Source organism: Thamnophis elegans, chromosome 12 (genome assembly GCF_009769535.1).
Source record: "Thamnophis elegans isolate rThaEle1 chromosome 12, rThaEle1.pri, whole genome shotgun sequence".
Taxonomy (NCBI): Eukaryota; Metazoa; Chordata; class Lepidosauria; order Squamata; family Colubridae; genus Thamnophis; species Thamnophis elegans.
This window is the reverse complement of record NC_045552.1, coordinates 15,763,975-15,836,063: the sequence shown is the minus strand read 5'-3', so window position 1 is coordinate 15,836,063 and position 72,089 is coordinate 15,763,975. Positions and strand designations below refer to the sequence as shown.

General features: G+C 42.7%; 2 protein-coding genes across 4 annotated transcripts; both read right to left on the bottom strand.

Annotated features, from left to right (window-relative positions):
* Nucleotides 1–22,228: 22,228 nt before the first annotated feature.
* Nucleotides 22,229–44,102, bottom strand: YTHDF2 (YTH N6-methyladenosine RNA binding protein 2). The gene is made up of 5 exons (XM_032227847.1): nt 42,426–44,102; nt 41,984–42,008; nt 39,933–40,012; nt 31,645–33,231; nt 22,229–23,183 (listed from the first exon to the last, which is right to left on the bottom strand). Exons 1-5 carry the CDS (start codon nt 42,450–42,452, stop codon nt 23,160–23,162), a joined length of 1,743 nt encoding a protein of 580 aa, XP_032083738.1. The 5' UTR covers nt 42,453–44,102; the 3' UTR covers nt 22,229–23,159.
* Nucleotides 44,103–47,259: 3,157 nt separating this feature from the next.
* GMEB1 (glucocorticoid modulatory element binding protein 1) lies at nt 47,260–62,812 on the bottom strand. Of its 3 annotated transcripts, none has more exons than XM_032228279.1 (10): nt 62,764–62,812; nt 58,639–58,805; nt 57,599–57,684; nt 55,698–55,822; nt 54,463–54,566; nt 53,623–53,777; nt 52,284–52,412; nt 51,467–51,604; nt 49,865–49,987; nt 47,260–48,483 (listed from the first exon to the last, which is right to left on the bottom strand). In XM_032228279.1, exons 2-10 carry the CDS (start codon nt 58,764–58,766, stop codon nt 47,792–47,794), a joined length of 1,680 nt encoding a protein of 559 aa, XP_032084170.1. In that variant the 5' UTR covers nt 58,767–58,805; nt 62,764–62,812; the 3' UTR covers nt 47,260–47,791. The 3 variants fall into 3 exon arrangements, with proteins under 3 accessions (XP_032084170.1, XP_032084172.1, XP_032084171.1); XM_032228281.1 differs by having other exon boundaries at nt 57,599–57,681; XM_032228280.1 differs by having other exon boundaries at nt 62,693–62,775.
* Between the last annotated feature and the right edge of the window lie 9,277 nt (nt 62,813–72,089).

Genomic DNA, 72,089 nt, shown 5'->3' with positions numbered 1-72,089 from the left:
AAAGGTTTGCCTATCTTTCTCACAGAGAACCAAGGGTGCCCATAAAGGGTAGAGTCAAACACTTCAAGATGGCAACCTCAATGATGTGATCAAAGCCCCATCCAAATGAGGCACACCTAAAAAAACACGCTGAGCTGCAATTGCCTCCTTCCGGCCATTTTCTTGGCTGTTTTGAGAACTTCCTGTGTTCACTCCTGCAAACGACTCTCAGACAGTTTGATCTTTTCATTTTAATGAACCTTAAGACATACATGGTGGGTCTATGCTGGCTTGAGAACACTGTGTCCTATAAGGCAGTGGTTGCTGGCTGGAGAATTCTGGGAGTTGAAGTCCACAAGTCTTAAAGTTGCCAAGTTTGGGAACCACTGCTATAAGGTAATGTATTCTTTTTTTAAAAAATTCCTTTATTTGCTCAGTTTATATTCCAAGCTCAGGAGCTGAGGAAGCATTCATAACTCCCCCCTCCCACTATTTTTGTGCACGACAACTCTGAGGTAGGTTGGATTGATGGAGAATGAATGGCCTGAAGTTGCCCAACTGAGTTTCCAGGCTGAGTAAAGACCCAGGATTCTCCAAAGCCAGTCCAATGGCTTAATAAGTATAGCTCTTATAATCAGTGGTGAGATTCAAATAATTTAACAACCGGTTCTCTGCCCTAATGACCAGCTTGGTAGGTGTGGCTCGGTGGTCATGTGACCATGTGGGCGTGGCCAACTCAATGTCACTCTGGTCGATGGGCGCTTCGCCTTAGCTGTTAGAATGTAATAAGGGTTAACCGGAGAGGCAGTTTCTGTAAGCAGGGCAATAAAGATCAGGCTAGAAACTACCAGAATATTTCCTTCCTGCCTTCCTTACAGGATTAGCCCTGTAAAGTGGAAAAAAACAAAAGGAGATTTCTTCCAAGAACCGGTTCTTCGAACTGCTTAGAAAGTTAACACCGGTTCTCCCGAATAGGTGCGAACCGGCTGAATCCCACCACTGGTTATAATGCTGAACTGATGTAACAACTGATTCAATGACTTGAACTGTGCTAAAATGAAATATTCTTAACCTCGCCATCCAAAGAGTCGAGATAGAGTTGTATGTATACATGGCAAGGGGAAGGATAATGTCACAGAGACAGGGTTTTATAGAACAATGTGTCTTTTCTTGCATGGATATGCTAGGTTTTAAATGACTGCATTTTGTATAAATAAAGTATCTGCTTTCCCCCACCCTTTAATAAAATGACTCTTGTGTTGAATCTCCTTAAACAACGATTATTTGCTGTCCTGTCTGCAAGTGGGGAGAAACAAATTGCTTGCGTTATCATATATTCTGATTTTTAATCAGCCCAGGAACTGACAAAATTGCTGCATCTTTGAAAACACAACGAAGGATTCTGAAACATATTTTAAAATCCAGAAAAATGCAAGCTGTGCAGTAAAATGAACGATTAGCATAAGAAATTGCATACGTTTTGAAATCTCCCGTCACTTGCGGCCTTCCAGATGTCTGAACGGATCTTCTACACATTATTTTAACACATATAACTGACAACCCAACAGGAACCAAAATCTTAGCTAGAAATGGAAATTCCCAGTTCAATTCTTACTCATAAAAGTCCATTGGGGGCCCCATATAAGTAATCCTCTGCTTACAAAAGTTCATTTAGCGACCATTTGAAGTTGCAACGGCATGGAAAAAAGTGAGTTATAACCAGTGGTGGGTTTCTATTTTTTTTACTACCGGCTTGTGCACGCGTTCATGCGTGACACTTCTGCACATGCGCAGAAGCATCTGGGTGGATGGGCGAAGCCTCCAGACGCTGCTACTACCAGTTCACCCGATCTGGGCCAAACCGGGAGCAACCCACCTCTGTTTATGACCGTTTTTCACACTTACAACTGTTGCAGCATCCCCCTGGTCAAGTGATCAAAATTCAGATGCTTGGCAACTCATATTTATGACAGTTGCAGTCTCCTGAGAGTCATGTGATCCTCTTTTGCGACCTTCTGATAAGCAGTCAGCGGGGAAGCCGGATTCAATTAACAACTGTGTTAGCAACTTAACAACTGCGACAAAATTGCAAAATGGGGCAAAACTCCCTTAAGAAATGTATCACTTAGCAACAGAAGGCTCAGTTGTAGTCGTAAGTCGAGGACTTTTTCTATAACATTCAGCAATGTATGTTAAACAGCACCTACAAATGATGTTGGGTTGAGCTCGGAGCGTGGCGATTTGGTTGCAAACATTTCATCCCCATTTGAGGAGACCTCTTCAGAACGCTTTGGATTGTGCTTGTCTAAAGACCAGCACTCCCCCAGACAAACACAATCCAAAGCGCACTGAAGAGGTCTCCTCGAATAGGAATAGCAATAGAGGAGGAAGTGTGGTAGTCAAGGTCAGCATCAAGAGAGAGGGGGGGAGGGGGAGAGAGGGAGAGAGAGGGGGGGGCGGAGCCTTGGCTGTTCATCAGACCTCAGATGGAGAGTCAACAGTGTCCAGGTCTGGAGGTGGCTGATGAGAAAGAGGAGGTACAGCTGGGTCCAGTGCCTAACATGCGGATGCACAGAAGACAGAGGAGAGAAGACAGAGGAGAGGAGAGCAGTGGAAATCTGCGGGCTGATCCTTGGGATGGAAGAGCCACTGCTGCTAGCAAAGCCTCACCCTAGCTCTTGGGATAAAAGGCAGGGGGCGGAGATGAATAGATATGGCAGACAATTATTCCTCTCCCTGCTGGACATACTTGTTAGCCTACATTGAGACAGAAACTCTCGATGCTGGCGCTCCTAATATCTACTTGCAGGATCATTGACTTAAAATACAGAGGGTTTGTCATGTTTGCGGAGCTGGGTCAGAACACCGATGTTCTAGTTTCTATTCAGAGAAATTGCATCTGAATTCCTCCCTCCTGGTAAATTGTATGCCGGGACTAAAAGCCTACGCAGCATCTGTACCGCCATATTTCCATGTGGCAAGAGCGGCTCGCACAGAGGGAATTGTTAAGTTTCGCGATGAGGCAACTGAGGAGACAGAATAAATGTTAACTTTGCTAACAGAACCAACACGAAACAGCCTGACAACTCTATTTATATGAGAGCTGTCAAGTTAGCAACCAATGGGAAGACGGCAGCTCTCCCGCCCTAATGCCAGCCGCGCTGGAACCAATCCGAATGCAGGCTTTGTTAGATTGACACTCTTGGGCAGAGCCCAGCGTATTTAGCAGGAATGAACAAACATCTCACTGCTGCACACACACACACACACACACACACACACACACACACACACACACAAACACACGTTACTGGCGTCTTGGAAATGGGCAAACTCCTTGCATTAGCAACAGGAAGAATAGAATAGAATAGAATAGAATAGAATAGAATAGAATTCTTTATTGGCCAAGTGTAATTGGATGCACAAAGAATTTGTCTTTGGTGCATAAGCTCTCAGGGTACATAAAGAAAAATAAAATATAATACATTCAACAAGAATCATAAGATACAACACTTAGTGATAGTCATAGGTTACTAATAAGCAATCAAATCATAGATAAAGGTTCCCCTCGCACATATGTGCCAGTCGTTCCCAACTCTAGGGGGCAGTGCTTATCTCCGTTTCAAAGCCGAAGAGCCAGCGCTGTCCAAAGACGTCTCCATGGTCATGTGGCTGGCATGACTAAACACTGAAGGAGCACGGAACTCTGTTACCTTCCCACCAAAGGTGGTCCCTATTTTTCTATTTGCATTTTTACAATGCTTTTGAACTGCTAGGTTGGCAGGAGCTGGCACAAGTAGCAGGAGCTCACTCCATTACGCAGCACTAGGGATTCGAACCTTTCTGATTGACAAGCTCAGCCACTGAGCCACTGCGTCCCTTGAATTCCATCTACCCTGGAGTATTAACCTACTTGAACTGATGACTCTCAGTCATACAGCTAGAGTTGTCTTCAAATCATGGCAACTGGACTTTCGTTGTTGTGGTTGCTTGAAACACTTCTATGGGGTCCCCTTAACCAAATTGCTCTTGGAGAAACAACAAAACATTTCAAACCAAAAAGAAATCCAGTTGCCATGACGCAACTTCCAGATAACCTACCCATACTTGAGTTTTGCCTTTGATGTTTCCCATCCAATCTTTTCTCTTAAAGGGCCCTCCTTTTCCAGATCTCTCTGATATTGGAATTGTTAGCATGAGATCTGATCTACCCTAACTAGAAATGAAGACATGCCCAAAGCCTTATCACAATGCAAACATTCTATCATTGGTTAAATTTATATTTATCCACAAAGAAATTTGGGTAGACCAAGGTTGCCCTGATTTATTTTTTATTTTTTAAATACTTAATCTCTCCCTTGGTATAGCTGACAAAGTAAGGAGAGAGCCCGTGGCTCAGAGCAGAGGTCACCAATGTTTTGGACCTCAGGGACCATTAAATTCATAATTTTAAATCCCGCGGACCATTAAGATGATCTGCCGAATGACTGGCTGGGTGGGCGTAGCTAGGTGGTCATGTGACTGGGTGAGTTGGCAAAACAGCTCAGTTCAAATTGGATCTGACTGAGGAGGAGGCTCAGTAGAAGCACCTCACTGAGGACTACGAGCATAGGCTTTCCAAGCAGAGGGAAGACCTGTGGGAGTGCAAGGCCAGGTACCGGTGCCTGGAGGCTCAGCTGGCTGCGATGGTCAGCCAGTACAAGGCCATGATGCAGTCCCACTGGAACGAGACCCTCCGGCTCTTTTCCACCAGTGGTGCTTCCCTCCAGCCTTTGCCCAAAGCCCCACACCAGGAGGCTGAAGCAGACCTCAAGTCGGAATTTCTGCCCCCCTCCGACCCACACCAAAAGACCCCAAAGGGGGGAGACTCTCGGCAGCAGCACAAACATTCATTGCACGTATCCAGCCCAGGGTCCGTAGTTTGAGGACCCCTGATTTAGTGCAATATAAAAAATGCAAATAATTTTTCTGCGGACCACCAAGATTTTCCACAGACCACCAGTTGGTGACGGCTGACTTAAAGGTCAATACATCTACCTAATACGTAAGTAGCTTGGGTTCAAATCCCAGTAAGGGTATGGCTAGCTGATGAGAGCTAAATAGCTTGAAATAGATCTATACTAGTCTCCTTTTATTTCTTTGTCGGTCAATATAAATTTAACACAGAAATAGTTTGTCACAAAAGCAACTGCCTACGAAGGCTCCTGGACTGGGGCTGAAAGGTGAAAGTGGAAGCAGTCCAGTGGTGGGTTTCAAAAATTGTTCGAGCCTACTCTGTGGGTGTGGCCTCCTTTGTGGGAGTGGCTTGCTGCCCATGTGACCAGATGGGAGTGGCTTGCCACCCATGTGACCGGATATGAAGATGCCGACGACACTTGTCAGAACCACCTTAAATTACCTCACACACAGCACTTGCCTGCATAAGAATATGATGTAAACTTGTTTTTTAAAAGGCATCTTTGGTTTGCGTTAAAACAACTTCAACACACGCAATGTTCTGATTGCACCACAAACGCAGTAGTCATCCTTACCTTTCACAGAGGCACTGAGTTTTATAAATATGAGCATGATAGTGTAGAATAATCATATCCAAGGACCAGTGGTGGGTTTCAAAAGATTTTGGAAACTCTTCTATAGGTGTGGCCTGCTTTCCGGGTCCACTGGTGGAACCTCTTCTAACCGGTTTGGTAGATTTGACGAACCGGTTTTACCGAATAGGTGCGAACTGGTAGGAACCTACCTCTGAAGCAGTCCCATATTTGGGTACATCAGGTTGCCCTGATTTAAAAAAAAACACCAACACTTAATTCTAGCATTGGCTTACCCAGATCATCTAAAATATCATCTGTGCCCTGCAGGCTGAGGGCACATTATAGAAACCACAGTGAATCATACCAGACACAAATAAATGCTTCTTTTGCTGGACTGCAAAAGATGTAGTAGTACTTACTTGTGTAGAAGTGGGATTCTGCTGGTTTCTATCAACAAGCAGCTCATAAGACCAGGTTACATTGCCTAAGAGGGGCAAAATGCATCCATTAACAATTTCTATTGAAACAGGAGGACCTAAACTCATCAAGGAAGCAGCAGATCCACTCAGAGGACTCCAATTAATGGCTCCACAAAAGATCTTGTTGTGCATTGCGGGCTACATGTTGCTCTAAAGCAAGGATTTTAAGTGGCCTTGAATATTTCCTGTTGTGGTCAGCCCTCCTTGAAATCATAATTCCTCCTCCAGTTGCCTCTTCCCAAAGCCCATTGGTCATTTTTCTCCATAGCAACCACTTTCCTAGGAAGCCAAGTGGGGAGTAAGTTCAGGGATACCAATTTAGGTCAGTCTGCTTTTGAGAAAATGGAAGTGGAGAAGCGAGGCACACGGTGGCTCAGTGGCTGTCTTAGCTGAGCTTGTCAATCAGAAAGGTTGGCAGTTCGTCGGTTCGAATCCCTAGCGACCCGTAAGGGAGTGAGCTCCCATTACTTATTTTGCCAACCTAGCAATTCAAAAAGCATGTAAAAAATGCAAGAAGAAAAATAGGGATCACCTTTGGTGGGGACAGTAACAGCGTTCCATGCACCTTCGTCATTGAGTCATGCCAACCACATGACCATGGAGACAGCGCTGGCTCTTCCCACCAAAGGTGGTCCCTATTTTTCTACTTGCATTTTTTACATGCTTTCGAACTGCTAGGTTGGCAGAAGCTGCGACTAGTCACGAGAGCTCACTTTGTTATGTGGCGCTAGGGATTTGACCCGCTGAACTGCCGAGCTTCTGATCGACAAGCTCAACGTCTTAGCTGCAATATGCTCTATACGAGTCTGTCCTTGAAAACTACTTGGAAGTTACAACCGATCAGAATATAGTGGCACAAACAGTGTTGGTTTGGCCATGTCACACTTGGTATATCAACTACACTGTCTTCCAGTTTTCTTCCATGTGCAATTCAATATGATGGTTATTATCTTTGGAACCTTACATGGCATAGGACCAAGTTATCTGTGGGACCTAAGGACATTTGTCCATCTCACCAGAGTACATAGAGAGGGATGGGCATGCTTCTGATCACTTATGCTATGTAAGCTTCCCGTTGGGAGAGCGAGTACGTTCAGAGAAGCATTGTGAGAGTTGTGTTGGAGAACACACAAACCAGCATACAGAGACATTGCAGTTTAAATAGGCTTTTACTTTCGTGGAAATAGAGGTATCAGAGTCCATCAAACTGTCCAAGTCATACACGGATAAGACAGTCAGTCATCAATGTCTTTCAGTTAAAGGATAATCCAAATAACATAGTCCAGTATCATATAATCAGTTCAGTACTCAAAGTTTGCTAGCAGTTGCAAAACTTACAATAGCTCACAGCACTTTCTAACAGCCAGCTTCCAAAAACACTCAGATCAGATCAGCCCAGCATCTAACGAACAAAGAGAGAGCTAACAGTCATTCTGGCTCCCTCTTATGGCCAATTGAGGAAAAGAGCAACCAATCATATTTTACAGTATGATTTAAAGAAACAGGTACAACATTGTTACATGGTTTATATATTGCCAACCCAACCGTTAGATTATATTCCTAACAACTTCCCTTAAATGTTGCCCTCTTGTGGGTCTTTGGAAGTGTGTCTTTTCCATTGCAGCCTCTGCCCTATGGAATATCCTTCTCTCTAAGACCCAACAGGCTCCACCCTTCTCTATTTCTGGAGAGCCCTTAAAACAGCATGGCTGGCTGGGGAATTCTGGGAATTGAAGTCCACAGGTCTTAAGATTGCCTAGGTTGAACACCCCTGCCTTAAAACCTGGCTCTTCAACCAGGTGTTGTGGCAGAATGAAACTGGGGTGGGATGTGAATGTGGGCTCTGCTGCCAGATTTCCCCCCTCATTTTCAGTTTTATTGTTTACACAATTTTGTATTGTTTTCTGCCTTCTGGTTGGTTGTAAGCTGCCCAGGGTTGTTTTTAAGATGGGCGGCGATGTACAAATACATCAATTGCTCTCGCCAACCTGTGCTAGAAGTTCTTCCAAGTAATTAAGCACCGTCAGTACTTTGCTCTGCTTTCATACCACACTTCACCGGTGTTGCCACCAAAGTTTGCCAGCAAGACCAGATTGCGCACACGAAGCATCTGTTAAAGCACAAGGAACATTCTGTGCAGCTGACAAACCGCAGTGTAAGTTGTGCTCCACAAGGCTGGGTTGGCAATGGCTGCAAAGGAGGTTTACACCCTAAAGTAGCATGGTGACATTTTGATGAACCACTCACATTCCAGTTACAAGCCTTGGTTAACACACACTCTCCCCAACATGGTTGCCCCCAATAATATGGTTCATGGTGTCAACCCACCCTGTAATTTTAGTGCATTAACTCCCTCTCCATCATATTTATTTGTTAATTCCGCTCCCTCCCCGGATCACAGAATGTGACGTATTCTCTTTTGTTGATAGCTCCGATGCAATCAGAATTTAAGTCGATCACATTGGCCCTCAAATCAGCTGCATTCCATGAACTGTGGCAGAAATACCACGCTTCCTAAATGCCTGGGCCCATTTTGCTGAAATTTCATGCCAGATGCTTTCCAAGACTTCCTTGCAATAAAGTTTCGGTTTTATTTCCTTTAATCTAATAAAAACTGGGTGAATAAAAGGCTGAATGTTTTATAGAAAGAGAGAAAGCTCATCTTTTCAGGTTGCTTCCCCCCGCCACCCCCAACCAGCGCAAGTCACTGTCTCTGTGAGATGACTTTGGCAGGTGGGAACAAAGGACCTTTCAAAATTCTCCACCCAGTTTATGGCAGGAAAGTGGGAGGGGCATGCGGGAAAGATTTATTGGAATTGCTCCAGGCAAGGGAGAAATTCTTCAAGAAAGACAGGATTTTCTTAGAAAGGGCAAACAGAGCATAAGTCATAAGTCTGGAAGGGACTTTGGAGCAAGGGTGGGATTCAGCTGGTTCAGACCAGTTTGCCTGAGCCAGATGCTAATTTTACATCTGGTTCGTCGAACCGGTAGTTGTAAGGACTGGCTGGCCCCATCCACCTGCCAGGAGTCTCCACGCAGCCCGTTTTGGATGCCAGGTAAGTGCACGGCCTCCCGAAACTTCAGAAACGGGCTCGTTCCCAGCAGTGGTGGGTTCCATATCCCATCGTAACCGGTACACTGAGATGGGGCTGGGCGTCCACCAAGTGCCCTGTACATGCATGCACACCCACCACCCTGTGACGCTCCAGCATTGCGCAGGCGCCGTACACTGCGTGTGCATGTGCAAATAACCCGGTTGGGTCAAATACAGGTAAGGAATGCAGGTGGGTGGCCCTCCAAAGCACTGTTCCGGTACAGTGCCTGCTGCTCCCAGCAGGAACCGGTACGCCCATACCATACCAGCTGGAACCCACCACTGGTTTCCGTCCTCCAGAATGCCTCCGGAGCTTGGGGGAGGCCATTTTCACCTTCCTGAAGGCTCAACGAAAGCCCCCAGAGCCTAGGGAGGGTGAAAACGTGCCCCCACCATTGTGCAGGAGGCCAAGTAGGCCACGCCCACCATGGTCACGCCCATGCCCACCCAGCAACGGTAGCAGAAAACCGGTTGCTACATTTTTTCAATCCCACCCCTACTTTGGAGGCCTTCTAAACTAATGTCCTGCCCAAGGTAGGAGATCTTGTTCCATCCCAGACCAGTGGCTGCCCAATCTTGGCTTGAAAACCTCCAGCCATGGAGCACCCATAACAAATGGAGACATTTGTTACCAATACTTCAGTGTGGGATAAATGAGCTGAACAAAGTATGGACCCAATATCTATTAGTCTGCGATCTTAACTTGCCTATTCGATGTCCCACCATCCCATCCTTGCAAAAATACCTGAAGGAGGAAGGTTGGTAGATACAGAACTGGCAGGTGGCAGCAGCATCCAGAGAGCAGTTGGAGGTATGATGGAGGTAGGGTTTGAAAGCTCTATTGTGGAGACTGCTGCCGATTGAAAAATGGGCATAGCTGGATGTTGGGCACCAATGGGGAAATATTCCGATCAACCAGCAAAGGAGGTGTAGGTTGCATGTGATGATTTAAGCTGCAACCAACCAGGCTGACTGTTGATTTCATCCAGATTCCTAGGAACACAATTCCTACAGACTCAAAACTGTTGGTTAGACCATCCAGAAATTGTGGGGTGTCGGGTGGTCCATTCTTTCCCTAACCAACTGGATGTTAGGTGGAAAAGAATCAGGACCATTCATAAGGTTGGCACAGAGGTTTATTCAAACCTAGACACAAGAATCTGGTTGACTGAAGTTCCAGACCAAATTGGCACCAGATAAGGATCAATGCAATTCAAGGGGAGTTCAACTTGGAGCACTTGTGGGAACGCAACAACTCTAAGCTCATGATGCACTTAACTCCACCCACACCCCCAGCTCTGTCTGCTCTTCTCCTACACTGGGTTTGATGTTCAGTTTAATTGAATTAATTCAGGATTCAAATGGAATCCTTCTGAAAAATCTACCCAGAGTCACCATGATTGAAATAAGAACATGATTCTCTCCCCCACTGCATGTTATATTAGTTACCACGGGACCCAAACTCCCATCCTCATAGATAAAACCAAACTTTTATTTACTATCCATCTGTAGTTCTGACACTCGCATTAGATTAAGATTGTAAAGTGGGGGGCATAAATAAGTCTTTTGCTTATTCCGTAAGCTCTTCTTATAGGTTAGAGTAAAATATGATTACAGATAATTACCAGATAATCTGGAAAAGTTGGAGTTGTTCTAGATGTGTGTGTGTCTGTGTGTGTGTGTGTACGCATGTGTGTATCTATTTAAATCAGTTCTTTTTCCTGATTAGCTCCCACACTCTGTTGCATTTAATAATAATCAATGCCTGAAAAACAAGCTGCAATTGATTACTGTAGCAAGTTGAGTTCCGTTCATTAGAGAAAGGCATTGTACTCATTCCTTGGTTCTGGTTCAAAAACAGGAACTGATAATTAATCACACAGAGTGTAGAAGACAACCTGGAAGGAAACACACTGCTTTGCCCTGTATGGAGGCCATCGCTCCATAAATAAATTGCATCTCCTGCATAAATGCAAATGAGTGAACAGCCACTGGTGCAGAGAAGGAGACGCCGAGCTGGAGCCTGAGGGAAACAACCCTCAGGAGACCCCCTACTGTTCTTCTGCTTTCCTCTTGCTCCTTCCTTGCACCAGCTTCACGCATTTCATATCTTGAAAGACGGAGGGAGAGGAAAGGCTTTCCTGGAGAGGAATTCATTGTAAATTAAATAAAAGGGGTTTATCAGGACGAGGACTCGGCTTCGTGCTGCTGGGGAAGCCTAGATCAGAACAATTTCAAGGTCTGGGATGCTAGATATGGGGCGATTCCCAATCTGAAGTTGAAATATTTCCCAATATGTCCTTTCCCCCAGAATATGTTCTCTACCAACAGTAAATATTGCTATTTCCCCGAGGAGGAAATCATTCCATTTCCAGCAAGTTCCTTCTGCCCGTACTTGGAAGGATGGATGGAATTGCAGAATCCAAAGCTTCAGACAGTGGAGAGAGACTGAATTTTGCCCCAGTCGTGGCTCCCTCCAAGATGAAGATCCACTTTTCTAGGCACAGTCCAAGCTCGGAATGGGCCAACCCGCTGCAGTCAACTCACCACAGGACAAGTTGCTGTGGGACAATTCAACAATTCAATTGAATGACTTAAAATAGTTTAAAAAGTATTTTCATTTCTGTCACTCGCATTTTGTTTTGTCCCTCCTTTGACATCTTTTCTTTAATAGCAATAGCACCTAGACTTATATACCGCTTCACAGTGTTTTACAGCCCTCTCTAAGCAGTTTACAGAGTCAGCTTATTGCCCCCAACAATCTAGGTCCTCATTTTACCCACCTCGAAAGGATGGAAGGCTGAGTCAACCTTGAGCCTGGTGATTAATGAATCTATTCCTCCATTTCTTCAATGTTAGTGTAACTCTTGTCTTGCGGCAAGTTGTCCCTGGTGAGTTGGACTTAGCGAATATGTCATAGAGTAGACGCATCCAAGCTTGCCTTCCTTGTCAAGTCAATGGAAAAGGAGATTCCAGGGAGCAAAGCAGTGCTGCCATCTGGTGGCTCAAAAAGTAATTGATCCGATTTACAGAGAGGCATTCAAGAACAAGAAAGGGGATTTATTTTTGGTCATATAACATAACCAGAACAGAATAAGAGAGTTGGAAGGGACCTTGGAGGTCTTCTAGTCCAACCCCCTGCACAAACAAAAGACCCTATACTATTCTGGACAAATGGCTGTCCAATATCTTCTTTAAAACCTCCAAGTGATGGAGCAGCCACAAATTGAGGGCAACCCTTCCAATCACTTCAGTCTAAAAACAAGCATGATGATGATCATCAATACCACCGTTTCTCCCAACTACGACCTCGTCTAGGAGCAGCAGCATCACCTGCAATAGTACAGGAAGTCCTTGACATATGACCACAATGGGGACTTTAGAATTTCCATTGCTAAGCAGGGCGGTTGTTAAGGGAGCTGCACCCAATCTTACGAATTTTGCTTGCTATGGCTGTTAGGTGAATCACTGCAGTTATTCAGTGACTCACGTAAGTTTACCACCAGTTCACCACGCACCGAAACTGGAAGCGTGCGCGTGCGCACTCTCGCTTCCTGAGCACGCGCCTTCCTCACGCGCACTTGGCTCGCACATGTGGCTTGCACACATGTGTATGGCTTAGCAAATGTGGCTAATTAATTAATTAATTAATTCCAGTGTAAAAATAGGACAAGCTGAATATATTAATAGAGAGTAGAAATACACCGAAGGGAGGAGTAGAGGGATAGAAGAAAGAGGGGTACTAGAGAGGGTGGGAGAGAGGATTGGAGGGAGGGTGAGAAGGAAGGGAGGGAGTGTACCGGGAGAGAGGAGTGGTAGAGGGGGAGGGGAAGTAGGGTAGAGGGGAATGATGGAGGGAAGATGGAAAGTTGGAGTGGGGCAAAAGAAAGGGTGTATGGAGGGTCGAAGAGGTACATTGGGTTTCTATTTTGGGGGGTATTGTTGACAAGAGGAATGGCTGTGTTTATTGTTTAATGTTATATGGCCCCGGTTGTGCACAGTATATATGTGACTGTACGAAAATGAAAATGGAAAATAAAAACACATTTACACAGAAAATGTGGCTAAATAAGACGACAGAGAGCCAGGGCGATGGAGCAGGTCCACCTCCACCCGCAGGTCACCGCTACTAGTTCGCTTGAACTGGTCAAATACCACCCCTGATGTGGCCATTAAGCCAATCTGGCTTCCCCATTGACTTTGCTGGGAAGGTTGCAAATGGTGATCACAAGACCTCTCCCCCCCCCCCCCCATGTTGTAACCATCATAAATACATGCTGGGTGGTCAAAGTTTGATCATGTAACCAGGAGGATTCAGCGATGGTCGCGCAAAGGAAAGGACCAGCTGTAAGTCATTTGTTTCAGTGCAGTTGTAACTTTGGTTACTCAACAGAAGGTTTCTGTTAAATGAATCTACCTGCTTCATTTGATTTCTTTAAGGGCCTGCTCTATAGGGGGGGCTGTGAAAATATTTACAGACCCTTCGCATCCTGGACATAAATTTTTCATCTCCTACCCTCAAAACGATAAGAGCACTGCACACCAGAACAACTAGACTGAAGAACAGTTTTACCCAAACAGCATCACTCTGCTAAACGAATAACTCCCTCAATACTATCAAACTATTTACTAAGTCTGCATTACTATTAATCTTCTCATCGTTCCTATCACCCATCTCCTCCCACTTATGACTGCAGGACTGTAACTTTGTTGCTTGTATCTTTATGATTTAATTTGATTGCTTATTTGTACTTTATGACTATCATTAAGTGTTGTACCTTTGATTCGTAATGAATGTATCTTGTCTTTTTATGTATACTGAGATCATATGCACCAAAGACGAATTCCTTGTGTGTCCAATCACACTTGGACAATAAAGAATTCTATTCTATTCTATTCTATTCTAATTGGGGTAATAGGAAACCTCCTGGTTTAGTGACTAAAGAAAATCAAACCAATATTTATTCCCAGTGCCGCACATAAAAATCTACAGAATGAAGGCAATCCAGGTAGGTTTACAAATATGAAAATTTAAGCAGGCCCAGGCAATTGCCAACTTATTCAGTGCTGGCATTTTTAAAAAAAAGAATAATACAGTACAAAGATCCAGGAGAAGAAAAGTTGTTTTTGGTTTGAAGAATATATAAACTTGTGCTCAAACATAGCTCTTAAAAGAATTGAAGGCTGTACATAATTCTAAAACATTTCGAGGGAGCCTAATGACATCTACCCACTACAGATTGTTTTAAGGTTTTTTTTTTAATGTTTCAGTGTTTATTATTAAATGTTAATCGATTCTCCCAAATTGTTGCAGTAGAGCTCAGCTGTCACTTTCTAAGCCTCACCAACAGCAAAACAGAGTCTATTGGGCAAATATTTATATTGCACAGTATAATACACCGTATCTCTAAGTGCTGCCCTTTCTAGGGAGAAATTTATTAAATTTACATGCCCCCATCTCACTACCCAGAGCAAAATGAGTGATGCAGGGTTTCCCAATAAAACTAGAGGCTAAGATGATTCAACCTGCACCATCATCCCCATAGTCCCTAGCTACTGGAGAGCTTTTCTAGCCGAGGTGGCGCAGTGGTTAAATGCAACACTGCAGGCTACTTCCTCTGACTGCAGTTCTGCAGTTCGACTGTTCAAATCTCACCGGCTCAGGGTTGACTCAGCCTTCCATCCTTCCGAGGTGGGTAAAATGAGGACCCGGATTGTTGTTGGGGGCAATATGTAAACCGCTTAGAGAGGGCTGAAAGCCCTATGAAGCGCTATATAAGTCTAACTGCTATTGCTATTGCTATTTTCCTACCAAGTTCCCTACAGCTGTTCAAAATCAACAAGAAATATCTAGTGCTTTCTAGGCAGGGGTGTTAAAGTGGCGGCATGAGGGCAAGATCAGATGCGTCATGCGCGGGCCGCACCCACCCCAGTTCCACGAAGGGAAAAAAGCATCATGTGATAGCAATGTGACGTGGCACGTTTGACACCCATGTTTTAGAGTTTGGCACTGGTGTTGATCTATCAACTTCTGAAAACATGGGAAAGGCCCAGGAGTTGCAAGAACCATCTGGATAGAAGATGCTGATTCCCAGAAACATGTTTAAGTGCTATTTTCATGTATCCATGTAACAGAGGCTGCTTCTAGTTTCTAGAACTAGATCAGTGGTCTCTATGTTGGTCTATACAGGTGCAGACAATCACAGGAATGCTTGTTTCCATCAAACAAGAAGAGGCCTAAAATTTGTTTTACCAGGAACAGCCAGTCCAAATCCTTCCTAGTTGTTTTGACCTAGGCTTCCCAAAAGCACGGAGCAGACTCCTTGTCCCAATAAAATCCCTTTTATTTAATTTAAAGGGAATTCCTCTCCAGCAAAGTCCCAGCCAACAGTCTTTCAAGAGATTTCACAACTACAGACCTTTATCAGGCTTGGAGAGCTGCCAGGCCGTTATCTTCAAAACGCCACCACAATGTAGCAGCAATTACTTGGCAAGAAGTCAGGAACAGATCTTCACTCTAATGAATTGAACTAATTGTCTCCTGCAAACTCCCCTCCCCTTTCGCTCCTCTTTATTCCCTATGGGAGGGGCCATTCACCATCTACCTGTGCTTTTACTCCGGAATCGGCCCTTGTTCCTTAGCTGTTCCCTTCTCCTGGCAACTCTGCGCATGCGCACACTGGGAACAGGCTCCAGCTGTTCATCTGCCCCACTGATATCTGACTCCAAAGGCAGCTGATAACTGTCAGATAGTCCCATCTCTGCCTCTGACACAGAGCCCTCATCAGAGCCTTCCCCAGATTCCAGGACTGGCCCATGTTCCTCCCCAACCTCCTCACTGTCCGAATCTCCTGCCAGATCCACTGGCGGGCAACAACACTAGTATAAATACTTCCATTTCCCACCATCCAGTCAGAGTTGAAGAAGCTTCTTGGATGAGAAGCAAAACGTCTTCAAAGAAAAAACAGAAAGTCCAGATGCCTCTTGAAAAAACACCTTTGGGACAACCATGACTGAGAATCTTCATAGTTTGCCAATCCATACCAAGCTTTCCTAATCAAGAACAAGTACAGATAGTCCTCAACTTACAGCAGTTTGTTTAGCGATCATTCGAAGTTACAACAGCAGGGGGGGGAAGTGACTTATGACCATTATTTGCACTTACGACCATTGTAGCATCATGTGATTAAAATTCAGATGCTTGGCAAGCAACTCATATTTATGAAGGCTGCAGCGTCCAGGAGTCACGTGATCCCCCTTTGCAAAGTCAACGGGAGGCCCGATTCACTTAACAACTAGTTTAACTAACAACTACAGTGATTCACTTAACAACTGTGTCGAGAAAGGTCATGAAATGGGGCAAAACTCACTGAACATCTGTCTCAGTTAGCAACGGAAATTTTGATTTCAATTGTGGTTGTAAATCGAGGATTACCTGTATCTGACGACTTCAATCTATGTAGTAGAAGCTGTTATCTTAGCCCTGGCAAGTAAGTACAAGTTGCAAGATCTAACATTTGTTGTTCATAGTGCAATTCGGGAATTGTCTGAAGGTGACACATTGATCTGGAGCCTCAGGCTGCACAGACAATCTGGACTTTCCAGCTCTACCTGAATTTGATAGGGATTTAATCTGAGACACCTCGCATGCAGGTATTTGCACTGGGCTTCAGCAGAGACTGTGATTCTGTAACATACATGAAATACATGGAAATTTTTTACATAATGGACAAAAACCTCTAGAGAAATTGGTCTGTTTTTTTTTTTTGAATAAATGGCTAAAAAAGCCCAAACATTCCTGGATTGCATCTTATAAGATCATTCTTAAGTAAGGTAAAGGTTCCCCTCGCACATATGCGCTAGTTGTTCCCAACTCTAGGAAGTGATGCTCATCTGTTTCAAAGCCAAAGAGCCAGCGCTGTCCAAAGACGTCTCCATGGTCACATGGCCGGCATGACTAAACACCGAAGGCGCACAGAACACTGTTACCTTCCCACCAAAGGTGGCTCCTATTTTTCTACTTGCATTTTTGCATGCTTCTGAACTGCTAGGTGGGCAGAAGCTGGACAAGTAACAGGAGCTCACTTTGTTACGCAGCGCTAGGGATTCGAACCGCCAAACTACCGAACTTTCTGATCGACAAGCTCAGCGTCTTAGCCACTGAGCCACCGCATCCCTTGAATGATCCCTGCAAGATCATTCTTACAACCCACTTATCTCCTGGCAGTACAATGGTGCAGCTAAACTCCGTATCAGGTATTATGCTGAGGCTGTGGATATAGCAGGGTTCATTTTCCCTGCCTTCTTTTGTAAATTGGCCGCTGGTAGTGCAAGTTCAATTCTAGGCATTCAAATCTCTCAATGACCAAATATCCTGGGGCATTCAGCATTACCTTGTAAGAAGCCTTGTTATTAAATACACCAGTGTTTCTCAACCATGTCCATTTTAAGATGGGTGGACTCCAACTCCCAGAATTCCACTACCTGCTTTGCAAACAAACATCAGGTTGGTTTTGAGAACCCTAACATGAGAAGCTTGCCCAGTGTTCAAGTGGAATTGAAGCAGGACACATGACAAGAGTGGCTTTTGCTAACACCTCTTCTTCACCCAAAGGGATGCGGTGGCTCAGTGGCTAAGACGCTGAGCTTGTCGATCAGAAAGGTCGGCAGTTCTGCGGTTCAAGTCCCTAGCACCATGTAAGGGAATGAGCTCCCGTTACTTGTCCTAGCTTCTGCCAACCTAGCAGTTGGAAAGCATGTAAAAAATGCAAGTAGAAAAATAGGAACCACCTTTGGTGGGAAGGTAACAGCGTTCCTTGCGCTTTCGGCGTTTAGTCATGCCGGCCACGGAGACGTCTTCGGACAGCGCTGGCTCTTCGGCTTTGAAACTGAGGTGAGCACCACCCTCAAGAGCCAAAAACGACTAGCATGCATGTGCATGGGAACCCTTACCGTTACTCTTTCAAGAAACTTAAAAAAAAACTCTGCAAAGTCTATAATCAGGCATCATTTTCCTTCAAAATAAACAAATTCAGTCAAATAAACATGCAAAGGTTTATTTATCCAGATGACAGTCCTAATGAAGTTGTACTTTAATCCTGATTCCTAGACCAAGGAGCCTGACTCCACGAAAAGGCAGCTTCCATTTGCCTTAGAAATCACAAGGCAATACCAGTCTAGCTCCACCTGTTGACTTCATTAGAAATAATTTCCCTTTTGAAATACTACTGCTTCAGGGGTGGGTTTCAGGCGGTTCGCGGCGGTCCCCGCGAACCGGTTGGTCGGCGAACCCGGAAGTAAGTAACTTCCGGGAACGCCGAAGGATCCACCCGCCCGCCCGCGTTTCTTACCCAGTTTTGACGAGTTCTGCGCTTCCACGCATGCGCAGAACGCATACAGCGCCTGCACGATCCTCCAGGAGCAGCTGGAGCATCGCACAGGCGCTAGTACGCATGCGTGCACTGCGTGTGTGCACGAGGACACCGCCGGCCCCGTTCCAACCGGACCGGTTGGAATGGGGCGAGAAACCCACCCCTGTACTGCTTGCATCCAGTTGCAACCAACCTGAGACAGGTAGTCCTTGACGTACAACCACAATTGAGCCCAATACCACTGGACGACATTGCCAGATCTCGCTGCTTTAGCAGAGTAAGGAAGATACTCAGAAATGATTCATACCCTGGCCAGGTTCTCTTCGCACTTCTACCATCGGGCAGCAGACATTGAAGCATAGCAGCCGAACAAATAGGTTTAAAAATAGTTTCTATCCTTGGGCTGTCAGACTCTCAAACACAACCACAATCACTCCGCAGAAACGTATGATAGTTTTTCTTTTTCTTATCTTAATTACTTGCATAGGGATTATTCTTTATACTATTTATGTTGTTCATATTTGTTGTCATGGATTGCACCAGAGGCTAAAGCCAATTTCGTTGTACGATGTACGATGACAATAAAGGCTATACTACTACTAGGCATTTATTGAGTTGTGCCCCATTTTATAACATTTCTTGCCACAGTTAAGTGAAGCACTGCAGTTGTTAAGTGAATTATAGGCCACTAAGTGAACCAGGCTCCCCCAATTGACCCAAATTGTCAGAAGTCAGCTGGGAAGTTTACAAATGACAATCACAGGATCCCGGACAGAGCAATTGTCATAAATGTATGCCAGTTGCCAAGTGCCTAAATTTTGATCACGTGACCATGAGGATGTGAAAAACGGTCATAAATCACTCTTTTTAGTGCGTTGTAACTTCGAGTGGTCACTAACCAAAAGGCTGTAAGTCAAGGACCACTTGTAGTTGCCAAACTGAGCACAGATAGGCATCGGGCCCATTCATCAGGTAAAAGACTAAAAGAAAACCTTGTGCATATGGCATGGCAGACTAAATTGGGAGAGGGGACACCATACGACTTGCTATAAACGCTTCTGCTTTTAATCAAAAGCTGGGTTATGCTTCTAAAAACAAACAAATATATACTTGCTATTTGTAGGCATGGATAAAGACATATCACCAAGGGATAGTTTCCAGGAACTGGTCATTATCCATCACCTACTCACAACCTGTAATTTATGGTAGTATTTAGATCTCCTTTGCAATCCTTAGCTTGGAAACTCACATTCTTTTCTAATTACCCAGTTTCAGCACTTTGAAGTACAACTGCAGCATACACACCGGTAGTAGAGATAGTTCTTGACTTACAACTATCTGTTTAGTGATTGTCCAAAGTAACAATGGCATTGAAAATTAGCAATAGCGCTTTGACTTATATACCGCTTCACAGTGCATTTACAGCCCTAAGCGGTTTACAGAGTCAGCCTATTGTCCCAACATCTGGCTCCTCATTTTATCGACCTCAGAAGGATGAAAGGTGGACTCAAACTTGAGCCTGGTGGGATTTGAACTGCCAAAATTCAGCCAGCCCACAATCAGCAAAAGTAGCCTGCAGTATTGCATTCTAATCACTGGCTCAGACTTACGTTTTTCACACTTACAAACATTGCAGTGATCCAAATTCAGGCACTGACTCATATTTATGACGGTTGCAGCGTCCCGGGGTCATGTGATCACCTTTTGCAACCTTCCGATGAGCAAAGTAAATAGGGAAGCCAGATTCACTTAACAACCGGGTCCTTATCAACTGCACTGGTTCACTTAACAACTGTGGCAAGAGAGGTCATAAAATATGGCAAAATTCAATGATCTTTATTTAGCAACAGAAACGTTGAGCTCAGTTGTGGCCATAGATAAAGGACTACCTATATAGTCATCATATGGAGAATTTACCTGACCTTTGTAAGTCCTTCTGAATTGCAGAACCTACTCCACATGTTTAATAAAGGATTTGACACTCCACAAATTAGCTACTTGATACTCAGTCAAGGAATTCTAAAAAAAAGACCTACATTTCAATTCGATGGACTAAGAAAACACACATATTGGATAAAACATTTGTTGTATATGCAGGTTCAGTCTTAACCATCTGTGCCACATGTGTTTGAGTGAATTTAACACACAAAAGCACCCACCATAGAACTGCATATAGTACTTGACAAAGTTTTCTCCTCCAGCCATACCAAGAATTCCAATTTCCTTATTAAAAGTTGTTCTGCATTGGAACACAGATATTTTGGCATTAAGTGTTTCATGATCATCAGAAATAAGGAGGGGGGGAGCAGATTACCAAAGGAGCAAGAGAAAATGAATGGCTTTAAAAGAAAAAATGGCAGATACATTCAGTCGTGTGGCAATTCCACATTGGTTTGGTCATGAGCCAAAGTTGTTATGAATTTCAGTCTGTGCACTTATAGGACACAACCAGCTGTAAACATCCATATATCCTCAACCTTAATTGAATGTCTTAACCATTCTCTGGATGATGGGTTGGCTTTTATTACTTTTGATCTTGACTCCCAGTTTGATGAGGATGGTGATGTATGGTGTTGGTTTTTAACCTGATTGTATTTGTTTATTTTCAATCCCAATTACAAACTAGGGAGTTGTACACTGCTCAGAATCAGCTGAAGGCAATGACTTATAAGCCCTGTAAGCAAGCAAGCACATAAATAAATAAAATAATTTTGCCCAGATAGGAGGCCATATTGAGGTTCATCTGCAGGATGCTATAAAATATTTGACACTATTATTCTGAAACGACTAAGATTTTAAAAAAAAATCAAAAGGAGAGAAACTAAGGAAAATCTCAAAACATCAATTAGAAATTTTGAAACCTTTTTTTTGTTTCTTTCTGGTTGTTTTCCAAGCTCAAATGATCTGTCACCAAAAGAATCAGAGATGTTAAAAACCAGAACGATAGTAGTAGCAGTAGTGCTATTTCTATGTGCCCCAAATACTGCATCTTACCCATGCTATCTTTTACAATCTCATGGGATGAAAAATAGGGGGTTTAGATTAAAAAAAATTAAAATAAAATTGGCAATCAAGAGGAATCTTTAAAGTGACAACTATGGATAAGGCAGAAAAAAAGGGGAAATGTACGGGTACAAAAGGTATTAAATATGAATTTGACAAGACAGATATTTTTTATCTGATTATCCTACAAATCTTCGCTAGGAAATTCTCATGGAGAAACACATCAGGGTCAAAGAGAAGTGTACAGATTACAGTACTGTACTTTTTAAGGACACAGCATTTGTTATTTGGCAGGCTTGGTTTGAAAACAGACACACCCACTCTCCCCTTCCCCCATACTATTGTATGTGTTTTTATATGAAAATTGGGGGGAGGGGGAGAGAGGCGGGTGTCAAGTCAACATCAGCCATGCTCTGCTAGTTTGTTTCCAAGCACATATTTACTGTAACCAGGAAGCCCTCAATAGTTAGTCATGTAAAGTGGCCTCTTGCTAACAGCACCAAACAAGAGACACCTCTACAACAGTATAAAGTAGGCCAAGAGTTAAAAATACTGCCCTATAAATATGGAAATAGCTCATTCCATGTCACTTGTTAACATCACGTAGAAGATTTGGTGTCAAGACAATAGTGGAGCAGCAACTTCCAGAGCTGTCAGCAGATTGAAAAGCGCTACTACTCAGGCTGATCATGGCTGCACCTTTTTCCCCTCATCATGCGCTGCAGGAGCACTAAAACATTCACCTACCCACTAAATACTAAGGCCAAGAACTGATGCTCAACAGGATCTCACGTTTATTATTGAGAAGTGATTAATGGTGAAAGAAAGGCATCACCCATTCCTCATTGGCTTAACAAGAAAACTGAAGAAACATTCACTACACAGTTTACAATATTTTTTTTTCCTTCCAAAATTAATTTTCCTGTAAACAAACAAGTTTTTACCACTGTTCTCAGCCTTCAAATCAAATCAAGCCAGACTTAATCTGTAATCCATATAATGCACAAGAACAGAACATTTCTTAGGACTCTTCGTATTTCGCTTTTGAGAGAGAAAGAGAGAGAGAGGGGGGAAAAAATGAACCACCCCCTCAGACATGACCTCGTAGACAAATCCCATTCAAATCTTCTAGGCATAAAAAAACACCCCTCAGAATTCTTCATAAAATTCCTGTTCCAGTCCATGGAAAAAAAAAAGTTGCTCATTCCATTTCCCATGGTGGATGTCCAAAAGAAAGTCACAACTCGGTGTTCCAAGTGCAAATATCAAAAAAAAAATCAGGAGGAAGAGGGGTTCAGAAGGCCAGGAAACCAGGTAAGCGGCAGATTTAAAAATTAGAGGAAAGAAAATAGGGCATATGCCACAGGCGGATTTTAAAATCCGATAACATAGTAAAAAGACAAACGAAAAAGGAACAAAAACCCCAAAGCGTATGGTGTGAAATTACAACCAAAGCCAAAAGAAAAGGGGACAGTTTTCACTTCTACTCTACCTAGAAGGGGTTTTTTGTTTTTGTTTTTTTTTAAAGTCCTATGTCTCTTGTGAAATTTCAGTATTTTTTTTTTTAAACTGTACGTTTATAAGAGTTTGTATGGAGTCAATGAAATAAGTCCTAATTCTTTCTGGTGTAGTCTTTCTTCCTTTTGCAAGATATCCGAGATGCATCATCTCTGTTGCAGTCTCTGTGAAAGGGCCCGGCGGTTTATTTCACACGGCCTTGACGTTCCTATAGGAAAGAGAACAGAAGAAAACAGGTTTTTTTTTAGTGAAAAGCAGTATTGAAATGGATTGCAATGCCACAAGATTTAAGATAACACTGAGACGGCTTTCCATATTCTTAACCTACCATGCTAGTAAAACCTGCTAGTAAAACCTGCTTTTTGCCAATTTTCATCCCTAAAACACATAAGCTTCTGAAACTAAGTTTGTTACTAAAAAAGTCTATGGAGATTCTCAGTTATCCAGGTTATGGGTGAGCCAAAGGAGCTTTTTTCAAGAGGCAACTGGACTTTCTGGTTTTTCTTTGAAGACATTTTGCTTCTCATCCAAGAAGCTTCTTCAGAGGTGAAGAAAAGAAGGAAAATGTCTTCAAAGAAAAACCAGAAAGTCCAGTTGCCTCTTGAAAAAAAAAAAGCACCTTTTGGTTACTAAAAAAAGCCTTGCATTTATACCTTCTCCCAGCACGTTCCAATTCTTTGAAATCTCATGCAAATAAATGTGTTTTGCATACCTAAACCATACACTAATTTTTGCACAGTCAGAAGAGTAAAAACTGCCATATCAACTAGTACTCTGCCCCATGATTTTGTTCACAATTACAAATGCCACTTTATAATGTGGAAAAAGTAAATACATGTCTGTTGCATTATTTGCTATCTACATTCCAAGTCTTAATAGAAATAGGCAAGTGATCATTTTTTTATCGTCTTTGGGATACTTTGTTCAAATCAACACAGTGGTAAGATGCCCCCTAAAAGAAGCTATTTTAGGAGAATAAACTGCAGCTCTAAAAGCAGCCTGTAAATCAGTCTGATTCCTCTTACATTTCTTTTTCTTACCAAATTTTATTGGCATATTATGCAAGGTAGGGTTTCTCTCTAGAAATTTTAACTTCATAACTCTTGAGATTCTGTAGGCAGCCAACAAAATAAATTTTAGCGTTAGAATAGTGCGGGCGGAACAGAAAACTTCCTAGTACATTATTTATTATTTGGTGTTAATTCTGAAAGAGGGATTAATCTATACAATCTACCACTCCTGCTCATCAGAGATACACCTCTGCTCGTTTATTCTGTGGCAAATAACAAGAAGATCAGCTTCTACTGACTTATGTCTGAGAGGAAGCCATGTTCATGCAATCTAAAAGATCAAGGCTAGTGGCACTTGCTAACAAGTGCAAGCAAATCTAGTAGCTATTCAAGCATGACCAATCCCTTGTAAGTTATTCAGAACACCATGTCAGTTGGTTATCACACACTAGTATCAAGATCAGGATGAAAGCAATGCAAATGCTGTTTCTTATATACAGCTGAAAGAGCAAAGATAACACTCAATGTATAGAGGTTTCATTCAATATAGTATCGCCTGTTGGTAAAGCAATTGGCAGATCTGTTTGGTCAATGCTTTCATAGAAGATATTTTAGCATAAAATTCTGGAGATTGCTAAACTGCAAATGCTAGCACAACAACCGCCTGCTACAGTCTTATCAATGACTGCTGGGCATGATGGCTAAAATGTATGGGAATGTGTGCTATATGGAGGACATCTGGTTACTTATCCCTGGCCTAAAGAGTTAAATCACACAGGAAACATGTGTAAGAGTCCTCCAACTATCCCTATTTCTTCTACCTTGAGCTGGTAACAGATGGCTGCACCTGTTTTGAAACAATCTCCCTTAGTTATCAAATTGGAGAGTACTACTAGAACTTCTGAATGTCTCAAATATAGTATGTTCTTGCCTCTCCCTACTCAAAATAGGGTCTTAAGATGTATTTAGACTAGGGACGTCCAACCTCGGCAACTTTAAGATCTGTGGACATCAATTCCCAGAATTCCCCAACTAGCATGAGGAAGTTTTATCCATGGGTCTTAAAGTTGCTAAGGCTAGATCTGGTTTAGATCCTGATCTACCTTTCTTAGAACCAAGCCAACTCTCTCCTAGATGTTTTTCCCTTTTCAGTCCCCATTCCCCCACTTTGGTTCTGTACATTCTTTTTTCCTAAAAGCCTACGGATAGGGATTGCCTTTTATTATTTGATAAATTGCACTAGGTAACTTTTAAACTTAAGGATGAATTTATTTAAAGTATTTATATCCTGTACTTCAGTCAGAAAGGTTCCAAAGCAGCCCATAAACCAATAAAACTAGAAATTCCAATCAGCAGGTTTAAAGTCTGAAATGACACGACAGATAAATTAATGAAGGTATACTACAATGTTTCTTAGTACAAGGATCTTAGTCTGCCAGAGTTCACATGAATGGCTATGAGGGAGGAAATAAAATCCAATTTGCAAAAACAGATAAGCACTTTACTTGTAGAAGCAGAATTCTTTGAATGCAGTTAAAATAAAATCAATGCTTTGTCTTGTTTCTTATTATGTGATTAAGCATTTATTTCACAAGACATTCTCTGCTTTTTCATGTGTATTAATATTGGAGTTTTATGCATTACAGTTTTAAACATCAATTTATTCCAGGTAAGCCATACTGTACTGAAAAGTGTGATGGAAAAGCCATACAAATAAAATTAATCCCCACAGTAAAGTACTGTTTTGTTTTTCTTTTTAAAAAGGACAACTTGGGAGAAATGCTTGCAAAGCTTCCTTGTTCTATTCCAGCCTTTCTCAACTGGGATTTTGTGAGAGATTGTGATTTAAAACAAAACCACATCAAATCACTGCACAATACTACAAACCACGATACAACTGCCTGCCTCCCACGGTGCTCAGACTTGCTCAGTCTGAATCGGTGCTGTTGTTGTGAAACATGGAATTGTAAAGCTCAGACATGAATTGTACTATAAAATTTTCGTATTGTTTATGCAGGGATTCCCTGAGATTTGAAAATTATTTCAAGATTCCTTCAGGGTAAAAAGTTGCTCTATATCTACTGTTCTATCCTGATCCTTTAGTACAGGGTCTGCAACCTGCAGCTCTGGAGCCACATGTGGCTCTTCCATCCCTCTGCTGTGGCTCCGTCACTCAAAATATGCCTCACAACTGCCAATGTGCGATACCCACCGGCACTCGATTTATTGAGGTTTTCGACCCCCCCTTTTTTTTAGTTCAAAATCAGACTCCATTTCGGAATTGCATGCAGAAATATTTTTTTTCCCTCTGTAGCATTCATTATTTTCATAAATACAACACACTCTTGGTTTTTTTATTTACATAACATAAAGATTAAAAAAAATAATATACGCTGTGCTATCTTCATTTTAGATGTCAAAAGGGTTTTGTGGCTCCTGGTGTTTTCTTTTCTGTGGGATATGGGTCCAAAGGCTCTTTTGAGTGTTTAAGGTTGCCAACCCCTGCTTTAAGATAAATGAAAGTGGGCAGTTCGACCAGTGCAAAATAGGGTTTAATCTTATTCCATACTTTTTTGTCTGACTAGTAGAGAGGGTGATGGCCATAACATTTTTTTAAACATAATCTACTTATATTACAATGTTTTAATCCAATTTTAAGTTTTTGCATTGTGAAAAGAGTTCAACAATACTCCTAGTTCAGGTATTGTAGATCTGGTCACCTGGGGATAAGCTCCTGCTTCTGAGAAATATTTACCAGTCACCACTTAGTGGCAAGATTACTGGAAAACACACAGAGGAAAAAGTTATATGCCATAAAATACAACACTAGTGACATAACTTTATGCAGCATTCTGTGAAAGAAAGTACACGGCTATTCCAACGTTTATAATAACCAGAATTTTGACTTTTATACAAAATGACTCAGCAGACTTATGGCAAGAAAGGTTAATAATCAGATGAGACATTACCTCAACAATTGATTTTTATACAAACCTGAAATTTGAGAGGCCGTCTCACATTTAATATAAAATGTGTCCCCCCCCCCATTAAATTCAACCTTGTTTTAATACAAAATTGTAAATGCAATAAGTCGATGAAGTATTACATTACCAGGAGAAACCTGGTCTTGCTAACTATTGTACAAATTCAATTATATAATTTAAATGCGTTGCAAGTCACAGTACAGTACAACAGTAGCCCCCAACCTTTCTGGCACCACGGATCGGTTTCGAAAGAAATGGTTTTGTCTGCAAACTAGATGAGAGGTGTCAAACTTGATTTCATTGAAGGCTGCTTCAGGGTTGTGTTTGATCTCGAGGGGAGAGGAGGACTGGGGTGGGAATGGCCACCTCGATGTCACTCGGGGGGGAGGGGGGGCTGGAGTGACTATGGCTACCTCGACGTCACTCATGCTGGGGCCGCCTATGGAGGCCAGAGGGCTCTGCCAGCAAAAATGGGCTTCCAAGCTCCGTTTTCACTGGCATTAGCACCGCAGACCAGTCCTTTGCTGTTTCCAGAGTGGCCCCGTGGTGCCTGGAGTTTGACACCCCTGATCTAGATCCTGTGCATGCAGAGATGAATGTTTGCTTGTTCACTCGCCCGCTGCTTGTGCAGCCCAATTCCTAACAGGCCACAGGCCAGTATCGGTCTGCAGCCCAGGGGTTGGTGACTCCTGCAGTATAGCATTGTTCTGTTATTTGCAAAACCTTATTTCAGATGAACTGTAAGCCTGCAATAACCAAACTAAGGTAGGTAAAGTGTCTGTGGAAAATAAAGGAATATTTAACATCTTGTACCAAAGAAAAGTCCTTTCCGCTTTCCCAATGTCTATGATGGTGAATCTAAGGCACACGTGCCAGAGGTGGCATGCAGAGCCCTCTCTGTAAGCGTGAGCGCCATTTCCAGCTGTTCTTCTGGTTTCTGGCCAAAACCAGAAGACCAGAGGATACATGTACACAGGCCAGCTGGTCTCAGGGTTTCTGCACACGCGTGCTCCGGTTTGGGCACTCGGTGGAGAAAAGGTTCGCCATCACAGGTCTATATGAACACAATTCAAACATTCTCTCAGGCTTTTGGTGAGAGAGAATTAAACCCTTTATTTTCTTGTATCTGGTCTGTTACACTTATCATTTTTAGTATTTTTTTGTTTTATTGATTGTAAACTGATTGTTGTGAGCCTCCCCCCAACCTTGAGTCTGGTGTCATACAATTTGAATTTAAAAAATTAGGTTTTCTGCACAATACCTAGTTATGTATCTTACTTGTTCTCTATTCTATGCCCTAGTTTTTTGCATTCTAGGCAAAATGATGTTTGAACTGTCCTTGAGAGCCAGCCTAAAATTTAGAAACACACAGAAACTTGCAGGTGAGCACACAGAAATATTTTTTTTCTTAATAGCATTTATATATTGTCCCAAACACATGACTTTTCTACATACCCTTTGCAGCACTCTAGATGCCTACAAGTACATCCCCAAACAAGCAATCTTATTTCAGTCAAAGAACAGCTACAAGTTGAAAGCTTAAAGGCATTTTGCTTCATACCTCTCCTTATCACTGGCCGTCCTTACAAGAGTTTGTTTAGTGACTGTTCGGAGTTACACGGCACTTAAAAAAAGTGTGTTGTCTTATGACCATTTTCCACATTTATGATCATTGCAGCATCCTGTGTCACATGATCACATTCAGACGCTTGGCAACTGATTCATATTTTTGATGGCTGCAGTGTCACAGGGTCATGTGACCACCTTTTGCAAACTTCTGACAAGCAAAATAAATGCAGAGAGCAGATTCATTTAACAACTGTGTTACTCATTTAACAACTGCAGTAATTCCCTTACACAACGGGGCAAGAAAAGTCATAAAATGGGGCAAAACTCAGTTAACATCTCACTTAGGAACAGAATTTTTGAGTCAATTGTAGTCATAAGTCGAGGATTACCTGTATCTGATTACTTCAATCTATATAGTAAAAGCTGTTACTATATAGACTATTAAAAATCTTAGCCCTAGTGAGTACAAGTTTCTATTAAAAAATGAAATTAAAATCTCATGAAAAAGCCGATGAACACTCTTTTCATGTCAACCATATTAAACTACTAGAAAAGGAAAGGAAAAATGCTTCCTGTTCGTCATACTTAGCCTGGCAATTATTGACTTCAGTTAATCTGATTTACATTACCTAAGTGTGTTTTGTCCAGAAAGGCAAATGAAAAGCAGACTGCAATCATCAGGCAAATTCTTAAAGCTCAAACATGTGCTTTGTTGGTGCAATTCTGAATATTAGGAAAATATATGCATTACAGCCCTACATGTTACATCTATAACTGATGAGCTGGGAATAAATTATTAGGAGCCATCCTAACACTAGCAGAAGTGCCGGTATATACTAGATTAGACAATTTATTTTTGCGATTAAGCAATATAAAATATTTTATACAGAAACATTTATAACACTGTAATGCAAATAGAAAAATTACTTTAATTAAAAGTTGGAGAATTTGCATCATACACTGGAATAAAGTTATTCAATCAATGTTTTCATTTTAAGGCTGCAGTTCTGGGTTCTAACATCTTATCAATAAGATGTTACAGTTTCAGGACATTGTTATACATCCAGAGACACTTGGAAATACAGTTTCTTCAGTATCATAGTGTTACAATTTACAGAGAGTCACACAGTAACAAGTATTTATCAAATCAATGATAGTGTAACCCTATTTTTTTAAAAAAAAGATGTACTAGTAATCAAATTGAAAAACTGAAGCTTCAAATACATAATCACTTAACGTTATTCTGCAATGGTGAGAACAATCAGTCTTAGAAATAGCATTTTATAGTCTGAATATAGAAATAGCATGAAGTCTCTTCCCCAAAACAGAAGAGAATTATATGGTGCAGAAACTGGTTCTCAATAAACATTTGCTGCAGGACAGACACATTAATAAATAGTTCTGTCCAGCAAATCTGAAAGCCAACTCCTACTAGGCTGGGATTCTGATGGGTACATGTCATCCAAAACTGGCATGCTGAAGATCAAATACAAATCCTGTCATTTTAAGGTACCGTGAGATTCATTCTACAGGGAGTACTGAAACAGCTATGTTGGCTTAGTCATTTTGTTTAGAAAAAGCCAAAGGATACATATACTTTGTTTTTGATGATTCTCAATTCCAATTAGAAAGAGCAGATTCTGGACTTTCTCAGTTTTAACTTTTAAATATCAAATCACTTAATCAAATACTTTAAGATAAAAAAATATATTTTTGGGGGGAGGGGAGTGACTTTACATTAGTGTTGACTCCCAGAAAAGACCCTGCAATCTCTTAGAAGTGGTTTGCCAATGTCTCCTTTTTAGGGCTGAGTGTGTGTAACTGGCCCAAGATCACCTGTCTGATTCTGTGCCTAAGGTAGGACTAGAATTCAGTCTCCTAGTTTCTCACCTAGTGCCTTCATTACTATATGAAACTCGCTGTCTATTAAAAATAAAGTTAGTCAAGTACATCCAAGTAATACATCTCTGCTGGTCTGCTATTTTTCACGCCTGTATTTTCTTTACTACTTTGAATCTCCAAGATGAATGTTAACATTAATTTTGCTTTTTCTAGGTGCTGACATGGTTACCCTAAAAATATTATACCTGTAGGTTGTCACATTTCTGAGTCCTGCAAATGATAATTGTTCATTTAGAGTCTATGATATCTACATTAATCTTTCCATGTCACTGCCACACCCTAACTACAATGCGACAATGTAAATCCTACCCACTATAAGAAAGCACATATTTCAGCATAAATATCAAGAGGAGCAAAAAAAGGGCATATTTATGATTTTTCAAAACATACGATTATACTAGATAAATCAGTATCTAAGTCAATGCTTAGATACCAAGAACTACATAGCTCATTCCAAATGCTCAAGATATAAGGTTTTCTTGTACAACAATTTTAAAAAAAGAAAAAACACCACTTTTATGTAAGTTGGGAGAATCACTAATAATTAGAAAAGAGGTTCTCAACCTTTTCTTCACTAGACTCCCTTTAAATACCTTTTGTGGCCCCAGAGGTATCTCAAAATTTAAATCATAACATTTCTTCAAGCCTTGGTGGTCCCCCCTGTGATGACACTGCACTCCCCACTTCCCGGGCTGAGAACCACTGAACTAGAATATACATTTAGCAGTTTTTAAGGTACTTCGGTGGTATACTGCTTACCAATTCCTCATCAGTTAGTGCCTCAAGAAATAACTGCAGAATACAAAGCTGATCTAATTCCTTGAAACTGTGACACCATAAACAGGAATCATGCCAAAGATATTGATTGAATAGCATTTCCACCCATAATCCAGTTTACTTAATTCAGTTCACAAACAAAACTATAAGCACTATTATCCAGAGCATCTCATGGAGAATGGGAAAAAGTCTTATTTGCTGCCACTACATGCTTAAATGTCATGTCTTCTATACTACGCAAATTTTGTACACTAACTATAATTTGGCTAGAGCAGATTCTAGTTTAAATACCATTGCCCCAAGTTATATACTTAATGATAACCTCTGCAAATCTACTTGGGTATTGATGTTCACAACTTACTCGATCTTATACAGTAACATCCACCCTCCCCCTTTATTTCTTTTCCCTGCCTGCTCAACCAGTTACCTTTTTCACATTTTCCTCCTCTTCCTGGCGTTTCTCATAGTGTGAGAAGTCATCAAAGATGGAAGTGGTGTGCTTGTAGGTAGCAATGATTTTCAGCACCTGTTTGGCCTTTTCCAGAGGCACCTCCTGAGTGTCCCTGGAGTTGGTCACTGGTTTATTCTCATTGTTCTCTAGGCGAATGTGCCGCAGTTGGCTGTTGGGAACGTCCTTCACAAAAATCCACCTGACATCAAATCGCCCCTTCCATTTGTCCTGGGACCACACGCCAGCGCATGTATTGTAGTCCACAGCAGATTTCATTTCTGCCACTCCACAGAAATGACCACTGCCGTTGACACTGAACAGTAAGTAAACGGGACCTTTTCCATTCATGGACCGATAAGCAGCATCCAGTCTCTTATTACCATGCTCTGTACTGCACCAGATGTTATATTTAATGGAACGATGGATATCATCTTCAGAATAACTCTTGATAATGAAGACCCTCCCATGTTTTGGGTTCCAGTCAAAATCCTTTGGGTTATAGTTGTTGATAGATCTCAACTTCTCCAAGACAGGGTGGGGCTCCAAAGGTGCAGATCCAGAGGTGGTTTGAGACTGTCCTACTGCATTGCCATCAACTCCATTTTGGCCAAATCCATTTCCACGGTTACGAGGTGCAACCCAACGGGCAGGCTGAGCTGCCTGTTGCTGAACTGGCAACTGAGTTGGTTGAGGTGGTGCAGGTGGCAGAGGTTGTGGCTGTTGTCCTGCTGAAGGCTGCATTGCTGGTGGACTATTATTCATCTGTTGACCCATTGGTTGGGGAGATATTTGGGTTGGCGGCTGACCAATATTCTGAACTAAAGCCTGGGAAGGGTTTTTTGCCACTGGCCCTTTATTATCCCAAGTTCCAATGTCCATGTTGTGTTTAATGGGGGGCGGTGGAAGACTTGAGCCTGCAATCCCATTCTTGGTCTTCAGCTTGGGCTGCTGTTTGGCAGGTTTGCTTGCAATATCAGCCCAGGATGTTGGTTTGGGAGGAGCAATAGTAGCTGGGGGCAAGCTATTAGAAGTTCCAATATTACTGGCAATAGACCCACTGCCAACGGCAGAGCCAACAACTTTTGGGACATTGCTTGCTACTTCAGTGCTGCCTAGTTTCAAGGCTGCCATTCCTTGGTCTATGGTGTTCATGCCAGGTGCCTTATTCAAGGTGTCATTAGCAAACGCTGACTGTCCATCGATCATAGCTCCACCTAATGAACTTGGTGCATAAGCATAGTTGCTACTGTATCCTGAACTTTGAGTTGATTGCCCCTGAGAACTGTTATTACCCCAAGCAGAGAAGTCAATTCCACTTGGGAAAAAGTTAAAGCCATGCTGTCCCAGAAATGGTGTGCTGCCAAGGGCCCCTGGCTGTCCAAACATGGCATCTGGGAGAAAATGAGGCTCTCCATTGCTTAGCTGTCCATAAGAAGTCAAATAGGGCATAGGTGGATCACCCCCAGTAGACCAAGCAGCTTCACCCAAGGAGTAGGAAAATCCAATGGATGGGCTGTAGTAATTCGGCATGTAGGAATCTGACATTGCAGTATATGCGTTGTTCTGGAAGAAAACAGCAAGAACTAAAGAGTTAGACTGAACAATACATATAATAGCATGAAAACTAGATTAAAGCCATATGTAGATCATTCTTTCCATGTTATCCTTTCAAGCTGAAATTATTCTTTATAATGCACAAAAGCAAGATACCGATTTCAGAGCATCAGAGAAAATGAAGTCATCCTACATCTTATCCAAACCTCAAAAAGAAATTCACTCTTGGCACAAAACATCATCTAGTGAGTGTGGGGGTTGTATTTTTTTAATCTATGCAGCACTTTACTGAGGTATAGGTGGAGAATGAAACACACAGGAAGATCAATTACAACTAATGCCAGCTTGCTTGCTTAATTTTTTTTTTTAAAAAAACACCAGCTACTGGAATTTAAATTATTTGTAAGCTGATCAAAAATAATTTAAATATTGTTTATTTAAATGGTTTAAGTTGAGAAAGGAATTCCACCCATCTCTTTAAAGTAACACTAGTAATGCAAGTTAAAACATCACTTAAGTGAAATCTTGGGCTATGCCTTTACAAGCCAATGAACACACCAAAAATATATATAGAAAGAATGGTTCACCTGTTATGTTTCAATACCAAATTTCTTAGCAATAGAATATTATACCTTCTCAATCAAACCATTGGAAATATCTAATGTGTGTTTTGAATGGAATTAATTGGCATCAAAGCAGTGGTGGGTTGCAGGGTACCATTCTGGTATGGCACTCCGGAGGGCCCGCTCGCCCGAGTTCTTTACCTGTATTTCAGCTCTTTGGCGCTTTTGTGCATGGAGCGTACGGCGCCTGCGCGATGCTCCAACAAGCAGCTGGAGTGTCGCGGAGGCGTCGTAGTGGTAAGGATGCATGAACGCGCTGTGCACGTGTGCATGTGGGGGACGACGGGGCCCATTGTACCGTACTGGTTGCAACAGGATCTGGAACCCACCACTGCATCAAATCACTGACTACAAAGAAGCTATTATTTCATTCTGCAATTCGACCACTAAAACCTTTACATTTCTCATGTATGTTAGCTCAGAATTTTTAAAAAAAATCAGTGGCAACTCTTCACTATCAACAGCTTCAGGTAACAGTATAAGGCAATCTTCTGTTTACAGTATTCAAGTGTAAGTATAAATAGCATATTGTAAATAAATATAAGACATAAGCACTAGAAACAAACCAAACAACTAAATGAAGAATTAGACCTATTGATTTCTTGATCTTGAAATGCTTAAAGGAATTATACTCTCTTTTTAAGGGAACATTTAAGTCTGATTTTAAAAAGTTTATGCTGATAAGCAGCTGCCTAACAACTGCTCTAAAATAATGGCTAGGAAGGACAACACTGAGATTTATCCCACTTTCATTCAACAAAATATTTAAGAATGATAACAGCAACAGAGAAATATAATTCCATAATTATATTAGTTATATGACTATTAATTGAACCCCAAACATCAGATGGCTGAATATAACTCATGTTTAATTTTAGGCAAAGGTTTTAATTTGTTAATGTTTACAAATAACAGTGTGCCCGAAGTGCACTTAAAAACAAAATAACTTCCTAAAGGTCCAATTGCTTTAATAACATAAAGAGATTAAACAAATCTATCAGATTTTTCACGGTAGGACTAAACAGAGGGGTGAGACTGAGTATGGTACTGTACTCAGACACCAAAATGTTCAAAATATTCATTGAAATTGCTTGGAAATGGATTTCGCCATTAACTGCACAATTAAGGCTATATCCTGTTGCAGCAAGTGTATGATAAGCAACATATCTACAACACCCCACTGTTCACCATTTAAAGAACTTCCTAGAATGACTCAATGCCTCATAAAGCTTTCTGATGACAAAGCTCAAATGCATGAGTATTTTATCAAAATTGGATTAGCATTGAAGACTATTCTTGCCTATTGCTTAACCAGTGCTATTCCAATTTACAACAGGAAATTAAAAGGTTAATAAGGTTGCATCCTTTCCTAACAACAACTTGCAGAGATAGTGCTCTGCTGTCACTGCTAGGAACAAACTATGATGAAACAGCAACAAAATAGCCTACAAATTAATGGTTAGTCAACATGTATGTGTGTCTAGGTGTCTGTGTGTGTGTTTGTGTGTACACATATAATGACTAACTCAAGCTACCTTAGGACCTATCTTTTAAATAGAGCTTATTCTATGTAAACTTAAACTTGGGCAGGTTTGTATATACAGGTCTGTTCTTGTTTTTTACATATTTGGAAGAAGGGAAGTCATTCCATCAACAGCAAGGATATAATTACAAGAGCACAATTGCAAGTTCAACTCATGTGCACATCTTTATAATTGACAAGTATCCAAGAAACTGGGCAATGAAAATATTTGTGGCTTGAAACAGAAAAGACAATGCATTGCAATTTACTGGATCTTGGAAGAGTTCAGAAATAACCAAGTATACATTATCCAGGTTCCAGAATTAATAAGTTACACAGCAATCCACTGTGGGAATTTCTGAAAAAAGGTCAATTAGTTCCCTACCCTGACACTTCTTGGTAACTTTCCATATCATGGTTATGGATCTGTTCCTCATACCAAGGCCTGTTCATTGAAGATTATGTGAAAACCCACATTAGATGCCTTAAGTATGTTCACAATACTGTATTTTTTTCCCCACAGTATAGATCCTGTTGTCAACTTAGCTGATACTTGGGAGTAACTGGAACAGAAATAATTAGCAGCGGACAGAAACTAGGTATAGTCAGTTGTATAAATTGTAGTTCACCGCAGCTCAATGGCCCCCAACCTTTTGGGCAACAGGGGTTGGTTCTGGAAAAAGGATTTTTCCCCAGATCGGTGCCGATCCACATACTGGGGGTTGGGGACTCCTGCCCTAGTTATCTCCTAAACTGGAACTTTAAGTTTTCTGTGAAGTTTCCAGATCAAAATATTGCTACTATTTATCAGTTTAAAGTTGATAACTATCCTTTATGATTGTGTAACTTGAAAATTCTTCTACAATTTTGTAGTTTACCTTCCTTACAAGACCTCTCAGAATCTGCACAAAAATATTATGGTATATGCTTAGCTGCAGACCAAAGAACACTTTGTAACAGCATTTTGATGCCTTCCAGCTATGTTCAAACTACAAATCCAATTCTCCATAGTGAGGGGAGGAATATCCAGGATGGGTTGACCTTATCCTCTCGTTGATTGGACTGAGTCAGTTAAGCTCTTGGTATACGCCCCTGGTCCACCAGGCTCCGCCCAGTTATTGACTCAGTCCCTTAACTGGACGGTTTGCCATCCTCGATCTCCGATAAATTCGAAGAAATCTAAAGAAAGCAAAAGAAATTTATCTGCCTCCCTACCGCAGCAACCGCAGGCTGAGCTCCCTGAGCTGCGAAGAATTGCCAAAAGCCGCCCCGGGAGCGGCACGCTGTCCAGGCCTCTGAGTGAAACAAGCATCACTCAGAAAAGAAATTTGCAGGGCAAGCAGGAGTCAAAGGGCACAAGCCTTCCAAAGGCAAGCCCTGCCGCGAAGGCACCAGCGGCACCGGAATGCTCCGCCGCTCCCCAAAGGGTTAAGAGATGAGTTGCGGCTTCCCCAAGCACGGCGGGGCGCGAATCGAATTACCGGCAAGCGAGGGCAGCGCTGGACCCCCGTCCAAGTGAGCCTTGCTGCGGGAACTCTGCCAGGCGCCAGAGCGCTCCGCTGCTCCCCGCTGGGTTGAGCAGCGAACCGTGGCTTCCCAAACACTGCAGAGCGCCCGCGCCACTGTCCACGTGGCCTACCTCATTGGAAGGGGTCCACGGGCAGAGCCAAGGCTCTAGCGGTGCCAGGAAGTGGGAAAACCGGCGGCAGAGGCGTGCGGCAGCTCCTTGGAGCACAAGCCGCCAGACCAGGAGGTTCTACTCCAGGTACCAAACCCAAGGGGCAGAGGGGGGCGGATGCTCTCCGATGCCCATGGCCCTGGGGACTGCTCTATGGATACCCACCCTTGCCCCTGATTCCCAAGGTCATTCAAAAAAATTCTTCGGGAGGGGGCAGTGGTGCTGATTGCCCCCTATTGGCCTAGGAGGCCATGGTTTGCAGACCTCCAATCGCTCTTGGTGGACAGAGCTTGGAGGATCCCCCAGGAAAGGATTTCCCTCAGGCAGGGGTCACTGGAGCACCTGGAACTACAATGGCTCCAGCTGACCGCCTGGCAGTTGAGCGGAGCATCTTAAGGGAGGAAAGATTCTCCCCTAAGGTAATAGAAACTATCCAGGCTGCCCAGAGACCCTCCACGGAGGGCATTTATGGTGCGACCTGGTGGGTCTTTTCCACATGGTGTAACTCCCGGGGACAGGACCCAGTGAGAGCCACCGTTCCCTTAGTCCTGGAATTTCTCCAGGCAGGCCTGGACAGGGGGCTAGCTCCCAAAACGATTAGGAGACAAATCTCGGCCATCTCATCTGTGCTTCTATGCAATAGAGCCCAGACACTCACTCAACAACCTTTGGTAAGGCAGTTTCTGAAGGGGGTGTCCAACCTCAAGCCAGCCATCCACAGGTACCCGTCCTGGGACTTGCACAAGGTGCCGGACGCTCTGACGGTGGCCCCGTTTGAGCCACTGCGAACAGTGTCACTAAAGTTTTTAACCCTTAAGGTGGTGTTTCTAGTGGCCATCACATCCGCCAGACAAATATCAGAGTTGCAGGCCCTGTCCGCTATGGAGGACCTCTGCATCTTTCACCAGGACAGAGTGGTGTTGTGGTTGGATCCCTCCTTCATACCTAAGGTGTGTTCATGCTTCCACAGGTCGCAAGAGCTGATTTTGCCCAATTTTTGTCCGGACCCTTCTCACCTGCTAGAGAGGAAGTGGCATACCCTAGACGTAAAGAGGGCTCTGAGGATTTACCTCAGACGAACCCGGCCAACTAGGAAGTCCGAGGCCTCATTCCAACCGGGGTTTATGGGCAAGAAGGTGACCTCCACCACCACAGGCAGGTGGTTGAGGACTTGCATTGCTACGGCCTACCAGTCCCGGAGCATACAGTCACCGAGCCACATCACAGCACACTCCACACCAAGTGCGGCCACCACGGCAGTCTGGGCAACGCAGGCCTCATTGACAGAGATATGTAGGGCAGCCACATGGTCTTCCCCCTCACCCTTCGTGAGGAACTACAAGTTGGATAACTTTGCCTCGGTGGAGGCTTCATTTGGTCACAGGGAATTTACAGGCAGTTCATAGAGCGGAGAACACAGCCCACCAGGCTTAGTGTTGTAGGGCCCCAGTATGTTAGTGTTAGCTTTGGTATGTCCCATCCTGGATACTCCTCCCCTCACTATGGAGAAAGAGCGTTGGTACTTACCTGATACACCTCTTCTCATAGTGGGGGAGGAGTATCCAGACCCTCCCTGTTATGATAATGTAATATGCGTTATGATGGATGTTGTACTAATATGTTCAAGTTATAATTCAATAAAAAATTTGAAACCTTAACAAGGTCTGGAATGGATGGCACAACGGGTTGGATAGAGTTCTTCACCGATAACTGGGCAGTGCCTGGGTGGACCAGGGGCCTATACCAAGAGCTTATCTGACTCAGTCCAATCAACGAGAGGATAAGGCCAACCCATCCTGGCTCCCCCACTATGAGAAGAGACGTATCAGGTAAGTACCGATGCCCTTTCTCAGCTGTGAGCAATCACTGCTGTGCAATATTAGCACATGACCATGTCACTGGGCACTATAAACCAACATCATGCAAAAAGTCCTAGGATGGCTCTTCCAAATGATGAAATTCCCCCCCCCCCCAAAAAAAAAAAATCCCGGCAAAAATTTGCACATAGGAAAGTATTTGTCACTTTTAGTAAACAAAGGAAATGAATTTTAAGAGTTTACAAACTAGAAGACTGAATCTAACTATACATCAAAATCTTCTCAACACTTAAACTTCTAAAAGATTGCTTAGAACAATGACAGGTAGATAAAAAGGGCATTTATTTTGACTAAGTCTTGACTATTGAAGACTAAAAGACATTATGATTTTGGGAAATATTTTTTCTACTTCCTGGTTTAGTTTACAGGTTATATTTCCTAGCTCTTCTACTCAAACACTAACAAGACTCATCCCTATTTAGCTTTTGGGAATCAGCCAAGACCAGCCATGTAAGAGGACATATTCTACATATAGTTTACTAGCTCTCAACTTCTGTGAAATGTTAGACCTTACTTGATGTATGATCTCAATAGAAGTGGGTTAAGATCCAAAAGCTAATGAAGGTGAAGTACTTAATTTTAATCATAATCCAAAATTCATTTCTATAAATTAACTGATAATTGCACTACAAGGTGAACTAGAAGCCACCTAGAGATGCCTTTAGAAGAGATGAGCACCATACAAGTTTAATAAATAAATAAAAATACATGGAATAGAGTTGGTCAGCTTATTTTAAATATACTTACTCAGAAATTCAGACAAATCTGTAGAAAATTATTCCTTAATGTATCAAAGTAGGTTCCACTGAAGAGGCTTAAAAGATTTATAACGTGTAAGACACTGCTATAAGCGGCTAGCAAGCATTAACAGCTAATTATGAATGAGCTGAGTATAAATTATCAAAGCAGAGAAGTAAGCTGAATTCTGGCATGAATTCATGGCATGAGAAAAAGATTGAATAAAAGCAAAGAGCATCATGAAACAAATAAGTACATTTTCTATCACTCACCGGTCTGGCCTGAGGACTCAAGTAAGGTTCAATATCATCATCATTTAAGCTGTCTTTCTGATGCACTGATCCATTTTGCACTAAAAACAAATGTTTTAACAAGGTTACTTAATTCTGATATTACTGTTCAATAATTTAAGACGTATAGAATTGAAGAACCTTTTGTCAGAAACTGAGCATGTTTAAGATTAGTTATTACTGCTCAAGGATAAGAGAATGCACTCACTTCTCATAGTATCCATCTGTTTCATTGGGGATTAGTGGTAGGTAGTGAGGTTAAATTAAGTCTTGCAAATATATAGTCTTTGGAAATGGTTCCAATATATTTTACTAAAAACTACAGTAAACCTGGGAATTGGATGTGCTATAAATGTAACGTGACTACCCCCCATGAGGATCTGAGACTTGAAGTTGCTAGTTGCCAGTTGACTAGCATATGCAGTTGGGGGGATAGAACCTATCATCTAATATACCGTGGGCTGTCAGGCAGAAAGCAACATCAACTTCTTTCTGCTGCACCAAGAGTCAGGATTATCACTAACAACAGAGAAATATTCCTAAGGGGAACTTATTTTTGTTGCTTCTTTCTCTACAAGCAGAAACTAACCATCTCTCTCAAGGATGTTACAGACATATATATATATGCATCTGAGGAAACCAGCTGCGGTTCAAACAAGTTGTCTTTTAATAGAATTTCCTAGTAAAAAAAAGGTGCTACCAGATTTGAATATTATTACTGCAGATGCAGCAATAGGCTGAATGACCTCCAAGTTCCCTTCCTTTGTTTGGACTTTAAACTTTTGAATTCATAATAGAGTTTACAAGCACTTCCTTTTTGGACAATCTGCGTCGTTGCATTCACAGGCATTTCAAGAAAAAAGAAAGAAAGCCTGCATGGCTTTCAAGGAGTTTTAATTTTGCTTCTGGAAGCCATAAATTGGGCCCTTGAGGCAGCTTGACTATGCGCACTACTCTCACTTCGGCCTTCAAAGGCTACATTTAAAGCTATAACTACTCATTAAAACAAGGAAGGAAAGTTAACTAATCTTATCTTTCATATTTACTTTTTTTATCTATTGATATCTGATCAGACCATTCTTTCCCCCACTTTTGGTTTGAATGCTGCAGATGCAGCGACTTAGGTGCAATAAATTTTAAAAACTGGTAGTTTTTAATCAAAAGCCACTTTTTGCTTTTAAAAAGCCTTCCCGGAAGTGGGCCGTCTTCACACCAAGCCATTCCTTACCACCCTTCTGCCAATACTGGTGGGTGGCCGAATTGGAGAGAATACAAAGAGGAAAAGAGTAGAGGGGGCAAAAATTCATCTACCAAAATCAGCCACTGAACCGTTTTTTTAATGAATTGTTTGAATTGTTTTTGAACAATTGTTTGAATTGTTCATTTAAAAAACGGTTCAGTGGCTGATTCTGGTAAATGATTTTTTTTAATTCTGACTCAACTTTTTTTTTTTTTTACAGTACTCTACCAACCTCTCCCTTAACCAGCCTGATAAAAGGACCTACCTATTCACGGGCTGCTTTTTGCCTTTTACAGAGGAGACATTTTTAAACTTATCCTTGGCCTGCCAAGCCGGCCGTTTTCAGAGTTGCAACCCTCTGCAGGTAATGCAAGAGACTGGGAAGCCACATCTTTTGTGTGTGTGGGGGGGGGGGGGGGGTTGGTCTCATTTTTAAGGGTTAAACACCCCCAGGCTTCCTTCCTCCCTTAGATTCCTGATTGCTTATTTGTACCCTATGACTATTATTAAGTGTTGTACCTTATGATTCTTGACGAATGTCTTTTTATGTACACTGAGAGCATCTGCACCAAACACAAATTCCCTGCATGTCCAATCACACTTGGCCAATGAAGAATTCTGTTCTGTTCTATTCTAGGGAGCGAGGGACCCGGGCCCACGCATGGCAGAGACAAGGGGCGCCGCCGTAAGCTGAAACTCGCCCTCCTCCTTCACCCGAGGCCCCCCTCACAAACCGCCGCCCCGGACGGAGCCTCCCCACCCACCACCACCACCACCACCGCGGCTTCCTCACCTTTCGTGCCTTGTCCCTTCGGTCTCTGGAGCGGAGACGACGCGGCGGCGGCGGCCAGAGCGAGGCAGGAAGAAAGGGGAAGAGGGAGAGAAGCCATAAGTCATGCGGCGGCAAAGAACAGGCCGGGGGCCGGGCAAAAGGAAAGAGGGAGGGAGGGACGTAGGGGAGAAAGAAGCCGAGCCCCAAACCTAGGCCGCTCCGACCTGCCGGCGGGGGAGACGGGAGAGGAGGAGGGCCGGGCCTGGCGGGGGTTCGTTCGCGAAGGGAGGGAGGCGAGGGAAGTGGAGGCGCGAGCCTTTCCTCCGTCCGTTTGGCCGCCCACCCCCTTCCCCGGCTAGGCCTGAAGCCGGGGCCTTTCCCAGCGTGGCGCCCCTCACGCCTGGGGCGCCGCTCTCTCTCTCTCTCTCTCTCTCGCTCGCTCGCTCTTCCTCCCACGGCTTACCTGCTCCAAGAGGCTGCTGGCCGACATGGCTCTCCGTTCAGCGGCGGGGTTCCGAGGCGAGCTGCGCGGCGAGGTGAGGGGGCGGGGATGGCGGCAACGGTGGCGGCTTTGTCCGGGGAAGAAGAAGGAGGAGAAGGAGGAGCAGCAGCAGACACACCGCGCGGATCACTCTCGGCTTCCTGGCGGACTCTGACTGGCTCGCCCCGCCCGCGGCTCCGCCCGCTCGCCTCGCGCTGCGTCGGCGCTCTAGCCGCTCCGACGGCTGCCCACAACTCCCGCTCTATGGTGCTGCCCGCCCGCCAGTTCGCGCGCAGCCGCGGAGGAGGGTGGTGAGGTGAGGGAGAGAGGGGGGGGGGTCGAATGGCAGGCAGGATGACTCGGCTCCGCTCGGCTCGGCTCGGCTCACCAGGCGACGGTCAGGCGGGCCGAGAGGCGAAGGGAGAGGCGCGCGCGCGCTCTCTCTAAGGGAGCAGGCGCGAAGGCAGGCGGAAAAAAAAAGGGAGGGGAGGGGAAGGAAAGAGTGGGAGGCGGTGTCGGCAGCCGCGATTAGCATTGGTGGGAGAAAAGCACGACGGGTAAAATGGCCGATGGCGCTTGTGGGGTTGTTGGAATAAAGGGTGCCGGCAGCGCCCCCTTTGGGGAAGTCTGGAAATGCAAGGAAAGGAAATGCCCTGGGGAAGGAAGTTGGGAACGGTGCGAGCGACTCTTTATATTTAAAGATATTGCGTCAGTGAGCCCTAATTCCTAATTTAGCGTCTGCAAATAAATCGCCCCCACCTGAAGGATCCCAAGTGGGGAAGGGAGGGAAAGGGAACGTTGTCCTGGAGTTGAGTTTGACGCTCATGGCAAGCTCAAAGTGCAATTTGCAGCTTTCCCCTTCTTCCTCTTTTGCTGACTTCACCGTCTAGCCTCCAGTCTTGAAATCCTGACTCCAAGATCCAGGTATAAACCAGGAAAAAACTGATTAAACCAAGAAGAAACTGGCTTGCCTGTTTAGCTTTCTATATCTGCCAAAGTTGGCTGATAATTATGTATAATATCATAAGCCATGGTGGGCTTTGTTTTGGTTTGTCACGTTACAGGAATACAGTCGCTGTGACTTGTAAAATATTGTTGGATTGGTACACATGGTCTGCTTGAACAGGGGGTTGGACTAGAAGGCCTCCAAGGTCCCTTTCAACTCTGTTAACTTCCTTTTGTTTTCTCCACAAGACGCTTGTGATAGACTGGGCTGAGAGTGGTAGCCCAGGGTGCTTGTGACTGATGGCAGACTTGAATCTGTGTCTCTCTGATCCTACACACCTTCATCGCAAGTCATACTGGCTCTTATGTGCTTTAGGTGCGTGATCCTTTGAGTGCCCGAGTGTATAAAGCTGGTACATGAAAACCTGGACCTATTGAGCCAAATAAGACATAGTGCTTATTAAACCATGTTAGTTTACATGTTGTGCTGTGCTATGAACACTATATTGAACATTTATACTTAAAGTAATTAAATCATTTTGCATCATTACAAATGGATTGTTTTTAGTAAACAAAACTTGGTTGAGAAAAAAGACATTTTTTGTTTAGGGACCTTTTCTTTGCACTGAAATGTGCTGCTGAGTTTACAGCTTAGAGCAGAGACTTTTATTAACTGTGATAACTAAAGAATTATATAAGTATATATATATAACAGAGAGATACAAAGTCTGTGTGTGGGGGAAAATATAGTTAGGATAGATTAGCACAGGTAAGGGAATAAGAAATGATACTAAATTATGTCTGGGTTGGCGGAAATACCATCCCAAGGAAAAATAAACAGATTTAAAATAGACACACCAACAATAGAAAAAGAAAGGGAGAGAGGAGGAGAGAATGAAAGGAAGACGGGGGAAAGAAGAAAGAGGTAAGGAGAGGAGGATGGAAAGGAGAGAAAGAGGAGGAGAGAGGGTAGAAAGGAGAAGAGGAAGAGCAGGAGTAGGAGAAAGGTACGGGAAGAAGGAAGGGGAAGGAGAGGAGGAAGGAGGAAAGTAGAGAAGGGAGGGAGGGAGAAAGGAAAGGAGAATGGAAGGGAGAGAAAAGGAAGGAGAGAGGATAGGAAGGGAAAGAGGAAGAGCAGGAGCAAATGAGAGGTAAGGGAAGAAGGAAGGGGAAGGAGAGGAGGATGGAAGAAAGTAGAGAAGGGAGAGAGGGTGAAAAGAAAGAGATAAGGAGAGGAGGATGGAAAGGAGAGAAAGGAGGAGAGAGGGTAGGAAGGGGAAGAGCAGGAGTAGGAGAAAGGTACAGGAAGAAGGAAGGGAAAGGAGAGGAAGAAGGAAGAAAGTAGAGAAGGGAGGGAGAGAGAAAAGAAAGGGAAAATAAGGTGGTGTTACAACAGGAGGAAGGGATGGTAAACAAAGCAACCCAAACTGCATATTATAACCTAGGAAATGAAATAATAAATGTATAAGAATGATAAATGTTAAAACACCTGTAACTAAATGACATGCTGTATGTGATGATGGGTTTTTGTGTGTGTGTGTGTTTTTCTTTTTTGTTTTTGTTCTTTCATTGTTGTGTGTATGTGCTGTCTATGTAATAAAAAGAATATATATATATATATGAAGAATTATGGACCAGTGAAAAGTTCTGGGTTCTCAAAGATGGTATGCAAATTTCTTCCATTTTTCATTTGCACAAGGACTCCGATCAGATCCATACACTATGCTTAATCATATTTTAATCATGCTTTGTTAAATAACCCACACTTGGTAGAGTTCAAGCCTTGTACTAAAGCAAAAAGAGATCAGATTGAACCCCCAACACAATGGGTTGAAGATCTTGGACACTAAATCCTTCCCCCACTAAATCTACCTTTTTTTATTCCTGCTTTTGATAGTGACGACTCCAATACACTGTACTACTTTCTTTAGCTTTAGAAAGTGAATGTGTGAAAGGGGCACATTCACTTCAGACAAGAAAGGGAACATAGTTGGTGTTTTTGCTCTGGGAACTTCAAGAAACGTGGACTTCAACTCCTAGAATTCCCCAGCCAGGAACAAACACTGCAGTGAACAAGCCAGTGACCACCTTCTTGTCAAGAGATGCCATTTCAACATTTGGTAGGAGTTCCCCTTTGGTTTTCTGGTATATATGTGATCTCAGCTTTCCAAAGAAAGGGAGGAAAATGATTTCGCTTTGACATGATCAAAAAGTGGGCTGACTTTGCTGGTTATTTTTAACTATCTACATTCTTTAAAAAAAAAATAGCGAGACTAATTATATCCCACTGACTTTTGACTTGATTTTAATGACCCAAAGGAGAATAGCGTACAGGTAGTCCTCAACTTACGAATGCACCCAAAATTTCCATTGCTAAGCAAGACAGTTGTTAAGTAAGTTGTGCCCCCTTTTATGACCTTTTTGCCCCATTTGTTAAAGTGATTCACTGCAGTTGTTAAGTGAATTGTGTGGTTGTTAAGCAAATCTGGATACCCCTGTTACTTGTCGGAAGCCGGCTGGGCAGGTCACAAAATCACACGACCCTGGGACCGTGCAGCTGTCATAAATACATGCCAGTTGTCAAGCAGCCAAATTTGATCAGGTGACTATAGGGATGCTACATTGCAAGTATAAGTATACAGTATAAGTGTGAAAACTGGTCATAAGTCACTTCTTTTCAATGCTGTTGTAACTTCCAACAGTCACTAAACAAATAATCATAAATCAAGGACACTGCAGTCCTTCTTTATAGCAGGGGCTCAGCCCTGCTTGGTTTCTTTTCTGCAGGGAGAACAGGGTCCTAGACGCTGTAATTGCTGATGGATGCAGACAGACGGACTTCCTTTTTTGCAAGACTGTTTATTCTGAGAAGCAGGGAGTCTTTTGTGGCTTCAGGCCCTCCCTTCCTTGTAAGTGCTCAGTCCCACATGCCGTCCTCACATTTACCCTTCTTTGAATTCTTATCTCCAAGTAGCCCTTCTGGTAACCTTTGGCCAGTCCAGCTCCAAAGGGGACTCCCAAAGTCCCTCCGTGAGTGAGAATAAAAACAAGAGAAGTGAACAGAGACCATGTTCAACATAACGAGCAGTCCTTTTAAGCTTTTGTTTTTGCTTATCTTTTTAATGCAAAGAAAACCCAAACAAAACAAATGGCGCTACCCGACTCCTGTAGGGTATTTCTTTCTTTTTTTTTAAACTGCTGTTTTAAAACAATTCAACTGGTTTACCCTTCAAATCTTCCAACTCTGAATTCTAACTTCTTAAAATATGGAGAGGGAGACCGTAAGCACTGTGTTACGGCCAGTAGGGAGATGGGGAAGGGAATCTTTCCCCCTCTTCCCCCCCCCACTCCTTTCTCTTCCCTTAAGGAAGACACTCAAACAACCCACACACACATCCAGCCCGACAGAAACGGAGACCAGGCAGCCACATTGCTGAAGAGACTCCTGTAATCATTTCTTCCCCCCACAAAAAATGATGACCATCAAACATACACACACAGTCACACAGACACACACACAGACACACCTAAGCCAGCATGGTATGGTTTCCCAAAGTGCTGAGTAAACGGCAGGCATGCCCTGTTTGCTGAGCCCAATTCTCCCACCGTATACAGACATCCAGGCTTATTGGTTCTGTACTTGAGAGAGCAGGGGGTCATTGGGTGCTGCGTCTGCCCGCCGTATCAGTTCCTAGTTTCTCCCTGTATGTGCCTGCATGGGCATAAAGCGTAAGCATTTCCTAGAAATCATGTAACAACCAAGGGAAAAGAAACCGCTGGAGAAAGTACAAAAGAGGAAGAGCCGAGAATCCAATTTTTGAAGCCACAAATGGGCAAACAGCTTACGGAATTTTTTTTTTTTTTTTTTAAGAAAAAAGAACACAAAGAAGGGTTGGTGACCTGATCAATCAGGTTGCTGTGTTTCTTCTGCGACTTCCAAAAAAAAGCAAAATGCTTGAAAAGTCTGAAACGGGACATGGAATCTCCCTTCCTAGGGGGAAGATGGAAGCTCTTGTTTTTAAGGTCATTACTCATCCAGTCGTTACATTTCCAGGAGCCGGCTTACTTTGTTTTTGAGACAGACAATCCCAAGAAGGATCGCTTCCAATCTGGGTCTACGGATTTGCTATCCTTCCTCACCGAGGGATAACAGCAATGGCTTGTTTCCCCATAAAACCAGGCAGGGTAAAATCCTGACCTCTCTCCTTTTCCCACAAACCATCATCCCAGCCTGCCTGCTCTTTCCCCGCTAAAGAAAATGTTTAAAAGTGATGATCAGCATTCCTGTGAACTTACCTGCAAGGCTGTAGAAAAGAAAAGAAAAAGGGGGGGGGGAGGGTCAAACCAATATAAAAAGTAAGAGGTGAACAATCATTTTTAGCAAGGCCGGATGACTTGCTGACTTAGTCCTCCAAGACTACGATCTCCACATTATGGACCTGATGCTGATGTTCATCAACCTCAGCCACCACCTTCTCCTCAGTCCTCAACTCTGTCCCCAAAATCACAGCTTTCCCCCCTGATTCTTCAGGATCGGCTTCTGGATCAGGCGCTGGGTCTATTTCTATGATTGTCTGTCCGTCCTCTGAAGTGCCTTCGACTGCCTGGATGGTCGAAGTCAGGCCAGACTCCATGGCCACCAGTTCCACGGGGTTGACCATGGTGGCCACATTAGCAAGTGTCCCGCTGTCCTGCATCGCTGCCGAGCTCAGCAGGGCTAAGCTCGAGGAGGGGTGAAGTGTCACGGTATCGGTTGAGCTGGTTTTGGAGGAAGAAACCACGGTGGCGTAGCGGAAAAGCTGGGAACCGGAGGGCAATGTGTGGACAGTCACCGGGCTGGAGCCCTGGCTGATCGTGGCCATTGGAATGTTGCTAACGGAAAACTGCTGTCCCATGGGTGCGAGGGTGATGGGCGAGATGACGGTGAATTGAGGTTGCTGGATGGGAGCCGAGGGGCTTAGAACTGTGGCTGAAGCTGGACGTTTTAACCGGGGCCTTTTGGGAGGCTTTGGAGTGTTGACGGGCATCAGGATCACATTCTGAATGGATGGGTCCCTGGCAATCTTCTTCTGGTCTTCTAGCTGGCGATCTAGTGCTGCAAGGATTTATGGCATAGTCTAGTCAAGGAAATGCTTTGGAAATTATCACACAAGCAGCACAAAAGACAAGAGGCAGGAAAACAATTTCTAGGTATAACATTCAGTTGTTTCTCCTGTGCCAAAAGAACAGAACAATGGATGGGAATAGAAATCGCACCCAGACTTATATACCTCTTCACAGTGCTTTACAGCCCTCTCTAAGTGGTTTACAGAGTCAGCCTGTTGCCCCCAACAACCTGGGTCCTTATTTTACCAACCTCCGAAGGATGGAAGGTTGAGTCAACCTTGAGCCTGGTGATTAATGAATCTATTCCTCCATTTCTTCAATGTTAGTGTAACTCTTGAGCCTGGGGAGATTCGAACCACCAAATTGCAGTCAGCTGGCAGTCAGCAGAAGTAGCCTGCAGTACTGCATTCCAACCACAGCGCCACCACAGCTCATAGCTGTCTCGTGAGGATAACTCCAATTATTTAGAGAACACACACACAAAAAAAATAACCTGGGATGCAGAGGAGAAACTAATTTACCTCTCCAAGTACTGCTTAACCCCATCTCAGAGCTGCAGAGAACAGCAGCTTTAAAATTAAAATGGCATCATTTGCAAGTTTTCAAACCTCCAACGTATACTAAAAACGCCAAAAATATTACAGCAAAAATGCTGGTCAGAATATAGTTAATGCCTCTTGGGAAGAGGGAAAAATTATTGTCCAAAAGGTGCTTTTCTTTTGGACCATTTGATGGTTGCACCATTGGGACAACCATCACCTGGATGATTGAGAATCGCCACAGACATAAAAGTGTATTCAATGCGACTAATATCATACTTTTTGGTAATTGTAAGGAATTTGCTGTATTTAAGATAAGGAAAATACAAGAGGCGGAGGATGGGAGTGGGGGGAGGAAGAGGAACAAAAAGAGGAAAAAGGAGGAGGAGAACGCATGTTATACAAAAATGCTTAATTTAGACAGGGGTGTCAAACTGGTGGTCCGCAGGCCAGATGCATCATGCACAGGCCACGCCCACCCTAGCTCCGCGAATGGGGAGAATGTCATGTGACGGCGTGACATAGCGAGTTTGACACCCGTGATTTAGGGCCAACTGACCATTAGCTGCAGGAATACAATGTATGTGCTTTAATCTTAATGAAGTCTGGAGTGTTTACCCTCCTGAAAATAGCAAACTAGAGGGAATATGAATGTACTACAGCAGTGTTTCCCAAACTTGGCAACTTGAAGATGTCCGGACTTCAACTCCCAGAATTCCCCAGCCAGCGAATGCAAGTTGCCAAGTTTGGGAAACACTGTACTACAGCAACCAAGGCGTATTTCTTGCACAATTAATTGATGAGTTAAGAAAGTTCCAATTTCAAAATTACCTGCCAAAGTGTTAAGAAATTGCTCCTCTCCCTGGTCTGTTTGACTCTTCCTGTTATCCAGCACCCTCTTCACTGTGTCCATCAGACCAAAAGTGTGAGCGACATTATTTAGAACAGCAGCATCTACAGGAAGACATTCACAGATATTGACTAATATTCTAAATGGGATCCAACTCCCAGGCAGGACGACCTGAGCTATTCCTTGTTTGCCCATGCAGGATTACTTAGCACTTGCTCTCTTGATTATGCAAGATGCACTTACAACAGCCATGGAAACTGACATGAAGAAGAAAGTATTTAACAATTGAAAAAAAAGATTAAGAAAATAATACTATTTCCCTGAATTTTAAGCAACCTCCTTGCTCAAGAATTCCAAAGCGGGAATTGTTCTATCCAATTTAGTTTGCAAGTGACAGTGTACGTGAGACTACCTCAGAAGTTTTATAGTCGACAAGTACCAAATGTATTATTATGTAAAATGCATGAGAAATTTTGCAGAAAATAATACATATAGAACACGCTGAAGTATATTTTTCCCCTTTAGCCTCAGGGGTAGACCATCCTGTCATCACTAGTGATATATTTTCAGGATCAGGAAGACCCCCCTTTCTCTTATAATTATTTCTATTACTGTTGCTATTGTTGTTATATCATCATCAGCTTTGTCATCTGACTAGTCTAGTCTGCTTTCTTGCAGACAGTTTGCGACCCAAACTACCCCTAGCACTGATGATATTACCTAGTTTGGGTCGTGAAAGGTCTGCAAGAAAACAAGCAAGCTCAGAGAGTACCAAAGACCCTGCATGTCAACTCTGAGCTACAAATATTCTCCTTTATGCTTTATAGAAGTTTATTTTTCCAATACTTCTAGTTTTATTCATCCCTGAAGCTGATTGGAAACTAAGGGAGCTATGATAAACATTTAGACAATGAAAACATTTCTGGAAAAAGATGATTTACAACTTCGATGGATTTTAATTGGTTTTGGCGTTTTCCTGTTAACGTTCACTATTTTTGATTATTTTAGGATTGCATTGCATTTCGAGATTGCTACTCATAAGAAAACTATCATTGGAGAATAGTTAATAAAATGACAAAACAAGCACTATCGAGACATATAATTCACAAAGCATAAATACAAGTAGTTCTTGACTTATGACCACAATTGAGCCCAGCCTTTTTTTTTTTGCTCAATGAAACTTTGGTTGAGTGAATGTCCCCCTTTACAACTTTCTTTTGCCACAGTTGTTAAGTGGATCATTGCAGTTAATAAGTTAGTAGCCCAGTTGTTAAATGAATCTGACTTCCCCATTGACCTTGCTTGCCAGAAGATTGCAAAAGGTGATCACATGATCCTGGGACACTGCAACTGTCATAAATATGAACCAGTTGTCAAGCATCCAAACTCTGATCACATGACTGTGTGGATGTTGCAATGATCGTAAGTGTGAAAAACGCACATGTCACTTTTTTCAGTGATGTTATAACTTTGAACAGACATTCAATGAACTGTTATAAGTCGAGGACTATTTGTAAGGCAGGAAGCCTGCCCTAGTGGTTATCATTTCATATCAACATGGAGACTGCTGACCTCTTACCCACCGGTAATCTGGAAAGGGGATTGGGCAAGCCTTTGCTGTACCCCTCTTAGCACCTCCTCTATCTCCTTCTGAATATTACAGACCACTTCTTCCATTAAGCCCACATCAGCAATGCCTTTCCAAAACATCAGCATCTCCTCTGCCATGGAAAGATAAAACATTTTTAAAGAAAAAAAACTGTTTGGCAATTATACAGCAACATATCTACTCCTGGGACCAGCAAACTACTATACTTGATCAAGCACTTTAAGGAATGGATTGCTAACTTGTTGATCCAACTTATGCACTCTTACTTGGAAGTATCATTGAACTAAAAGGCACCCACTCGAGACATAACCTAGACCAGTGTTTCTCAACCTTGGCTAACTGAAGATGTGTGGACTTCAACCCCCAGAATTCCCCAGCTAGAATTCTGAGAGTTGAAATCAGTACATCACCATGGAGTCATGGAAGAGAACACTGATGTAGACTGTTCATTGACCACTTAAAAAATTATGCTTGCAGCACATGTGTGCTCACAAACAGTTGCAACAGGCTGAAAACAGCTTCCAGAGCATGTCAAGTAAAACACTAGAAGCCTTTTGTCTTTTGTCATGTGTAAACAATCAAAGGATCGTTCAAGGAAGGTACATGCCATTGCTGATGAGTCAAGTTTAGAACCAGTTTTTCCCCAAATTGGCACCCTACAGAAAGACTAAGGATGCAACCATTGCTGACAAAAGTTTGCTTCTCTTACTCCACTTCCTCTCCTTTCCAAAGTGTGCAGAGGAAATGAAAAAAAAGTATGCAAGCTGTACATAGAAACGGGAAGGACCAACCTGATATCTCCTCTGGGTCTTTCTTGATTCCCTCATCGGTTGCCATAGTGACTGCTGCTGTCATAGCAGAATTCCATTCAATCCCTTCTTCTACACTTTCCTCAGACACTGCAATTTGGGTGATGCTTCCTGCACAAGAGGAGACCAGTCTGATACTCTGCTGCCACAGTACTTCCTCACCCACCCACACATCTAGATGATATATCAGGATAAGTCCTGTTAAGCCAACTATTCATCTGTAAGTCTATGATATGACATGATGATAGGGTTTACACCCTATGTTAAGCCATACACCATAATTTCCAAATCGCAATGGCTGGGACATACAAAATGCAGCTTAAAGCAAACAAAGCACATTAGATCTTAGCACTGTGCGTGAATTCAGGCCTTCCAGTTAACAGCTTTGCCCATTTGACACTCTTTATGTGGGGACATCAGATTCTCAGCCAGCATGGTCTCAATGCTGGCTGGACATTTTGAGAATTGCTCTTTCAAGGTGCCACATTGGGCAGGTGAAGCAAGGTTGCTTTGGGCTGATCAACGTATCCTTGGGGACTGGCACAATAAAGCCATTGCTTTTGAAATGTTACGTAAACTCTGTAGCTGCTGCAATGAATGAAGAAACATTTGGGTGTAACTACCACATTGGTACACTATACATTTGTGTCCTTCAATTCAATCCTGCCTGGGGAATTCTGAGAGTTTCAAGTCCAACCATCTTAAAGTGGTTGAGGTTGAAAGTCCCTGCTTTATAGAAATTGTCTTTTTCCTTTTAATGTTCAAAAGCCACACCTGACTTATGCCAATATTTGTCATGTGTGGCTTCGCCTTATACATTAAACATATGCTCTAAATCAGGGGTGTCAAACTGAAGGCCCATGGGCCAGATCCAGCCCTCAGGGTGCTTAGATCCGGCCATAGGGAGACCCTAGAAACAGCAAAGAACCAGCCCATGGTGCCTCTACTAACAAAAGCAGAGCTGGGGAAGGCCATGTGCAGCCCCCACCCCCGGTTCCATTTTCCCTGGCAGAAGGCTGCAGGAGGCCGTCACAGGCAAAAACAGACATCAAACTGGCCACCCCCACCCTGGACAGATGGATGGACGGACGGACGGACGGACACTGAGGACAAGCACAACCCTGAGGCAGCCCTCAATGAAATCGAGTTTGACACCCCTGCTCTAATTAATTGGAGTAGCTGAACTAAAAAAAAAACCTTTCTCACAAAAAGAAACAAAATGTGCAGTGGGAAGTAAGATGATATGTAAATCTGCCCCCCACTCTATTTCAACTTACACTTAATTTAATGAAGGCAGGGTTTTAATAAGAAAGAGACCTACCATCAGCAGAAGTGGGAGTCTGTACCAGGCTTGTTTGTCCTGGTACTGGGGCCCTGGCACTGCTGAACAGGAGATCAAACTTGGTGCTTCGGCAGGTGTTGGTGCACACTTTGTCATGCTGATAGAAATCAATTTGCCCAGAGTCCATCATCTTCCTACACAATGAATGGAAAACAGAACAGTCATCTGAGGGGGATGAATATCAGTTCAAAGAATTGTCTTAAGAGGAAAATGTAAAAAGACAAAGCCTTTGGTGGCAATGCATCAAATGATGCTCAGTCCCATTTAGCTTATGCACAACGGCAGTTATATAGTTCAATCAGTGGTGGGATTCAGCCAGTTCGCACCACTTCGGGTGCCCAGCCCCACGGTAACTATGAATGTTGTGTATTTTAAAGTGTTGTTTTGTCTATTTATCCCCCTTCCCTTGTTTATTGTAAGCCGCCCGGAGTCCTTCGGGAGTGGGCGGCATACAAGACCAATAAATTCAACTCAACTCAACTCAACCGGTTGTGAACTTTCTGAGCAGTTTGGTGAACTGGTTGTTGGAAGAAATCATTAGGGCAAGGAACCGGTTGTTAAATTATTTGAAAACCCACCACTGAATTTAATGGAAGGTTTAATATGAAGGTTTTGTGTCATAAAAAAATATCTTTATTTCCATCCAAATGTATTCTAGCAATATGGAAAGGAATAACAACTGCAATGATTGATTTAATGACTTTGGCAAGAAAGTTAGAAAAATGGGGCAAAACTCACTTAAATGTCTTGCTTAGCAACAGAAATTCGAGGCTTAATTGTAGTTGTAAGTTGAAGACTACCTGTACATGACAAGGTTACCTCAGCATGATTCCTCCTAGGCGGATGGCTCGCTTCCAGTCCTTCAGGGTGGACTTGCCAGCCAGGTGAACAAAGTGCTTGGGGCTGATAAGCTGATCATTGAACTATCAAAAGAGGAAGGAACCAATTATTTTTCTCATGGTAAGGACATAATGCAACCATTCAGTCTTCAAGGCAGCACCCACGATTCATGGATATATGTGATCAAGACACACTAGGACTTTGTTAATACAACCTGGGCTTTGTGATTCCAGGCTGACACTGTGCAATATGTAGAACTGCTTCGGGATAAAAATGAGGTGGATAAGTGGGAAATTTTTTACCATCCAATTATATATTGTAGAATGGGACTCTCACAAGAAAAATATCTATTATGGCAGACATAACCTAATGTTCTTCCAATAGTGGTGTCCAAGTCCTTGTGGCAGGGGGATGGATGCCTCTGTTCTGACCAAAGTTTCCCAAGAGCATGAAGCAAACTCCTTGTCCCGACAAAAACCCCTGTGAATTCTGCTCATTCACATCCACCAAAGTCTTTCAAGGGAGGATTCACAGTCACAGACCTTATCTGGCTTGGAGAGCTGACAGGCCAATACCTGCAAAACTTGGCAAGGAGTCTTGGAGAGTCACAAACCAATTAAGCGAACTAATTGTCTCCTGCAAATTCCACTCCTCTTTCGTTACTCTTTTATTTCCTCTGGGAGGGGCCATTCATCGTCCACCTATGGCCTTACTCCCAAGTCGACTCCTGTTCTTTAGCTGTTCCCTTCATCTGGCAACTCTGCACATGCGTACACTGGGAACAGGCTCCAGCTTTTCATCTGCCTCATTGATGTCTGACTCTGAAGGCAACTGATAACTGGCATATGGCTCTGGCCCCCTCTCTGCCTCTGACACAGAGCCCTCATCAGAGCCTTCCTCAGAATTCAGGACTGGCCCATGTTTCTCCCCAACCTCCTCACTGTCCGAATCTGCTGCCAGCTCTGCTGGCTGCTGGCAGACCACAACAGCCTCCTCCTTGCAAGAATTAAATAATGAAATAAAGGCATTACCTTCATCTCTGCCACCTAAATAGTTTATTGCTAACAGCTTTAAGTATACCAAATACTCCTGTGCATATCCAGTAGAAAGTGGGAGGGACATATTTCAAAGGAAAAGAATGCTCATTTCAAAAACCCAGCAACACAGAATAAAGTGAAGAGAGCTGGCAAAGTCACTTTCACCATGCTATTTACCTTAACACACTTGACATTGATTCCTGGGCACACAAACTTCTTCCAGAGCAAGATGGCCTTGCTATCTCCACAGGTAATGGGGTAAACAATCTCAATTTCCTCACTGCTTTCAAGGACACTGGCATCTACAGATAGAAACAGGGAGACGTTTGAGAGACACGTAGAGATCTCCATGCTGACTCATTTCACCCTAAGTGTCCAGACTTGGCAACTTTAAGACCTGTGGACTTCAATACCCAGAATTCCCCAGCCAGCATTCCCCATGGCTGGCTAGGGAATTCTGGGAGTTGAAGTCCACAAGTCTTAAAGTTGCCTGATCTAACCCAAAGACTGAAAAGGACTCTAAAAATCTCAAGCATTTTCTCATTGTGTATCTTTTAAACTGGAGATTCCAAGTCTGAACCTGGGATACTCTTGCATGAAAGCCACATTCTAAGGCATCACTTCTCTCTTAAAGACACTGATAAAATTATATAATTTGTTTCATCTTTACAACTTACGATGGATCCATAAATAATGTATTGTATAGTATTTCGGCAAGCATCAGAGTACAGTTTCATAACAGCCAGAAGAGTTCAGAGTATGAAAGGAAGACAATATGATTCATTGCCATTAACAAGGCAGGGTTTCTTATGGACTGGGATACTATACTAATACATAGTCCGATTTGTTTAACACCCATAAATCATGATATACAACTCACAACTCAGCTATAAATCATGGGATAATGTACTGTAAATCTCAATGGCTATACTCATATTATACACCGAGCCAAAATTAAACTACAATGTAAGGGCAAAGTGCTAGCTTCTACCTAGAAAATATTTTTTGGGAAAATACAGTTCTTTGGGATACTAGCCTCACATTCTCACACTCTTGAATGTCCAATATAATATGCAAATTTCCAGTCATTCTGAAGTGATGAAGATAAAGGAAAAGGTTCCCCTCGCACATATGTGCTAGTCATTCCTGACTCTAGGGGACGGTGCTCATCTCCATTTCAAAGCCTAAGAGCCAGCGCTGTCCGAAGGCGTCTCCATGGTCATGTGGCCGGCATGACTCAATGCCAAAGGAGCATAGAATGCTGTTACCTTCCCACCAAAGGTGGTTCCTATTTTTCTACTTGCATTTTTTACGTGCTTTCAAACTGCTAGGTTGGCAGAAGCTGGGACAAATAACGGGAGCTCACTCTGATACGCGGCGCTAGAGATTCGAACTGAACAGAACAGCTGAACTGCTGACCTTTCTGATCGACAAGCTGTGTCTTAGCCACTGAGCCACCGCGTCCCGTGATGAATATAGGAAGTGAAATTTGGACAGTAGCCTGACAAGAACTGCCTTGTGTCTGTAGTTGAGCTTCAGAAATGTGAATCTCTAGGCAACACCTTCACAGGAAGAGACAATGAAATAAAGTTCCTAAGGCCTCTTAGCTCAAGAACTCTTTTCCCAAGGATTCTAGTTTTTCTCAGTGCTATAGGCTTTATTCCACCTTATGCAAATATGTAGAAAGGTTGGTATTTCCTTTAATGATATGGAGCGGGGGAGGGGGGAGCCATCATCCATGCAAATAACTATTGCAGAAACTGTTATGCTTCAGGATCAGCCCATTTCCGCTTCTGCTGAGCAAGGTTTTGGTTTGGAGGAAAGATGGTGGATATAGTATTTCTTCTTCAATGTTGTCCTCCTAATATTAAGCCAGGGGTGTACAATGGATTAAGAATCAGTGGCTGTATTAAAGCCATTCATTCTGTCTTGAGTTCATCATGTGTTCCTGGTTCTGCTTCAGCGCACTAACCCACTGCACATGCTGCCTGCAGGCTTCATCCAAAGCACCCCTATTATGCTGCAATACAGTTGAGCTAAACATGAAACCAATGTATTGCTATCACTTGAGAACTCACCGATGCCATCTTCAAGTTTGTGTATGGTATGTGTTTCTACAGCCATCACGGCCGCATTCGTTTCAGCGCTCTCTTGATAAATTCTGCTGTAAAAAATAGCAAGAAGTACACAAAAGATGCAGTCATTTGAAAACTGGTGACATGAAAGAACATCTCCCCGCCATCAATCTATGTGATCCTCACATCAGTAGGGGTAACACTTATTTATGGGATTTTCCATTAGTAATTCCGCATTTATGGAATTTGGCACTTTTCAGCAGCAACCCAGAATCTTAATTTTAATGGTTCAGCTTTTGGTTATTCTACTGCCATCGGTTTATATGGAAATAACCTGCTGTTTTAGGCCTATCGATATTAGTTTGATATATTGGACTTATTAATATTATGCAAATTTCCTTGCATAGTAGTTTATTTTGATTATATAAAAAGTAATATTCATAGCAGTATTTTTTCCCACCAATTTCATAAGGGATAGTGTAATTTTTATCTCCAAGGAAAGTTAATATGATAATCAAGTTCTCTTGCTGTAGCTGAAAGGACTCGAGTCTTCATACAAGAAAGGAAATTGTTATTAAACAGTCAAACTTGTTTTGATACAACTTGCTTCACAGTGGAATGAACTGATTGGAAATTGTTATTAAACAGTCAAACGTGTTTTGATACAACTTGCTTCACAGTGGAATGAACTGATTGGGTGGGAGGGGTGACCTCTTCTTTATTAGGAATGCTACACCAGCTGTGGGGTTGACCAAATTGTCCTTAACTTTATGGTTCTGTCCAGCCATAAAATCCAGCCATAAAATTAATGATGGAGAAGGCATCTATAACATGTGTTCCTTCATATTTTTAAGCATATCTAGAATCTCCCAATACCTCAAACTCTTGTTAAAATTCCTGTCTTCTGCACAACTGCTAAATCACAAGAGTTTCATCTTCTTTTATGCCTGTATTTTCAACTCTCCTTGTAGCAGTCCACTAAACCCTCAATTTGGGCAAAATTGCTTGGGGATATTTTGTTTTGCTACTGGCATGTCACTCACCCTTGTTGAACTGGCTGCAGTTGTAATATAACCTGGGTTTTGGTATCTTCTGGGTTTCCCCCCTCCGTTCCTTCGGTTGGCACAACAACCACATCTCCTACAGGAATGCTTACTTCAGCATTTGCCATTTGTTCACATGAAGTCTGAGCGACCGGGTGACAAGTATGCTGTAGTGGACAACAAAACAACCGAGGCAATCTTGATTTGGGAGTTGAGGAGAACCGTCATTTCTAATTATACACAATTATCATATTCTATAATAGTAGGACAAAAGGGAGCACATATGTGATAGAAACATCCTCAGCACCTTTGCGGCATCTCTTAATAGTTTTAACCTTTTCTCACAACCTAAGATTGTTCTCAGGCTAATTGACTAATCTATCTACCACTATTGCCTTGGGAATTCAAAAGTGACTTTGCCTTGTTAGCTTTCTTGTAAGGTTTAAGAGGTTATTGTGACAGCAATTAAAGATGCTCAGGCATTCCCTTTCTATATTCTGGGCTGCAACTGCTACAGCAGAAGCATGAGCCAACTGAAAACAAAAAGAGGGTATTTTTTTAAATGGAAACTTGGATTCATTAGAAAGTGAAGGATGCAGTCCTATATACAATTGGCTTAGACTATACCTAGTACAGTCTAGTATCTAGGTAATTTGCTTCTGAGTTCATAGGCAATTTTTTTTTTTGAGGGGGGTTGTTTAAACCAACCAATTAGGCTGAAACACTGGGCAGTGTCACTCAATAGGCAGAGAAAGCTGGAAAGCCATGTTGCAATGATTAATGTGGTATCCAGAGGGTTTGAAAAGTATGTAATGGGTGGCTTGGAGCTTGGTGGGAGGCATTTGCTGCTTTTTAAATGATTTAAGATTGTGGGAGTTGCTTTTGCTTTCTCTTTGTTCCTTTGCCAGCAGAACGCCAGGATCAAACCCCCTCCCACAATACATTGGTTGTAAACTAATGACCAAAAGAACCCCCAAATTCAATTTTGTCTATTGGTTGCTCCCAAATCAGCAGATGAGCTGGGAAAGCAAGGATTTATGGAATTTCCAGTAAGAATGATCATACACGTGATTCTTTGGAAATAAGAACTTTAACACAAAACCCCATTTCATAAGTGAGAGTGTATGAGTTTCCTTGTTTTTAAATTCAAAATCACAGGCCATTGTTACTGCTGGATCAGATGATCAGTCTAACAAATTCAACTTACTGGTTGCTACAAACCAGCCCCTCCTGCTGGCTGCACAAAACTCATTAGCAATACACAAACGTAATTCCATTTCCTCATCTCATTTTGCCTCAGAGGATACCCAGAGAAATACACTGTGGTGGTGTTGAATCTGAAGGTTAGATATAAGTCTAATGACCTTTCTGTCTAATAACCTTTTCTAGAGCTGTTCTAAACCCCTCTACTTGTCATTCTACTATACAATGACAATGGTTTTTAAAAAGTATTCAGTATGTGAAAATGTTATTGTCTCTCTTAAAGGCAAGGTTGAAATGACTTGACCTGTGTTTGAATAGTTCTTTAAGTCATGTCTGAATTCAGGATAAATTGCATGAGAGACTGCTCATTAATTCAATGGTTATCAGCTAGAGTTATTTTATAGAGGAATGCTATGTATCTGCCTCAAATAAATTCCCCTGGATGTTAATGAAATTTACTTTTAGAAAAGCAGAAACATTATCACAACTTTCCTAATTTACTTTTAGGTAAGTCCAAATGAATTCAGCACTCTATATGCTTAGTAGGCAAATCACAGGCATTATTTTAGATTAGTTACAGTAGTGTCATAAATATTGGCAGGGCTATAACAGAAGGCTCAGAATGCCTTAGCTGCTTATTATTATGGGAAAACAAAAATTGAGGCAAACGAACATTATTTGCATCTTTATTATAATTTTTTGTAAATAGGGTTTAATAGCTTTGTTCATGTGAAACAGAGTTGTTCAATCAACAATGATATCCTTCAAATAATGGTGCCAAGTCATCAATTTTGTCATTATTTTAAAAAGTCAAACAGAAAAAACCCTTAACACTGAATAGAGAATGGGTGATAGAAGAGGGACATTTAAGGGGCATTTCAGCTGTGATTTGTTTTGTTTTGGGAAAAGCATTGTTTTCCAGAAATTCCACCCCAAGCCCATCATTGTGCCACATTAGCATTGACATAAAAAGAGAGGGGAGCATGGAATGCAGTTGCTTTTTATTGCTTTCTGCTATATAAATCAAGGCAGCCTTTTAAAATCATAATTTGTCATTATTTAAAAAATGCCAATCTTGGTAAAGCCACTTTGATCTCCACTATTACAACAAGTTGTTCAAACCCATTTATCCTACATCGAACTCCAACCACCATCAAAGTGTGTTATCTAAAGCCATCTCAGTCAGTGTAATGAATATTCTGTATCATAAATCATAGGGAGACTCCTGCTCTAAAAATGTATTAAATTGAAATGCCACTCAGAGAAGCTAGCTAGGCTGTTAACATACAGTAATCCTAATTTTATCCAGTTTTATTTTTTTCTTATGGATCCTACTTAAAACCGGTGGTGGGCTTCTCTTTCAACCAATTTGGCAGCCAAAAAAGCCAATGCAATCCTAAATTGCATTAACAGAGGGATACATTTAAGATCAAGTGGGGTACTAATACTACTCTATAAAGACCACACTTAAAGAGTACTGCATCCAGTTTTAGTTACCACGCTATAAAAAAGATGTTGAAACTCTAGAGTGCTGAGAAGATAAATCAAGATGATTAGGGGACTGGAGACTAAAGCATACGAAGAACGGTTGCAGAAACTGGGCATGGCTAGTCTAGTGAAAAGAAGAACCAGGGGAGGCATGATAGCAGTCTTCCAATATTTGAGGGGCTGCCACAGAGGAGGGGGTAAAGCTATTCTCCAAAGCACATTGAAGGCCAGACAAGGAATAATGGATGGGAACTGACCAAGGAGAGATTCAACCTAGGAATGAGGAACTTTCTGACAGTGAGAGCAATCAACCATTGGAACAGAAGTTGCCTTCCGAAGTTGTGGGAGCTTCATCACTGGAGGCTTTCAAGAAGAGACTGGACTGCCATCTGACAGAAATGGTAAAGGCAGGGTCTCCTGCTTGGGAGGTTGGACTGGATGACCTATAAGGTCCCTTCCAACTCTGTTTATCTATTATCTGTTATCAATCAATCTGAATAGAGCTGGAAGCCACTTTGGGGGTGTTCTAGTCCAGCCACCACCACCACCACCACCTATATAGTATCATTTCATTTTCTCTTTTTTTGAGTTTTGACGTAGTTTAAACAGTCCCGGGGTCAGGAGCTTGATTTTAACCCGGGACGATTTTGTCACTGAACGGGGATGGGCTTGTAGTTCGGCCAGGGAAGGAACCCCCTCAATCCGGCCGCCTGAGGAAGAAGGAAGTCGGGGCTTTAGACCGGGATGCTCGGGAAACCGCGAGTGCCAAACCGTCCCTCAGAACCCGAGGATCAAAGGCGGCGAGTTCAACCGGTTGAAGCGAGTTCTACGGGCGAAACTCGCTCCACTCCCCGCTTCTCCCCACGCCCGGCGAGGGTGGGGAGAGCAAAAGCGGCCCGCGCGTTTCTTTTTTTCAGCGCGGGGCCCAACTTCACGGCCGGAGACTCCAACTGCCATCATCCCCAGCTCGCCCGGCCGCTGGGGATAATGAGAGTTGGTGACGGCGGCGTGAGGAGGAGAACGAGGAGGAACAACTGCGCGCGGGCCGCCCGTGGACGGCTTTGCACACTGGCCACTGAGGGCGAGTTCGACCGCGCCCGCGCGGCTGAGGGGAAAGCCCGCCTCCCCCCCCCCGCGGGCCCCGCCCCCTCGCCTGCCCCGCGAGCCCCTCAGCCCTCCGTGGCCCCGCCCCTCTTCCCTCGCTCCAGGCAAGGCGCAGCCTCCTCCCCCTCCTCTTTTCCCCACCCTCCACTTCCCCCCCCCGCAGCGGCGCTGCGACGTCCGCTCTCCCGGCGGCGGCACGTACGGCGGGGTAGCGGCCGTGCGCTCTCCCAACGCAACCCCCTCCCTCATCTCCACGCACTCTGCGTCCCGGCTCCCGTAGCGCAGCGGCAACAAGAACGTCGTCCTGCGTTTCCCTCCCCCTCCGTTTACCGTCTCCGAGCGGCCGAGTCCGGGTTAGGGGGGGCTAGGGAGGAGGGAGGGAGCATGCGCAGAAGCTGCAGCGGCTCGCCTGCCAGGACTTCCGGCCGCCTCCTCTCTCTTAAAGGGGCCGCGAGAGGCAGAGCAATTTTTTGCGCTCCCGCGTTTGGTGCGTCTTTTGGGGAGCGGGGAAAGGGTTGCATTTGCAGCCTTTGGGCAGGCCGGTTTCTGGCCGAGCGAGGAACGGCTCTTCCCAACGGATCTGCCGACTGCCAGAGCCGCTGCTGCTGCTGCTGTATTAATAGCATCTGCATGCTTTGCAGTTGTTGGATATGTAGCAATAGCACTTAGACTTATATACCGCTTCACAGTGCTTTACAGCCCTCTAAGCTGTTTACAGAGTCAGCATATTGCCCCCAATATAGTTAACTTGCTCCAAATAGGCAGTGGAATTGCGAAGAAAACATGCTCAGAAATGGTCTCATTAATTAATTGCATGCACGAGTCGTTAAAAGTTTCCTTCTCCAGTTCAAAGCACGCCCTGTGTCATTCTAATCCAAATAACGATTTTCTTGCTGCAAATATTTGCTGCTCGCGAAATTTCACACTTATCACTTATAAAGCTACCAGAAATCCAGATAGCTGCTAGATGGCAGGCTAGAGATCAGTGGTGTATTAATCATTAAGTAGACCAAACACATGCTTAGGGGACCAGGCCCAAAGGGGGCACCACAAAGTTGAGAAAGGAAAAAAATGCAACAAAGATTTGTACAGTATGTACAAAGGAGGCGGGGAGACACCAAGATTTGTCAGTGCTTAGGGCACCAGGGAGCCTTAATCCGCCACTGCTAGAGATACAGAGAATTTGGCTGCCAGATGCTGCCCTCTGGATATTTTCAGCCCTAATCCCATCACACTACATTTCATGAATTTGATGGAAACTGCCAAATCCGGAAGGAGACAAGAACCCCTTCTTATGCCACTTTCAGTAAACGAATGTTATGCCCAGCTGATGGCGCCAGTCGCCTTCTGATTGGTGGCAGTAGAGGCACATTTGTCAACCACTTTAAGATGTGTGGACTTCAACTCTCAGAATTCCCTAGTTGGGCTGGGGAATTCTGGGAGTTGAAGTCCACACATCTTAAAGTGGTAGCTGAGGTTAACAAACGTTGGAATAGACTTAGTTCGCTGTTATTAAGGTGCCATTGGACAGATGCCAGAATGCAACCGTCCCTTTGCCAATAATTAAATGATTTCCCCCATCATCACCAAATTAATTACCAACCTGGGGTCTTGGGAAAAAATAAGATTGTTTGATGTAGAATTCTTCATTGGCCAAGTGTGATTGGACACACTAGAAATTTGTCTTTGGTGCATAAGCTTTCAGTGCACATAAAAACTATAAGTGATAAATCATGATCATAGTCATCATAAAAAGACATCATAAGTCATAAAATATAACACTTAGTGGTAGTCATATCATCATAGTCCTTGTGTATAGTTGTTCTGGTATGCAATGCCCAATAACGTCATTTTGAGGGTAGAAGTTTATATATTGGCAGTCCCCCATAGCATAGTAAATTCATCAAGGATAAACCTAAAACCAGATTTATGTAGTTCTAAACTATAGTTTAATACATTAGAATGAATACATTTCCAAAGAAATCAACACTTTATTTATTAGAGATATATATCCTGTCTTTTTGTACAGGAACTCAAAGCAGATTTTGTAGTATCCCCCACCCCTTGTTTGTCCCCACAACAAAAACCATGTGAGATGGATTGGACTGAAAGTCACCCATCTGGCTTTCATGCCTAAAGTGGGCCACAACTTGCTGTTTCTTGGTTTGATAGGTCAGCACTTAACCATTACACCAAATTGTCCAAACCTCACTATAGTTCTCTGTTCTTCACCAAAATTAAACAGAGTGTTTCACACAAACTGTCTTCCTTTGGCTGATTCATGCTAATAATTAAAGGGTTGATTATAATAATCAGCCAAAGATGTTGAGGGTAATGACTGAATGTGCTACATGCAGAGATTTACCAAAGTTGGTTTAAATTCCAAGTTGAGGAATGAAATAAATGGAGTGAACATTGAGTTACAAATTGGTTTATAGTAGAAACATGCCTATAAAAAACATGTTTAGAAAAGCAAAACAAAAGTACTACAATCTATTACCTACCATAAAACGAAGAGTAGTTAAAACAAGTCAACCGCTTTGAATACACAACAAAGCATGCAAACCATAAAGAAACTATGCTTCTGATGAAATTGCAAGGTTGAATACTTCTGGTTTAAAAATGATAAATAGAATAACTTTATTGTCACTTTAAAGGGACATGGTGGCTCAGTGGCTAAGACGCTGAGCTTGTCGATCAGAAAGATCAGCAGTTTGAATCCCTAGAACCGCAACAAAGTGAGCTCTTGTTACTTGTCCCAGCTTCTGCCAACCTAGCAGTTCAGAAGTATGTAAAATGCAAGTAGAAAAATAGGAACCACCTTTGGTGGGAAGGTAACAGCGCTCTGTGCACCTTCGGTGTTTAGTCATGCCAGCCACATGACCACGGAGACGTCTTCAGATAGCGCTGACTCTTCAGCTTTGAAACGGAGATGAGCACCACCCTAGAGCCGGGAAACGACTAGCATGCACCTTCACCTTTACCAGAGGTGGTATTCAGCAGGTTCTAACCAGTTCTGGAGAACCGGTAGTGGAAATTTTGAGTAGTTTGGAGAAGCGGTAAATACCACCTCTGACTGGCCCCGCCCCCATCTATTCCCTGCCTCCAGAGTCCCAGCTGATTGGGAGGGAATGGGGATTTTGCAATAACCTTCCCCTGCCATGCCCATCAAGCCACCCACCCACTAAGCCCACACCCCACCCACCAAGCCACACCCACAGAACTGGTAGTAAAAAAATGTATCCCACCACTGACCTTTACCTATTGTCACTTTGAATGTACACTAATCGGCATACATTAAATGAAGTTTCATCGCATGCAGCTCTCAATGGGCCACCCCTCCAATATACACTACATGTATATGTTATAGATGTCATGTATATATATACATGACAAAATAAATAAATACAAAATTATGCTTTGCTAATTGTGAGCACAACCGGCTAGCTTTTCTTTTTCAGGGCTCGACACCAACCTACAGTCAAGAAACCACGTTTGTCAAGCCAAGGTTTCACGAGGTTTCAAGGTGCGTTAAGAGAAGAGCCCTTCCATATTTACCCCCCATCACTTTGAGCCCCACCTCGAACTAAGATACCGACGACTCCCGATCCACCTAACCCTTTTTCCCCTTTTTAACAAGGGTTTCTTCGTGTGTGTTTTTCCCGACGAAGGGGGCTCATTGCGTCGGCGTTCGGCCAGATGGCGGGCTCGGCCGTCCTTCGCTCTTCCTCGACGGGGCGGCGAGACCAGTCTTGGGAAAAGTTCGTCCGGCGGCCGGGCGGGGCCAATGACCGAGGGGAGGCTTGGCCCCTTCAGCCAATCGCGTGACCCGGGAGGGGGGTGTCCGAGGCGCGCGCTCCTCCGGCCGCCGCCAGCTGCAGCCGGGCGCCTGTACGGCCGGCTGGAGGCGATCGTACGGCGGCTCCTGCCGAGGCGCCACTCGACGATGCGCCGGCGCTCCGCGGTGCGCTCCGGCTGTTCCAGCTGCTGTGGTGGCCCTGGACCTCTCGATGGCCAGCAGCCAGGCCGGTAAGTTGTTGGCCGTTGCAAAGCGAGAATAGGACGGCGGGGAAAGTGGAGTGGTTGGGAGCGAGAGTGGACGTTGAATGAGGAAAGGAGGCTGGTGAAAGAAAGGAGGGGGTGGCAGCTTGAAGGGAGAACGCTTGGCACGATCTTCTCCAAGCTCTGCTTTTCAGAAGCGCTAAGCAGGAGCGTGCCAGTGATGGGCACTTGTAGCCAGCGCCTCTGGGAAGCATCACAATAAGGAAGAAAAGCTTAAAAAGGAGAGGTTTTCATACAGGGAGCCCTCGAATTACGACACACTTGAGGCCAGCAGTTATGTGGACATTTACTATACCAACTATTTACTAGTCTGCATTGCTATTACTATTAATCTTCTCATCCTTCCTATCGCCCATCTCCTCCCACTATGACTGCAGGACTGTAACTTTGTGCTTGTATCCTTACGATTTATATGATATTGATGGTTTCTGATTGCTTATTTGTACCCATGACTATCATTAAGTGTTGTACCTTATGATTCTTGATGAATGTATCTTTTCTTTTATGTACACTGAGAGTATATGCACCAAAGACAAGTGTGTCCAATCACACTTGGCCAATAAAGAATTCTATTCATTCTATTTATTTCTATTCTATTCTATTCTATTCTTCTATTCTATTCTATTCTATTCTTAGTATTCTAATTTTATTCTATTCTTCTATTTCTATTCTAATTTATTCTAATTCTATTCTAATTCTATTCTTATTCTCATATACATAAATATGAGTCAAGGGTTCTGAATTTTGATTGACCCTGGGAATGCTGCAATGGTTGTAAGTGTGAAAATGGTCATAACTAAGGGATTTTTTTTCACTGCCTTCAACAGTCGCTAAATGAACTGTTGTTGTAAATCAAGGACTTCTGTAGAAGGCATGTTCCAATCAGTGGGGTGACTTCGGAGGAAAACTGGGTTCATTCTAGACTTCAATCTGGCTTGCACTCTTGTTAAGAAGTAGCTTCACTATTGCCTATTGAATCACTGTCTGGGATATCCAAAGCAATGAGTGGTATAATCAAATTTGGAGTACGGCAACAAGTGATAAATTAACAATGGAAATTAATTTTTAACAAGGGGTGATCGAAGCAAACAATTATAATGAAATGGGGGATTTTATAAAATCAGTGTTGGTGGAAGCATAGGGAATAAAGCTACTCAAGGACATATGTTGTTTTGGAGGGGATAAGGGCATAATTGAAATATATTGTATATCTTTTAATTCTAGATGAAGAATATAAGGGGGAAGGCCTCCAAGAGGTGGGGGTGCACTGTAATATGTGGTTTTTTTTCTCTTTTTTTTCTTTCTTTTTTTGTATTTAGATGTGTATGTAATATGTTTGTATATTTGCATTTAACAAGTAAATAAATAACTAGAAGAAGAAGCAATAACCATTAAAAATAAAGAATCTTTGTCTGGGTTTGTGCATACTGAATGCTCACAAGTCCACTGTCTGCAAGCACAGTAGCTCTGGCGATATGCCAAGTCACAAACCAGTCACCTTTTGACAGCACAGCTGAAGGAGTTGAATTGTTAAGTTGGCGGTTAAGGCTGGAAGAACCTAATATTGTAGATTCCACTTAGGAACAATCACTTAAAGTAGATGTAAGTCTCTCTCTTTTCCTCCCCCAAAAATGAATAGACACAAGAAAAGTTTCTCTTCCCCAGCCAGCAGTCACAGTTGTCTCTTCTGTGCTGTGACCAGCAACTCAACTCTTTTGCTGTTTGGCTTCTGATTAATTATAAAATGGCCACACAGTTCTTTAATTAAAAGAGTTCCAATCCTGGGAGAAATGCAGCTGATTGTTTTGCAGAAGGTCACTCTTCCAGGGCAGCACGTTTGCCCTTGAAAACAAAAATCTAAATAGGATCCTGGTGTGAAATTTTTTTCTCTTCCAAAGGGTTGTGCGAATCACAGGTCAACGCACTATGGAAATAATTTCCAGGTTTAATAGGTAGTTCTTGACTTATGAATAGAATGGAATGCGATACAATGCAATGCAATGCAATGCGAAGGAAGAGAATGGAATGGAATGGAATAGAGGATAGGATAGAATAGAATAGAATAAAATCTTTATTGGCCAAGTGTGATTGGACGCACAAGGAATTTGCCTTTGGTGCATAGGGTCTCTGTGTACATAAAGAAGAATAGGATAGGATAGGATAGGATGGGATGGGATGGGATGGGATGGGATAGAATAGAATAGAATAGAATTCTTTATTGACCAAGTGTGGTTGGACGCACAAGGAATTTGCCTTTGGTGCATATGGTCTCCGTGTATAAAGAAAAATAGAATAGAATAGAATAGAATAGAACAGAATTCTTTATTGGCCAAGTGTGGATGGACACACAAGGAATTTGTCTTTGGTGCAGATGCTCTCAGTGTACATAAGGAGAACAAAATATATTCATCAAGAATAAAAAGCTACAATAGTTAATGATAGTCAAGGTTACTAGTAAGCTATCAAATTGTGCTAGGAAACAATAAAAACTATAAATTGAAGGATACAAGCAACATGGTTATAGTCATAAGTGGGAAGAGATAGCTATTAGGAAGGAAGAGAAGAATAGTAATACAGTAGGTAATATGACAGTGTTGTGGGAATTAAGTTGTTAAGCAGAGTGATGGCATTCGGGGGGGGGGGAACTGTCCTTGTGTCTTTTTGTTTTGGTGTGCAGTGCCTTATAGCATCGTTTTGAAGTTGAGTTAGGGTTAGGGTTAGGCTATAATTGGGGCCAGAATTTCCATTGCTAAATTTCCATTTCTAAGTTACATATGATTTTACAATCATTGTTTGCCAAAGTTAAGCGAAGCATTGCCATTGCTAGATGAATCATGCAGTCATTAAATGAATCCGGCTTCCCGCATTGACTTTGCTTCTTGGAAGCCTTGCAAATGGTAAGGTTGCAGATGGTCATCAAATGACCCCAGGGTGCCACAACCACCCCACATACCCTCCAGTTGTCAAGTACCCAAAGTTTGATCACATGACCATGAGGATGCTGCAACAGTCACAAGAACATAGAATCTTAGGGCTGGAAGGGATCTCAGAGGTCTTTTAGTCTAACCCCCTGCTCAAGGCATCTGGTCAGATGGTTGTCCAATCCAATTTTGAAAACCTCCAGTGATGGAGCACCCACAACGGAGGCAAGCTTTTCCACTGATTAGCTGTTCTCACTGTCAAAAAATTGTGGGCTGGTCATAAGTTACTTTATCAGTGCCATTGTAATTTTAAAATGTTGTTAAATGAATGGTTGTAAGTTGAGGACTTCTGTGCCATTTGTATGGCTTAAAGATCTTCTTCAGCTTACCCCAATCTGATACAACCTGACTTTTTTGGACTACACAACCAAATATGCTAGTCGTCCACATGTTAAAGGCATTATTTATTAACCATCTGGTATACCACATGCTACCACCAACAGACTATAGTGAACTTGGTAGGTAATACAAACTGGAGAGGTAGCTAACTCAGTGTTATAGAGTTAGCGTCATAAACATTTTGTTCTCTGTATCACTATTTGTACCTGTGGTTTTTTTCAATAGTACCATAAGCGATAGCAATTAATGTTTAGGTTTAGGTTTATTAGAGTTATATGCAGCCCTTCTCCCAAGGACTCAGGGCGGCGTACAACATTAAAAGAAACACATAATACAAAAGTTTTAAAAAATTAACTAGAATATCCCAAACCCAATTAAAATTGACAATGACATTTTAAAAAAATGAATTAAAATTAACAGTGATCAATAATTTGTTTTGTTTTGTTCAGGCCAGGCTGGCTTGCTCTTCTAACCGTTTAACATTTTATTGAGTAAAATAAAATAAGATACAAAATACAAAAGTAAATAGGCAAACGGTGGGGAGGAAGAGGGGAAGAGAAGTGAGGAAGGATAAGGAAAAAAAAAGAACAAAAAGAAACATTCATTTCCCACTCTCTCTGTTCGAGTAAAATAAGGCATTAATATCAAGTCACAACTTTTTGTTTTTTCATAATAATATGAACGAGCTATTTCTATAAAGATCTATCAATGTCATCAGTAAAGCCCAAATCAAAGCAACTAATGTTCTAAGACAATATGTTTCAAATTCGGCAGCCTTTAAGAGATGTGGACTTCAACTCCCAAAATTCCCCAGCTGCCAGAATTCTGGAAGTTGAAGTTCACACATCTTAAAAGTTGCCGAGCTTGAAAAAGACTAACCTAAACATACGTTTATAGATACGATCAATCTGAATGAAATCCTTCCTGGAAAGAATGTTTATTTCTCATCTTTCTTGTAGATCCAATCAGGAAGATTTTATATCCCTTCTGGGAACTGCAGCAAATCACTGACCAATCACCCCATGATTACATTCATGTGTAGAAATAGCAAGAGTGATGGCCTGAAAAGCACTGTCTTCATTTAAAAAAAAAAAAAAAAAAAACCTTTGAGGTTTTTAACTCAAGAGAGAAAAGTATTTCCTCCATTCTTGCACATCTGTTCTATTTCGTCTTATCCACATCCTGTTGAAAAATTATTGTCTAGGCTATGTTGGTTAATGTGGCACTGTTGAATGAATCTAATAAAAAAAGAATAGAGTAGCATAGCGAAGAATGGAATGGGGAAGGGAATGGGAATAGAATAGAATAGAATAGAATAAGCATTGCACAGCACAGCATAGCATAGCATAGAATATTTGGCTAATGGTGATTTGTCTCCAGTGGAGAAGCTCTCCATGTACATGAAAAGTGACAGAATAATGTTATTATTCTTATTGTATCATATTGTGATTATCTTACTCTGTAGTGACCTTAATGATGTCACCCCACTAGCCAACTAATGTATCCACCAAAACCTTTTAAACAATACTGCCTTGGTTCAAACTGTGACCCTAAATAAATCCCCTATTGCTAAGGTAACAGCAAGCAAAGAACATTGGTCCTTGTGTGATGTTATACCCAGGCCATCATACAAATATGGAATGATTTCTCTCCTTGCCTTCCAGGGACGGTTGTGGCCATTCAGTGCTCACATCTTACAGTGGGACTTTGTCTTCCAAGAACTTTCCAGGCACGTATCCAAACTCGGCTTCTTGCGAGTGGCAATTCACGGAGTGGCAGGGAGCCCCCTCAGCCTGCATTCGGAGACATGGACATTGAAGCCTCCGAACAATGCAAATATGGCTTCTTGTTGCTTTCATCTCTTTCCGACGGTTCTGGCTTTGGTAAGGACATTCCTTGACCTCATCCCTAAAGATAATGGTATAGAGTTTCTGCCTGAGCAGGGGTTGGACTAGAAGACCAGGAGTTCCTTCCTGTTTTTCTGTTATTCTATTTATATTGACTAGTTGATAACCCGGCGTTGTCTGGGTATTTATTTATAGGGGAAAATGTCGGGACCAAACATACTTTCTAATGTTGGATTTCCTCTCTTATTAGAGGGAGCCCCCTTGTGGAGTACTGTGAAGCCGTTACCATGGCAATTCCACTGTGCTGCACAGTAGAAGCCATTTAAGGCAGTACAGTACAAGCCCATTTCAAGGCACAACAGGCTGTATCTTAACAGAACACACACTCTGAGGGATTTTAGGGGTGTCTTACCCCCCACAGTATTTG

What these genes read in the sequence shown, in the direction of transcription:
- YTHDF2 (XM_032227847.1), bottom strand. Translation starts at nt 42,452, where the DNA reads ATGTCGGCCAGCAGCCTCTTGGAGCAG. An exon ending in CCAGCAGCCTCTTGGAGCAG is followed by an intron (nt 42,009 to 42,425) that starts GTAAGCCGTGGG and finishes TCTCCGCTCCAG; the next exon opens with AGACCGAAGGGACAAGGCAC. An exon ending in GAAGGGACAAGGCACGAAAG is followed by an intron (nt 40,013 to 41,983) that starts GTGAGGAAGCCG and finishes ATTTGTTTTTAG; the next exon opens with TGCAAAATGGATCAGTGCAT.
- GMEB1 (XM_032228279.1), bottom strand. Translation starts at nt 58,766, where the DNA reads ATGGCAAATGCTGAAGTAAGCATTCCTGTAGGAGATGTGGTTGTTGTG. An exon ending in TCAATGTCAAGTGTGTTAAG is followed by an intron (nt 54,567 to 55,697) that starts GTAAATAGCATG and finishes CTCTTTTGATAG; the next exon opens with TTCAATGATCAGCTTATCAG. An exon ending in ATCCCCTTTCCAGATTACCG is followed by an intron (nt 49,988 to 51,466) that starts GTGGGTAAGAGG and finishes GTCTTCCTGTAG; the next exon opens with ATGCTGCTGTTCTAAATAAT.